This window comes from Acomys minous, assembly GCF_964271855.1.
Source record: "Acomys minous genome assembly, chromosome: 10".
Lineage (NCBI taxonomy): Eukaryota > Metazoa > Chordata > Mammalia > Rodentia > Muridae > Acomys > Acomys minous.
Genome location: NC_140491.1, coordinates 14486282 through 14558370, shown reverse-complemented (window position 1 = coordinate 14558370; position 72089 = coordinate 14486282). Strand labels below are relative to the sequence as shown.

The 72089-nt window shown below is 35.2% G+C and overlaps 1 pseudogene across 1 annotated transcript; it reads right to left on the bottom strand.

The window, feature by feature from the left end:
- Window positions 1-44798: 44798 nt before the first annotated feature.
- On the bottom strand, window positions 44799-65269 carry LOC311606435 (high mobility group protein B1-like; annotated as a pseudogene). The gene is made up of 5 exons: window positions 65221-65269; window positions 60331-60416; window positions 54190-54451; window positions 53355-53712; window positions 44799-45053 (listed from the first exon to the last, which is right to left on the bottom strand). The product of its transcript is annotated as a high mobility group protein B1-like (transcript).
- Window positions 65270-72089: the final 6820 nt, after the last annotated feature.

Here is a 72089-nt window from a genome sequence, read left to right as displayed (position 1 = left end):
AGTGAGAATCCATTGCAAAGACCTTTCTTCAGTCAATACGAATCTATGAGTAAAATCTCAAGTTTAAAACAGATAGCATTAAAGATTATATAGGAATCATACTTTTTAATAGATTATTAAATTATTCCAAGAGGTGGTGTCTGAAGCATGTAGTAAAATATAACTGCCATACACTTAAGATGAGGAAGAACATAAAACAAGCTGATTGAAAATATCAATGAAATCATATTTGAAAATATTTTAAATATTTATTTTTATTTTCTGCATACAAATACCTACTTGCATGTATATGTTTGCTTGACATGCTTGCTTCATGCCAGGGATGAACTAGAGTTGTGGATGGTTTAAGTTGCTATGTGAATGCTAGGAATTAAACCTGGGTCCTCTGCAAAGACAAGATTTGCATTTACGCAATGGTTAATATCTCTAGCCATCAGAAAATAAACTTTGTTTTTGAGTTTCCAGTTAGATAGTTAGGTAGAAATTTACAGAATTTCCAAATTCCATTTGGACAGAAAACCATCACCTTTAGAGTGATGCCAGATTGAAGCTGCATCAATAAAATCATCAGACACCTTTTTTTTTTTTTGCATGTAGAGCTCTACCTTTATTTTTTTAATTTTTAAACTTTATTTTATTAATTTATTCTTATTACATCTCAATGGTTATCCCATTTCTTGTATCCTCCCATTCCTTCCTCCCTCCCATTTTCCCCTTACTCTCCTCCCCTATGACTGTGACTGAGGGAAACTTCCTCCCCCTTTATATGCTCTTAGGGTATCAAGTTTCTTCTTGGTAGCTCATCAGACAACTTTTGATGGGACTATTCTACCTGGAAAATCCATTACCAAACTTATATGTTCACAAGTTTATGCATTTTAGAGCCACAGGTTCAAGTAATGGAAATATTAAAGTAATTTAGTTCTGTCTGATTGGCTATATCATTGTCTTTGTTTTCAGGACAGTACAAATTATAAAGATATGAAATAATTGCAATGAATCTACTCAATTTCAAATTGAGAACTGGATTAGACAGAAGATAAAAACTTACTTTATGTGTTGTTAGTTAGCTGACCACGAATCATTCTTCTACACCCTGGAATGCATAGATACTACATTTAATAAAAACTCAAACCCATCACATTTATACACGACCACACACAATTTAATGAGTACCAGTTCTAAAACATCATCATAACTAATTATCTTTGAAAGGTAATCTTGATTCTAGCACTGTGAGATGGCTATAATCATTATTCATTTTATGGTAAACCACAAAAAGTCACAAGAGTAATACTGATCAAGGGAAGAAGGCAAACAAAAGCTTGCATCTCACTGTGGTACATTACAGGAGAAAGTGTTTCTGTCACATATATAATATCAGGGCAAAATAGACTTCTTTGAAAATATTGTGATATCGTCCCCTGGATGGAGAGACCTGGTGTCACTCAGAGGAAGGAGAGCAGGTTACCAAGAAGAGACTTGATACTCTATGAGCATATACAGGGGGAAGAGGTCCCCTTCAGTCACAGTCATAGGGGAAGGGATTAAGGGGAAAATGGGAAGGAGAGAAGAATGGAAGGACACAAGGGATGGGATAACAATTGAGACGTAATATGAATAAATTAATAAAATATATTTAAAAACAAAAAAAGAGAAAATATTGTGATACATCAGTGTGTTCTCTGTGATGTCTCTTTGCCAAATAAGGGCAAAAAAATACTTCAACTACTCAATGGGATAGATGCTTGTTTTTTCTGGATTGCACTTGCCATAATGAACGCCAATACTGCTAATGCAGAGACTGTATTGATATTACTGCTATAGTACTTTCTATTGTTTTTGGTACTTTAAATATTGGTTTTGTTCTTAATCTGCCTCAGATTATAATGCTAATGAGGAGTTGGGTAAAAATAATTTGCAAGGTAACTTGGTAGCAAAATTAATGATAATATGAATATGACCAAGAAGATAACTAGTACATTAATAGTCAAAATATTATATTCTTTATTTTCCTATTGTCAACATATTATTAGATATTTTAAGCTTAAATTGGGAACCAAGAGGAAACCAATATATCTTTTTTATAGATATATGTGTTTGTTTTTGGTCTGATTTAGTTTTGTAACCAAAGTTATAGATTAATAAAACCTTGTTTTCTACAGAATACAAGTATTTTTAGAAGTGACTTGTGATATGTCTCTGATTGTAATATAAGTGCAGCCCTGTTAAATAAAAGCTAAACATTTCTTAAACAAATCCCAGCAGTTTCCAAGTGAAAATACTATATTTGTTAACAATAAATAAGCTACTTTCAAATGTTGCATGTTTGTATGTTTTAGAAAAAGATATATAGTGTTTAATAATAGTTATGTTTACTTCCACAAAGTAACAAAAATTGAAAAGAATGTAATAAAAGATAACATTCATGTTGCAGATACACTAAGAAGACCCAGGCCTTTCTCAAATACTCTGATATTTGAAAGACAAATAAATCATATCACTAAAAGAAAATGTGATTCCATTTGAAACCCCTTTGCAATGAAAATACAATAAAACAAAACAAAAAAACCATTTGTATCATAAATTTAAATTGTGTCAAAAAATGTTTTGTTCTTACAAGAAAGAATATTGTACAAAGGTGTCTTCCTAGGTACACACAGAGAATGGCTACTAAACTCCATAAGGATTATACTGAGACCAAAGAAAATAGAACAGATTCTCTACCATAAGAAGATAAATCAAACTGCAGAATAGTTAATTGGACTCATGAAAAGGGAACAGGGATAATTTTCAGGGGAGTTGGTAGAACAGACAGTGTATTCACATTAGAACAGGCCAAACAACATCTTAACAAAGCAGTAAACCTTTATAGTTAAATGAAAATTTTATTATTTGAAGAAAGAAATATAAATCAGTAATTGTATATTTGTGAATTTTTGTTTAAGTGTACACATAGTACATATAATTTATTTGGGGAATATAACTTGTGAGCTTTTATGTAAGTTCAAAAATATATTTTAAGCATTGTCCTATATGGATCCTACATAGATTCATTCTTAAATCGTTTCTCCCTGACTATCATGCAATTTATGAATATCTGACCTTGCACTATCCTGTATTGTATGAAATATTTTCTAAAGTAGTTTCTGAAAACTTTAAATTGTGCTTCAAAGTTATCTCTTTGAATTCATCCCGTAAAAACACTAAAATACAAAACAACAACAACAACAACAAAAACAAAAAAGAGTAACTGCATTCTCTAATTTAAACAGACTGTTACAAAGCATAGGATGAAGATGAAGAATATGGTGGTGGTGGTGGTGATTATGATTATTATTTTTGTTTCAGAAATATATGTGATGTTTGTGAATTTCTCTATCCATGGCTTGGGCTTATTATTTTTACCTTTGTTTTATTTCTTTTTCTTTTCTTTCTTCCATTCTTCCTCTCTCTCTCTCTCTCTCTCTCTGTCTCTCTCTCTCTCTCTCTCTCTCTCTCTCTCTCTCTCTCTCTCTCTCTCTCTCTGTCTCTGTCTCTCTTTGTCTCTGTCTTTCTTTCTAAATCAGAGAATAATTGCATAAACATGAATTGAAGAAACTATATCATCAAATAGTTTTCTTATGGCTTCCAATAAGCTTTTGACTTCAAAATACTCAAATAGTTTTCTTATGGCTTCCAATAAGCTTTTGACTTCAAAATAAAACCATTTCCCCACTGTTCTATCTTACTGATGGTCCATTATATAAGAAGCACAGCTTCTGAAACATCCTTTTGTAGTCCTATAATACAGAGCTAATTGGATGATGAATGTTTGGTTTAATGCTGATGGATACAACAAAAATATTTTAATAGGGGCAAATTATGAAAACATTTTGTGCCTGAAACTCGGACATTGAAGGTCACTGGGCTAGTAGATTCAGTCTCTGAAAATACAAACTCCTCCTAGGATAATGACAATGTACCCTCACATGCACACCTGTGCTCACAAACACATACACACACACACACACACACACACACAGAGAGAGAGAGAGAGAGAGAGAGAGAGAGAGAGAGAGAGAAAGAGAGAGAGAGACAGACAGACAGACAGACAGACAGACAGACACAGACAGAGAGGGAAAAAAGACTTGTATAAAAATTTCTTCATTTTCTCAATAATTTTTTCCATACAAAACTGACTTCAAGACTTCAACACATTAATAACTATTTACTTTTAATTTAAGAGGAAGTAAACAACTCTGTAAAACTGCAAGACATGAAATTTTCCCATGCACCCAAGCTCAAATAAAATATTATTATTGATTTCTCTTGTCAATTGATCTTATAGCAAAGTAATACCTGTGCAAATTAAAAGGAAAACTAGATTTTTATACTTATATCAAATTATTTTATTCTTAACTTCTGTACTAAGCAGAGAGAGCAGTAACAAACTATAAACTAGTGTGAGTTGGAGGTGCTGTTAGAGTGTTGGACCTCTCAGGAAGGATGCTTCTCCCTTTCTTATGACTGTGATACTGGGAACTCCTTATTCAGTAAAGTGGCTCAAGGAATAGAACTAATAATAGAAAGTATCTTGGTGTAACTCTAACCAAGAAAGTGAAAGAAATTAAACCCATCAAACTAAACAACCCAATTAAGAAACGGAGTACAGAATTAAAAAGAGAATTCTCAACAGAGGAATATTGAATGGCTGAGAAACACTTAGAGAAATGTTCAGCATCCCTAGTCATCAGAAAAATGCATATAAAAATGACTCTGAGACTCCACCTTACACCTATCCAAATGGCTAAGATAAAAAAACTCAAGTGACATCTGATGTGTGTTAACTGGGTGGCCAGGGGTCAGACCACCCATGCTCCACACAGTGTGGATCCCTCTCACATGGGAATCAGCAGCACTGGTGTTTTATAGCTCTTAGTTTAGTCTTTAGGTCCTGTGCAGTCCTTGTTGTCTGCTGATCAGAAGTGGTGTGTGATTGGCACCACCATATTGGATGTCCCCAACATCTGCCTTTTCATTGAACCCATAATGACAAAATAAGGTTCATATAGAACTGATAAATATTAGTACATTTAAGATGATAATTAACTAATCACATTGACTCAACATATTAATGAATCCTCATCTTTTATGAGAAAGCTAAATTCATAGAATCATGAATAGGAATTTATATATATATTTTTTAATCCAAAGTTTACATATCTCAACAGCATTGGCAATAAAACTAGACTTTGGGGTGGAGTTCAGGGAGTCTTATGGAAGAGTAGGGAGACAGAAGGACCTGGAGGGGACATGAGCTCCACAAGGAGACCAATGAGGCCAACAAATCTGGGCCAAGGGAGAGGGGCTGCAGAGACTGATGCACCCAACAAGGGCCATGCATGGTGTGGACTTAGACCCCCTGCTGAGATGTAGTAGATAGGCAGCACAGTCTCCTTGCGGGTCGGGTCCCATAATACGGGGAGGGGGGGGGAGGGGGAGGGAAGGATAGCGGCTGACTCTGACATTCACTCTAGTGTTCATTCATTGATCCCTTCTCCCTGGCAGAGGATGCAGGCAGTTCCAATGGGACTTGATAGGCTGGGGTCAGGTGATAGAAGAGGACGGCTAGCCTTTTTGAGGACTAGGGGATGGGGAAGGAGGATGAAAGAGGGTGAGTGGGACCAGGAGGAGACAAGAGAGGGGGCTACAATCTGGATGTAAAGTGAATAAATTACAATTTCATATGTCTTTAAATATTTGGAAAAGAAATGAGTTTTAAAAAGTAGAACAACAGAATTTAACGACGTGTGCATACAGTCCACCAATCTAGGCTACAGAATCAGAAGGACTGGGGTAGGTGAACTCTGGTGTGTTTCCTATAACAGGCACTCCACACTGAGCCCTGGCAAGCTAATTGGTCCTTGTTTTGAACACCCATGATGCTGTTCACATTGAGTATTAATCTTCTAGAACTACAGCAGCAGAGTTTGACAGACTGTGCTCCTCATCCAATTGAGCTTCCCCTTCTAGCCCCAGATAAGTATGGCAGTAAGGTGTTTTCTCCAGAGAGTTCCTCTTTTGACCTGACTTCAGATACTCTCACCATCTTCGTGTTCTTTGTGTGCACATACCAGTCTCTTAGAAGCTCACCAATCTCAATGGATTCCTACCCTAACGCAAGTACCTAATTTATTTAACCCTAATTTTGCCTTCCACGCACGGCCTCCAAATGTAGTTGGATTAGGAATTACTTGTCCTCTATATGCCTTTGGCAGGGACAAGACAGGTGGAGTGGCTCTTTGCTGTGAAAAGTTATTCTTTAAACATTTCATAGCATTCTACCTATATTGAGTTGTAATTAGGGTATTACTATTATCAATAAGGCTTACTCTTAAAGTACATATTGGTTGTTCACTAACTGTAAAATGTTATGTCATATGTTTGCAAGGTCCCTTTAGAGTCAAATAGTTAAAAATAATGCTTAAAAATAAAAGTTCAAGCCACGTGTGGCATATGCCTTTAATTCCAGGACTCAGGAGGCAGAGGCATGCAGGGAATCACTGTGAGTTCAAAGACAGCCTGGTCCACAAAAGGAGTTCAGAACAGTCAGGGCTACACAGAGAAACCCTGTCTCTAAAAACAAACAAACAAACAAAAAAACCGAACAAACAAGATATCAGTTTATTTTAAAAGTAAAATTACCTTCATGACCATGAAACTACATCAAAACTGCCATATATTAGAAGTGTACAGTCATCATAATAACAGAAAAGCTTTAAACTGGCAGAATTTAGAGGAGAAACTGATGCCCCAGGTCATTTAATTTCACAATTATTGACACTGACATTGTATCCTTGTCTTAGCTTCACTCACTAGAAAGCATCCAAACCCACAGGGGATTTAATCTTACTGAGTAATTTCTTTTTCATAAGCCGTAATGATGACTAATCAACAATCATATTTTAATAAGTATATTCATGGTGATTTTTGATGCAGCCTGAATAATTGCATACCATCTGTATTGCTTGACTCTTGCACCAAATCACAGCCACTGACTTGAAAACTAAACAATGCTAACCTATTCACTGATAGGACCGGGGCATGAAACGCACAAGAAGATCTGGAAGTCAGGGTTTCTTTCCATCACCCTCACTTTCTATATTGCACCCTCTTCTTTCTGTGTCCTAAAGATTCCTTATCAACTACCAAGATGTAAAATGGCAATCTGAATTACCTTTGGATCCAATCTATACACTTTAAATTTCAATTGTTTTTTGAATTACAAGTGGAAAGTAATAAAATATTTGCTGGGTTCTTTTCACTAGAAGGAATGAATGCATTTGCTTTGTAGAAGTCTGCACCACACAGAAGAATGTCCTAGTCCTTCACTTAAAATAATAATAATAATAATAATAATAATAATAATAATAATAATAATAATAATAATAATAAACAAAACCAGAAGGGAAGTAAATTTAAAGGTTATGAAGTTCAGAAGAAGTGTCCTAGAACAGTAATGATTATAAGAAAATTAACAGTGTATACAGTAGAGTCTTCCCAGGACCATGTCACTTCTTTCTTGTTATAAATAATAACTTGCATCAGAGTTCAATTAAATCCAATGCTTCAAAGTTTGCTCTCTTTTGCATTTTAAAACTGTACTGCAGAGACTGATGCACCAAGCAAGGACCACATATGCTGAGGACCTACACCCTCTGCTCAGATGTAGTAGATAGGCAGCACAGTCTCTTAATATAGGGAGTAAGAGTCCTCTCATGGGCTCTGGTGCCCACTCATTGATCCCTTGCCCCTGGCAAGGGGCCTTGCCAGGCCACAGAGGGATGGTATGTTGGCAGTCCAGATGAGACTGGATAGGCTGAGGTCACAATGATAGAGGAAAAGGAGGGCTCCCCCTTTCTGAGGACTAGGGGAAGGGGAAAGGGAATGGTACAGGGAGGGTGGTACATAGAGGCAATGAGGGAGGAAGATACAATCACATTGTAAAGTGAATAAATTAAAAGGAAAAAGGCAGTAGAAGATGCTCCAAAATAATAGAGTTCAGGGTGAGTATTTAGGTAGAAAACTGTCTCTGTCACCTTCTCATTTTGGGAAGCTACTAAATTGCACTCCTGGCATACTCAGGTAATCTAGTTTATTGCTGCTCAAGTCTCTGATGGAGTTGAAGACCAGGTAGCTTAGTTTGACAAGGAAACCTAGTTGTTTAGGGGTTAAGTTGCTTTTATTTCTAGATAGATGTTTTAAATTGATAATGACAAAATGTATTGGAGATGAATTTACATTCAGAAATTGAGATGTAACAAGATAGAAAAGACGTTTTCTTCAAGGCTGTCAAATACAAATAACCTAAACACTAAGAATGTAACATTTCCATAATTCCTGATTGTTTCATGGTTTTTCTTGCTATAGGTAGTTTATTTTTTTATGTGTAATAATATGAACGTATATGTAAAAATAAAAATGTTTTTAAAAAGAAATTAAAGAAAGAAAACTGTACAGACCATTGTTTTATTTGAGTGTGAATGGGCCTATACTAGAGGGAGGAATATTTCTCATAGTGAAGAATGATTACAGACATAAACATGACTTCTTATAACTACAAATGGAAAGCATAAAAGAATGGACTACAGAGGACGGGGCACAAATTTGTTGAGAAATAAGCTAAACAGCTAAATGAAAAAGCCCGAAAAGATTCTTTTGGGGTAGGTCCGTAATGAGAAGATAGTATTTATTGGCTTAGCTTGGTATTGAGAAGATAGTCCTTTTGGCAGAACTTCTGCTGACTCCTGTGCTCTTGTTTTCTGTTTTACCCTGTTTGTACTCTCTCTACCCAAGAAGTCCTTTCCCATAGTTAGATCTACAGCAGTGTCTTCAAGAACCTATGTATTTGGGGAAAATCTTTTTCCTCCCTCTCTCATTCAAAATTTTAAGTATCTAAGTTGGTCCTCTGGTCCAGGTTCACAATCTAAGCTACTTGGGAGACTGAGGCAAGTAATTCCTCTTGGGATACAGAGTGAGTTCAAGGTACGCTGAATACTTTCAAAATATCTTAGTATCTCAAACACTAAATACCAATTTTTAAAAGTTGAATAAAATCTCATAGTAATTTTAGGTGAATGTCTTCCATTGGCTTTAAACAACTTCTTTTAAAAAGCTAACGTAAGCTTGTTCTTATGGATTTAGTACTATAATTCTCCAGAGCACAGTATATTGGATTTTTGATTGAAAATATTAAGGATATTGTACAAGAGATACCAAAAAATGAATGTTAAGTATTATTCAATGAGTAATTTGCAGAAAGAAAATTATTTCATAAAAATTTTAAATTCAGACATAGTGCATCTCAATTTTAAATAGAGGGGGCAAAATTAGATATGTTAAGGCAAATAATGAGCTTATCTATACACATTTGTGAACTACTCCATATGTTCCTAGGTTGTTTTATGTAAGGCATTAATATAAAAGCTAACATATAAATGTGTACAATACACATGTTTGGCTTTAATCTAATTATGTTTTCACTTTTCTCCACCTAGTATTTAAATTTGTTGTCATTATATAAATACATGGTCACTATAACAAGTCAATTGTATGGGAAGAGAGTTTGAGCCTTGATTTTTGGACAAGAGAATCATGGTGTTGATCCAAATAGAATTCACAGAATTAAAACAAAAATTTTAAAAACTCTTCACAAAGTCACTTGAAGTAGATATATAATGTTACAGAAATTATGCTACCTTTTACTTTACATATTTCAGGGGCATAAGATGACCATAAGTACAGAATTATTTAGTGATGTCAGATTTTATAATTTTGAAAGTCAGTATTTTTCATCATTTAGTAGATTTTTCCTTAAATTTACTTAGTGACAGAAAAGACATGTAAGAAAAGAATGTTTGCTCTCTTAAGTTTTTCATGAACTTGCGGTAATGTCACAGAGACAAAATACAAACAACATATTACTATCTGTTGTTATTACAGATAATAAATAAAAAATACACACCAAGAAGGTTTCTATTGCATTTCAACTGGAAGGGATATTTTAGAAGAAAAAATGCGCGAACATTTCAGAATTCATTTATAGGAAATAAGCAAATATGATTGCCTTACTAATAAAACTCTTTGGATGAAAAGGGCAGTTAAGAAGCTGTTAATGCCAGTGGTTTTAAAGATAAATAGAAATATGTAACAAAGGAAAGAAAAATCATGAGTTTGAATCTGGGCAGGAAATCACCTTGGTGAGACTTTAAAGTTCAGCTTGCTTTTGGTTTTATGTAGGAATAAGCCAAGCATTGTTGAGCTTTAATTAAATGTGAGCCACAGGCAAATAAACAAAGGATAGCAAAACTCAAGGAATGTGAACAATAGTGTTGTTCCATAAATGACAATTACAATATAAAGAAAACTGCCAAAAGAGAGGCAGAAATATAAAGAAGCTTCCTCCCTGGTGTGCTTTGTTTCTTGAGGTGAACTGCAGATATTTTCTATGTACTTTAAGTAGAAGTAAAAGCTGTAAACTCTGAATAATTTTGAAGAATCCTTCAAAGCCCTTCATAATCCATTCTTTACAGACAGTTTCATTTTTTTTTAAGTCAGTTTAGATTAAAACACCTATGATAAAACTGGGGATTACTTTTAGTCAGTTCCAAGTCATGTTATTTTTTTTGAGAGCATAAAGGAAGTTTATTGTGTGATAAAATGGGAAATCACAAGATGTCTATTATGTCAGAAAGTGATGGCAGATAAAATCTGATAAGAATATCTATTCTAAGGAGAGACAGAACTGGAATAAAATAGGCAAGATTCATTTTAAGGAAATAAATTGCATCTTATTTCACATTCTCATGTGCTTCCTCTTTGCCTTCTATATTATAAGTTCTATTCCTGTTCATAAAATGTTATTCAATGCAGGACAGAGTCTCACTTTACTATTCTATATTCCTTTGCCTCACACCTCAACTGCGGGATGCTTACTGATACCATGCTCTTTGAATTTTTGAACTATTTCATTTTCTTTCTGAGATGTCTAAAAAGAAGACACAGATTTATAGTCTCACTTCTCATGAGCTCCTTTGCTGTTGGTAATGATAAGATACTACCTAATTGTTATTCCAGATTATAGTAAGTGATCTACGTTTTTCTCTAAGCTATCCTTCTCAGTCAATGTTCTGGTCTTACCAACCAGGTCAGGAAGGCTGCCTTCAATATAATATAGAAATGAAAATTCTAGAAGAAAAGAAGCAAGAAGTTCTGGGTAGGAAGAAATAGATTCAAATTATCTACCATTAATTTTGTCAGTCTTAGATGCCAAGTAGTGATTTTTTTTCAGTGTTACAATGAGATCATTTTGCATCTTTTGTTTTCTTTATTCATTTTCATATTTGAGAATTTTCTACTATGGGATTTGATCATAATCAAAATCTCCAGCGCGGCCCTTTCCATCCTCTCCCTCTTGGCATACACACTTAACATTATGTCTTCAATATTTTTTAAACCCATCAAATTGAATTTGTGCTGGCAACGTACTCTTGGGAGTTTTCGTGAAGTGTGCTCAGACTCCCAGTATCCACACCCATAAAACATAGTGACTTTCCTTTTCCCAGAAGCTATCAATTATAGTTCCTGAGATAGGGGTGAGGTTCTGTGATACCGTCTCCCTATCTATGCTGAGATTTTGTGTGGTTTGAGCCTACATAGATCTATGTCCTGACACAGCCGCCTTGAATTCATAGGTGCAGAGCTATCTAGCTGTTTCTAGGAAACAGTTTTCACTACCTCTTAGAATTTTGTTACCCTCACTCCTGAGAGGATCCCTGGGTTTTAAGAGAGGCGATCAATACACACACACACACACACACACACGCACACACACATTGAGATACACTAATCTACGGACATAAGCATAAGTCATAGTTGTCAGTTTAGTAATGTATTAATTTAGTAAGCTAATAGGAGCAGGTTCTTTGCCAAAGCCTATAAACTATATAGTCACAAGTTCTTGGCCTTGATAACAATGCCATTTAGGACTGAGAACTTCATACTATATTTCTTTGTACCTTAACCAGCTGTGGATCTCTATGTTAATCACTACCTACTGCAAGAAAAGAAGACAATGACAGGGATAGATTTCATTTTCTGAAGTAAGCTTTATATACAATCAGAAAATAATTCATTGCTCCTATGACATCCCTACCACTATTACACCATTGGGCATGTCTTTCCATGACAGACATTATTGTAAATCACAGGGTTCACAGCTAGTTAAGACTGGTTATTAATTTTTAATCTGGTAGCTCTATATATGATGCCTTCTCACACTATGAAAATATATTTTCTGTAGATTTTGGCCCAGATTCATCAAAAGTCATCAAAAGACTTCTTCTACACATTTTCATAGTATATGTGTTCCCTCCAAACTTAATAAATATCCCTTAGCTTTTCTTTTTCTTTTTCTCCGTCTATTTCTGAATTTGTGCCATCTGTCTTACAAGGACTTTGATAGTCCTAAGCCTTATGAGATGAAGGATAGGATAAAAGACATAGCTCGAGATATGTAAGGTAGACAAAAATGATGTAAACAATCATTATTCTGTTGCCAAGAGTACATTTCAACCATGAGAAACAAACAACCCTTCAGCCTTCACATTTCTGGGTAGCTGAAACAATGGACCTAAAACAATGTATTTAGAGCCATCATAGTGTTTCGTTTGAATAATGTAAAACCACTGCTGAGTACATGTAACTGAGATTGTAGGAAGCAAAACCAGTCGTAAGAGGACACGGATTACTGTAGCTATAATTAGCACCAGTTTTCAGAATGATGTTTTCTCAACACCCTCCTGGAAATCATTGGGTGATTGAATGATCTTATATTCATATACTTTAATCAAACAGAAAATACATTTACAAAGTCTCTATCACCATTCACCTTTACTTCATTTATTTATTTATATTCTTATTAATAAAATAGGGCATTCATTGCCAGTAGAGTAACCATGAGATTCAATTTACATATCCTAAAACTGAGATAAATTTGAGTTCTTAAATACTTTCTATAAACTGAGATGTATACTAATACAACAAGAAATATTAGGCATATAAATAACAGTATAAGATCATTAGGAAAGGGCACATAAAATTCCATACTAGAATGGAAGAGTTGATTTGGTGGAAATTATATAAAGGAATTAATATGATGAGAGTTGTGGTCAGCTTAGTTAGGGAAAACAAATGAAGCTTGTGCAGCTGTAAAATGCTGAGTTTCTCAAAGTCATAATTGATTCGAGCTTTCAAATACAGTTTATAGAGGGTAAGAAAATTAGATTTGGTCCTGCATAGCACAAGCCATGAGCCTGAAAGTAAAAGCTTTTGTCATTTTGTTAAGATGATAGTTGGGACCAGTGACTTACCATCAGGCTTACTAGTACTATTATTTTAATTTCTGTCACCTGCAGTAGGATGGACACCCCATAATGAAATGGGCTCCTTGACTGTTATTGAAATGAATTTGGAAGGCTGCCCCTTGTGATTTCTCCATGAGATTTTCCTCTTTCTTCTTCATAATCCCTAGAAAGCTGTGAGCATAATTATTCATGTGTAAAGGACAAAGGAAATGGGATTGTGTGAGAGAGGGCATTGTAATTGCTTTTAAATGCCTTATTTTGCATGCAGAAAATCAGTTTTGCCCTACATCTGTCAGAGTCATCAAGAGAGTAATTGAAATGTTTTGGAAACACCTACTCATTTGGAGTTACAAAGGCTTTATTACTTTGGCAAGAGTTCCTTGGTTGCAGCAAACGCAAAATGTGAGTCAGAGAAATGTGTTCATGTTTGCAGATTCGAGTCAGCTACATTATTATTTTTTTAATTGTGTGATCAAGTCAGCAGAAATCTGACTATATAACTGCTACCAAGGTAAGTTCCTGTTGTCAGATTTGAAGAATTGAGGAACTTTTGAAGGAGAATCTTTTTTTTTTTTTATTTTCTTTTTTGGCTTTGCTAACCTTTTTTTTTTTTTTAACATTCACAATCGCAAATTTAAAAATGGCTTTTAAATATTTAACTCGTTTGGAAATAATAGAATAGGATATTTGGGTGGGCAATATTTCTCTTTGTATTAAAATGTTCTTTTTTGCCTTTTAGTGAAATTGATATCAACTATATCAAGTGTTAAAAATGTGATTGGCACTACATCTTTGGTTTATTATAAATTCATTTACCCATGAAATGCTTTATATAGTATAATAAATTGATTACCAATAAATAATGGTTTGTGTCTGTAATAAATTAAATGGACATAATAATAAATCTTGCTCTTCAGCAATTATTTTTTATTAGTGTAAATAAATTATATTGGTTTCACAGTAAGCCAAAACACTTTGCATCTAAATTGTGTTTCCTTCGTCAGCTGATTTTTGGGTTTAATGTTTAATTTGAGTGTTGGACAAAATATACATAATTATTGTCTACATATATTCTCAACACCTTTGATGACAATTATACTATGTTTACACTTAAAAACTCTCTCCAAAGTATCATCAAATTAGTATTGTGATATAAATATGTTTTCTGATTCTATTTCATTTTGTACTTCCATTTTTAAGTAGAAATGGCACCAATTGTAAGTTTCTTGTACTGCTGAACATTGTACAAGATGTGTGATACAATAAAAATAATATTTTAAAGCAACATAAGAAATACCATTGTGCCCTTTTAAAAGTTGATGCCAATACCCTCAAATTTTTCATTAAAATGTCTATATTTAATGACACTATACTTTTATGTTATAGTTGGAATCCAGAGAAAGCAGAAAAGACATGCTGAGGGTTAAGATATATCTGTGTGATTCACATTATTTTGCATGTGAGGACACTATTAAGCTCCAATATCCAGAGGGCAGATAGAAATAGTAAATAAAAATTAGATAAAAAATGAAGTTGTGTTTAAAATTTTTAGCAAACTCTATATTTAAAAATGCTGTTTTAAAAATAATATTTTGTAGAGAAGAGTCCAGGATAAGAAAAGTATGGTTTTGTTTGTTTTTTTGTTTTGCAATTTTTTCCTCTCTTTTTTTTCCTTTTTTTTAAAATTATTAATTTATTCTTGTTACATCTCAATGGTTATCCCATCCCTTGTATCCTCCCATTCTTCCCTCCCTCCCATTTTCCCCTTATTCCCCTCCCCTATGACTGTTCCTGAGGGGGATTACCTCCCCCTGTATATGTTCATAGGGTATCAAGTCTCTTCTTGGTAACCTGCTGTCCTTCCTCTGAGTGCCCCCAGGTCTCCCCCTCCAGGGGACATGGTCAAAGGTGAGGCAACAGAGTATGTGAGAAAGTCACAGATCTAGCCAATGGTCAGAACAGTCTCCACACTTGAGTGGAGAGTGGGATGTGACTTTCTCATGTTTGGCATTTTAAAAACTCTTCTCTTACACATTATATCCCAGTAGTTTCTGCTCCTTTCACTCCTTGCTTTATGGTGAAGCGCAGTTTGGTTATATGCCCAGGAGTTACATGGCTGGTTCTTGAGGTAAAACAATTCCCAATTTTCTGAGAAAGTGCCAGATTTATTTCTAAAGTAGTTATAAAATTTTGCACTCACACGAGCAATAGAGGAGTGGTCTTCTTGCTCTATAACCTCAAGAGCATGTGCTAGTTTTTCTGGGGGTGTAAGATGGAATCTTAGCATTGTTTTGATTTTCATTTCCCCAGTGGCTAAAGATATGGAGTCTTTAGAAATTCCTCTGTTGAGAACTCTAGTTTAGCTCTACGCCCATTTTTTTAAATTGGATTATTTGATTGGTTGGTTGGTGTTTAGTATAAAGAGTTCTTTATATACTCTAGATATTAGCCCTCTGTCGGATACAGGGTTGATAAAGAACTGTTCCTGATATGTAGGCCGCTGTGTTTTCTATTCATAGTGTCCTTTGCCCCACATACCTCTTCAGTTTCCTGAGTTTTACTAGTTGTTGATCTTAGAGCCTCAGCTGTTGTTAGTTTTCTGCTCAGGAAATTGTCTTCTGTATCAATCAGTTCAAGGCTATTTCCCAGGGTTTTTTTCCCCATTAGGTTTAGTGTATCTGGTTCTATGTTGAGGTCCTTGATCCACTTGTACTTTTGTTTTTTAATTGGATTATCTGTTTTTATCATGTCTGGTCTCTTAGGTTATTTTTATATTTTGTATATTAGGCCTCTGTCAGATACAGAGTTTGGGAATATATTTTCCCATTCTGTAGGCTGAAATTTTTATCCTATTGATTATCTTTTCCTTACAGATATTTTTCAGTTTCCTAAGGTCACCATTTATTGATTGTTGTTCTTAGTGTCTGTGCTATTTGGAGTTCTGTTAAGAAAGATATCTTCTGTGCCAATGTTTTTAAGGAGAATCTCCACTTATTCTTTTAATAGGTTCAGTGTATCTGGTTTTATATTGAGGTCCATTAAAGGTGTGGATTTATTTACGTTAATCTACATGTTGCCATCCAGTTATACAAGTACACAATTTGTTGAATATCCTTTCTATTTCTCACTATATATTTCCAGATCCTTTATCAAAAAAATTTGTCAATAGGCATATGGATTTATATCTGTCTCTTACATTTGATTCCACGGATCACTCTGTTTTTATGCCAATACCATGTTTTATTGCTATAACTCTGTTGTACAACCTGAAATCAGGAATGGTGATACCTCTAGATTTTTTTTATTGTACAGGATTGTTTTAGCTAGCCATTGATTTTTTATTTTCACATGAAGTTGAGTATTGTCCATTCAAGACTTATAAAGAATTTTGTTCCAATTTTGAGGGAAATTGCATTGGATCTGGAGAAAGCTTTTGGTCAGATGTCTATTTTACTGTTAATCCCACTGATCCCTGAACATGGAGTATCTTTCCATCTGCTGATGTGTTTTTCAGTTTCTTTTTCAAACATTTGAAGTTCTTGTCATACAAGTCTTTCACTTGCTTAGTTAGAATTGGCAAAAGATGTTTTATATTATTTGTGGCTATTGTGAAGGGTGTTGTTTCCTGCTTTCTTTTCAGCCTACTTGTCATCTGTGGATAGAGAGCTATTGATTTTTTTAAAGTTAATCTTGTATCTATCCACTTCATTGAAGGTGTTTAGGAGATCTTGAATAGAATTGTAAAGGGTTGCTTATGTATATTATCATATCATCTGAAAAAAAAAGGATAATGTAATTTCTTCAAATGGAAGGATTGTTGTTGAAGTTAAATTGTTGTAAGAAACTCTAAAGTTCTATTATACAATAGAGTGACTATGGATAATGACAATATACTACACATTTGAAAAACTAAAAAAGAATAAACAAATGATACATGTTGGACATATGTTTAAGTGATATAAACATTACATAAGCTATGAATCAAAACCTGCTGTTTCATCAGTATGTATTAGTTGCATATGCTTTTGAATAATAATCAGAAAAAGCAAGAATGTAAAATATTTTGATAACTATTCTGCAGGATGCAGCTTATTATATCAGAAACTTAATAAATTCAAATAGACTTTTAGATAGCCAAGATAGAAATGCATCTTAATGTGATTATATTCAACCAATGGGAAATATATGTATATATTTATATGCACACACACACACACACACACACACGCACACACACACACATATATATTCTAGATCTCACCTAAGAGAGTGAATACGATAATTATAGATCAAATAGCAACATATTAAGGCCACAGAGTAGTCAGCTAAAATGATTATTTTCTTTTTTTTTTATTTAATTAAATTTTTTAATTTGTTCACTTTACATTCCCATTGTAGCCCCCTCCCTTGATGATCCCAAGTCCCATCCTCCCTCCCTCATACCCTGCCCTCTCCCCCCTAGGCCTTAGAAAAGGGACTGCCCTCCTCCCCTGACTTCTGACATCAGCCTATCAAGTCTCATTTGGACTGCTTGTATCATCTTCCTCTGTGGCCTGGTAAGGCCACCCAGAAAGGGGAAAATGATTAACATTTGGGGACCAGAGTCCGTATCAGAAGTGGTCCCTACTCCACATTTTATAGGACCCACAAGGAGACTGTGTTGTCTTTCTACTACATCTGAACAGAGGATCTAGGTCCTAACCTTGCATCAGTTCCTAGATGTTGGTCTACAGTTTTTGCTAAGTCTCTCTGTCTTAGCCTGGTTATCTCTTCTGGAAACAAATGCTCTCTTTTCCAAAATTCTATAACATTTTAGTCTAGGAATAGCTAGGGATATAACTTCTTGAAGACTTATGATTAATTAGGTGAGTTTGCCTCAAATGATCTCCCATCCTTAGTAATGTAACCCAGACTCAGGAAGACATGCATGTTATATATTCACTTATATGATATTAGGGAAATAACACAGGATAACCGCACTAAAATACACAGATCTAAAGAAACTAATAACAAGGAGTACCCTAAGGAGAATGCTAAATTCTTTTAGAAGGTGTTGAATAGTATAGACATGGGAATCAGTGGAAGAGAAGGACCAGGAAGAGATCCTACTGTAAAGGTCCTCTGAAAGGCTCCACCCAGCAGCTAATCCAAGTAAAGGCTAAGACACTCAGGTGAAAGGTTTAAAAGTGATGTACATTTCCTCAAAAAAAAAAAAATCATCATTTCCTAGAATTTTTATGTGTGTTCTGAAGCATCAGCTTTCCTTAACCATGTGATGTGAAAAAGCATCTATCATCTACCTATCTTTCTTTCTTTCTTTCTTTCTGTCTGTCTGTCTGTCTGTCTGTCTATCTATCTATTATCTAATCTTTTAAGGAAAATAGATCTTTCTCTTATACAATATGTTTAGACTACAGTTTCCCCTCTGGTAACTCCCACTATTTCACTCCAACTTTCCTCTTCCTCAGATCTACTCCCTTTACATTTCCTTTCTGAAAGGAGCAGGCCACAAAGAGACAAAGAACAAACATAACAAAACAATATACAAGAAGACAAGGCAAAGGTCCTCATATTTAGGCAGGACAAAGCAACTCAATAGAAGAAAAAGTATCCCACAGCAGGTAAAAGAGTCACAGATTTCAACTGTTAAGAGTCCCACAAAAATACCAAACTAACAGTCATAACATACACAAAAGATCTAGTGTGGTCTCAAAAAACTAATAAAAATTGAGTACATGATTGATATACCTTAGGCTATAATCCAAACAAAGCATATATTTAAATAAACAGAAATAAAGCCAAAAGTAAATTTATTAAAGTAATATAAAAGCATTGGCACTAGTCAAGCTTTTTTTTATTTACTTATATTTTTGAGGTTATAACATAAATGATACATTTCTCTCTTCCCTGTATTTCTGTGAACTTCCCATAATTCTCCTTGCTATCCTTTAAACACATGCCCTCTTTCTTCAGTATTATTGTTACATGCATGCATGTTTATATACATATATATTCTTAAACATACCCTCCTCAGTGTATAATGTTATGTGTAAGTATGTTTTTATGGTTGATCATTTGGTATTTCTCTGACTCTCAGCACTCCTTAGTCCCTGTAGTACTTTGCCTAGGGTTTAAGGCTCATGGGCTTTTCCCCATGCACTTCAGCATGTCAATTGGTGTGATCCTGGTTGTGCTTATATTTGACCTGGCATATGGGTATCATCACAAAAATAAATTCTTTATTAGTTGTTATTTTGATGTGATATATTTATTGGTAGCCTGGTTTAGATTTTTTAACTTACATTTTAATTTTATTTCCCTTTCTTTTTAATTATTTTATTTGCATTTACCTATACAAACCATATAAAAATATTTGCCCAGAATTATATATCTTTTTTTAAATTTTTTTAAAATTTATTAAGTTAAATAACCACAATTTTTACATATATTATATTTAAGTAGATTGTATTATATACTTGCTTGAAATGCTTGGTTTTTAAATTTTATTTTATTAATTTATTTTTATTACATCTCAATGGTTGTCCCATCCCTTGTATCCTCCTATTCTTCCCTCCCTCCCATTTTCCCCTTACTCCCCTCCCCTATGACTGTGACTGAGGGGGACTTCCTCCCCCTGTATATGCTTGTAGGGTATCAAGTCTCTTCTTGGTAGCCTGCTATCCTTCCTCTGAGTGCCACCAGGTCTCCCCATCCAGGGAACGTGGTCAAATATGAGGCACCAGAGTACATGTGAAACAGTCTAAGTGTCCCTCAGTAGAAGAATGGATAAAGAAACAGTGGTACATATACACTATGGTATACTACTCAGCTATTAAAAACAAGGAATTCCCGAAATTTGTGGACAAATGGATTGAACTAGAAATGATCATAATAAGTGAGTTAATCCAGAAGCAGAAAGTCAAATGGTATATACTCACTTATATCTGCATACTAGCCCAAGGGGCATGTCCCATGAAAATCTTCACTTATCAGGAAACTGGGACAGAGGGGAGGACATCCTATTGGGACTCTAGATGAGAGAAGCATGAGAGAATAGCAAAGCAGAAGGATCCAGAGGGTCCTAGAAATCTACAAGAAGAACATTATGATAGGTAGATTTGGGCCCAGGGGTCCCATTCAAACTATGGCTCCAGCCAAGGACAATACAGGCCGTAAACTTCAAACCCTTTCCCAGATCTAGCCAATGGACAGGACATTCTCCACAGCTGAGTACAGATGGGGTATGACTTTCACAGAATTATATTTCTAAGTAACTCTGATAATATTTATTCAAAATGAGAAATATTTATTTAATTGTTACAGAATAAATCTTACTGATACATTGTTTTACTACAGGGGATATTTATTTACATTGTTTTCTCATTAGAAATAAACAAAGGCTTACTAGAAGAATTTTCCTATAATTAGGTCTCCAGGACTAGGAATAGTAACATATTTTCTAAGAGTATTCCAGGCAAAATTGTAAACTGTAAGAGCCAGGGAGAAGACTCAACAAAGTAAGTGCTTGGTGTTCAAACATAAGGAACAAAGCTTGAATCTCCAAAATCCGTGCAAAGCTATGCTTAAAAGCATTCACCTCTGATATTTATGTTTCATGGCACAATAAGTGACAGAGTGAGAACAATTATGGAAGCTCATTGCTCAGATTATCTCAAACAACTTGGAAGGCTACTATCAACACTTCAGTTTGTCCCCTGTCCTCTAATGTGCCCTGCATGCCCTCTAATGTGTGTAATGATCCTGCAATCACACAAATGCATATTCATGGATGACTCTCTCTCTCTCTCACACACACACACACACACACACACACGCACACACACACACACATGCACACACACACACACACACACGCACACATGCACACACACACACATACACACACACACATGCACACACACACACACACACACACACACACACACACACACACGGACACACAATCCCAACTTCAAAAGCCATTCTCATTTTGTTTAAAATGAATTCTCATAAAACCTATATTTTTCAAGAAACTTTCTATACAAACACAAAAGAATATCTGGGAAATGAAGAAACTACATGAGATGTAAGATGTTAACTATGTATGCACATTGATTTATGATCATATCGGTATATGGAGTACATATCAACTAATAAAATAGATCAAACGTTATACTCTGAACAATGAAATAAATGTTTTTCTTAATTTTAGAATAATGACTACTAATTCCATCAATCAACCCAATAAAAATTTAATAATATTTCTGAAAATATAGACCAGATATTGGCCTCAGAATATCTAGTAAATTTAATTTATTTTATTCATTAAAAAACCACTCAAATCATTTTAGGTCATCTTTTATGCTTTGTGAATAAAAATGTATATTTATGAGAATACTTTTTTATTTTTTATCGTCTAAAGTGATATTATCTATCTTTCTTAAAGTGTCCAATATACCTTTATATGTAGTTCACTAATTTCTCAATTGTCATTTTTTGTTTTAGAAGATTTTCTGGTTTTTTTTCCCCATTGAATGAAGTTGAGAGTCACAAAGTTTTAATATGGTTTTTCACCTATCACATAACCATGTTTCAATGTTAGGAACCAAACAGTAACCTGAGGAAAATGTATTGATATGCTGTAGAAACTTTTATAAATGAAGACAAAAAGAACAGGAAAATTGTGCTCCTTTGTTTCTGTTTCTTGATGACTGATCAGGCATGTGCTGATGTGATTAAAAGAGACATGTCCTAATGACCACACTGGAGGACCAAAATGCAACAAGTCCTGTCCAGGGTCCTTCCTATCCCTCCACATAGCATTTCCTCCTTTGTGAGTACATCAAGAGCCTTCTGGGTCTTTAACAGAGAAAGCAGAATGACCTTTCTAGGTTTCCTAGCTGCTTGCCTTGTATAATTTTAAATAATTTTTGTCTGAAGCATTCAACTCTATCAAGTCATTTTGGAAGAAGCATAAGTACAGACTATTTTAGAAAAATTAACTGTATCTTTCTATTACTCATGGTTGTCAATGTTTATTGGGACATTTTATTCTAAGCTTTTTTCCATCTCTATACATCTAGGACATCCCAATAGATCTACAGAAGAAACAGTACAGGAAGAAGAAACCCAGAAGGGTCCTCATGAAGACTGCTATTAGATCAGACATCTCCTAAATCTGGGGATTCAAACTCAAAGTTATCAATAGGAACTGGGGTCAATTCTCAAAACTCAAATGGCTTTTTTTTTTTTTCATCTTTGGCTCTCAATGTGTTCCAAAGCCTTTCCCTCGTCAGTTAACTCTGAAAGCTTTAATAGATTACAGTTGTCTGTTGATTCTAAGAGAGACAGATGCATTATAGTTGACTACTTTGTTCTGAGAGTCCCCAGTAGATTTGAGTTGACTGATAACTGTATGGGCCCCAATGAATTACAATTCATTTATTTTACAGATCCTATATTTTACCTTCTCCTACTCTGTCTTCCTGAAAACAAATCAGATTGCAATCCCCTGATGGTGATACTTAAAATTTTGTGTTCATGTCAACCTGTACTTAGGAAGATATTATTTTAAATCATTTATGGTGTTATCTCTTACATCACTTTTCATTCTATTTAATTTTCTCTCTTTGCAATATATTATGAAAGAGTTCGATCCTGGCACTTAGTACAAGATTCTATATTAAATGTCAGTATTCTAGGTAATTTCTAAAACAAACTTGTAATCCAGTACATTATACATAAAAGATTGGGTGAAATAGTTAAGTGTTTCTTTAAAAGCTTCCTAACATGAACCAGCACTTACACAAAGTGAACAATTGCTACGGAGTGAATTAAAGGCCTGTTTGAATTTAATATGCTCTATTCTCAAAAAAACAAAGAAGAAGAAGAAAATACAAACAATTAGAGTAGGGTGTAGTTCAGAGATAGAGTGTTTACATAACATATGTGAGACCCTATATTTAGTTCCTATAGAAAAATTAATAATAATAATAATAATAATAATAATAATAATAATAATAATAATAATAATATTATTATTATTATTATTGCAAATGTTTTTTTTCTGGTGAGGAGATGAGATGAGAGCCATTCTGAAGCCCTTCTAGCTCTTTCTGAACTCATGCTGGCTCATTCAATTCAGCTGTTATGGCCTACTCTTATTTAATCTGACTGATTCAAACTGGTTTCTCTTGTCTTGTGACCAAATTGCTCTGCATGGCTTTAAACTAATTCTGGGTATGTGTTCTAATCTACTGGTTTCTTCTCATTCTCTGGATTGTTCTGTTTTCACCCGGATCTATTTTATTCTCTCTATAACTGTCCTGGAAGTGGATTCCCCTCTTCTGCTCTGGTTTTAAGTAACCTCTCCTTCCTGTGTTGTTCTTGTGAGAGTTGGGTATATCCTATTTCTGCCTCATTCTATCAAATCTTTCTCTGATTCATCACGTTGTCTGCCCCTCAGTGGGTCACTTTCACACATAGCTGTTCCCTTCTATAAACTAACTTTACCTTCATTGCTTAGGATTAAATTTATGTACTACAGGCATGTCAGTATTTCAGACCATACTGTAATCCAGAGCATGTTTTCATTGCCAACTAGACCACATAGACCTATAACGTCTTGGATGTGATCCCTTGCCAGAGCAGCTGTGTTGCTGGATTAAAAATCCTATGCAAATAATGGCAAAAGAAATAAGAGACATGTTTGAGCTGAGGCTTGAAAAAACAGGACTCTAGATAGAATTTTAGTTTCATAAGATTAAAGTGTAAAGGAATTCAAAGCAGAGAAACAATTTAAGTAAAAATGGAAGAAAGTACCTACAGCAGATACTAAAGTAGAAAGGAATGTCTTATGTTTTATGACAGCAGCATATAGGTGCAGCTCTAATAGACTCATGAGCGTGCTCTGGGACCTTGAGGGTCAAAATGTTATGAGTTTTTTTTACCAAAGTTACAGTTTCTTCTTCGAGCACTAGATTTATATGTTTGATTCAGAAAAGAAATTACAATTTCCTAGTTACATAAAGAAGCTCATTAATGAATGAAACTCATTAATGTGCACCATTTGGGAAGTGAAGATAAAAATTATATATACATATGTAAGACTTGCTTCATAAAACACACAAAAAATGTGAAAATGTTGCAAAAATAAAAAGGGTAGTGGTAAACAACTTTTTTAAACGGGTGAAGATCATTCTTTAAACAGAAGAGTGGAAGATGTGATGCTTTTCTCACTCTGTCATGAAGGAGTCCATGAAGGTCAGACTGGGGATTGGTGTATTACTACTATAGTTGCTGTAATAAATACTGAAACCTCTTTTTTTTTTAAATTTTAATTTATGCACATTGGTGTGAGGGTGTCAGATTTTTGGAGCTACAGACAGTTGTGAGCTGCCATGTGGTTGCTGGGAATTGAACCCGGGTCCTTTGGAAGAGCAGGCAGTGCTCTTAACCACTGAGCCATCTCTCCAGTGGCTTGAAGTCAAGAACATTCATTGTCTTATAGATGAACATATCTGATCATAATTATATTCCAAGGGAGCATCTTTTCCAGCCATGAGAAAGGCATGACATACTTTAGAGTTCATTTCTCACTAACTGCTTCTTCCAAAATATACTGATGGCTGCCTGGCTCTTTTTTTCTCACCACCTTTGTTTCAACCCACCACTGCTATCTCTCTGCAATGACTGAGTGAGATTATAATTCCTTCTAGTTACCTATATATCTATATATCTATAATCATCTCCCAATAATAAACACTGGCTAATTTGCAGCCTTAATTCCATATGTACTAGCAAGTTCTTTTATTATTGAAGCTGACGAAGCCACAGGCTCCCATGCTCATCTGAGGGGGATATTAACTTGTGTGATATCCAGGGCTTACAAAGCACAGATGCCTGCTCTTTGCTCATAATTACAGTGTCTACACTTGGATGTAGTTCAGGCAATTCTTTATTTTAATTTAACAAAAGGGTCTGTGTACATTCTGACTACATCCTATGCATTACTTTTCATTAGACATAAAACTCAGTTCATAATATAAATTTTGCTATCTATGATATATGTTTGTGTTTTTGTTATTATTGTTGTTTTGTTTGTGTTTTTTGCTTCTGTTATTAGTGTTCATTCCCATTGAAGAATGTTTTGCAATGCAATAACTTGACTTGGATAAGGTGGATTCTACATTTCCAGAATTTTCTGTACTGTATATTGCTAGGATTGATTTGGCTAGGAAAGTAATAAAATCTTTTGAGAAGGGAAGCAGAGTAAGGTCTTCTGATTTATTTCTATCGACTATCATAAACATATGGCAGAAATTCTCTTTGGTAGCATCCCCTATGGAGAAGAAGAAGTTGCCACATTCTCAGGTGCTTCTGGTTCTCTTCAACTCAAAGACCTACTTTGATTATATTTTGTGAACATGCTGCTTTAGGTAAAAAGTAGCATACCTGACCACTTTGTCCTGGTGAGCCAATTATGTGGCTCAATCATTGGAGAGTACAATTCTCCTTCTCTCAATAATCATTAAGTTCGGCAGTTCTTTGTCTAGAGGTGAGACCAATGAGATTTCCCCACTTCTATGTTAGAATGTCTGTTCCTATTGCCATTGTCCATGTCTTCTTTAGACAGCCATGTTGTTGAAGTCTCATGTGTGAAGCTGCCCTGTCATTTCTAGGAGACACATTCTCATAATAAATTTCCTGTTCCTACAGTTCTTTCAACTTTTTCTTCCAAGACGTCCCCTGAGGCTTTGGTGTAGGAGTTATACTGTATGATGTATGCACTGGGAGTAGTCTCCTCAGCGTCCACTTATCTCTGCAAGAAGACTGTTGAGGACTGGTTATAATCTTCTGTATTAGTCTAAGCTTACTATGAAGAGGAGGTTCTGTGATGTGGCAAGAGTTAATTTCTCTGTGGGTATAAGAACACAGGATGCTGATAATTAAGGAATTATGCTTGTGTTACGAGGTATGAAACCTTAAAATCAAATATTTTCATGGACTTAGTAGTTTGAGTGTATGTGTATGAGAATTTGTGAATTTATCAAAACAATAAAACAGGGCCATGTTTTGAGACAGAGTGAGGGGAAGGATATGAGAAAGGTTGGATGGAGGAAAGAAAAGGGCCATCTAATTATATCTGTACATGGCTCAATTTCAGTGATTATCAGTAAATTATAGTATTAGCTTTAGAAGTAATGTTAAGGTAAACTAGCTTGATTTAGTGTATGAAGATATAACTGAGATAACACTTCTAAAATAATATGAGGAACAAAGCTTTCAATATCCTTCTTTAAGATGACAAAAAGTCTTTAAAATGTTCACATAAGGCACAATTTGAAAATATTACTTTAATTTACATACATTTAAAATTTGTTCGTAGTCTCTGAAAGTAAAATATAATAAGATCATTTCCTATTTGTCTTTTTCTGCCATTGCCTACCTTTATCTCTCTTATAATTTCATAGCCTCAGGAATCTTTTTCTTTAATTGTATATATATGCATGTGTGTCTATGTGTGTTGATATATACCTATATATCAATATATGTCTATATATAATAAATATGTTATGGCACACTTGTTCTTTATTAACTAAAAGAACTAAAAGAAAATAAAACAGATATAATTGTATATCAAAGATTCTATATCAAAATTCAGCTATGTAAAATATACTACAAGTACTGAAAACTGTATTTCAATCTCCATCATATCTAAAGATAATGGAAGTTCACTTTCTGTGTCTCCTGGATGAATTATCTGTGTAATTAATTAAGTATGAAACCTTCCTTAGTTACTGTGTGCATGTAGCATCATATATTATAAATGCATATAAATTTATTGTTTGGTAGGATTAAAATGATTAACTTAATTATAGTAGATATTTTATAACTCTAGATTAGGTCTAGGAATATAGTTCAGTGGAAGAGCCTTGTTTAGGTCAATGAAGGCTCTAGGTTTGGTTAAAACAGAAATCATGAAATAGAGATGCCTAAATTATAACTGCTGATTAACAAAATTCACATGTTGCAATATTTACTTCTTTTATTCATTCATTTTTTCTCATCATGTCTATCTTGCTGTTAGGTTATTTGTCTCCAATACAAATGAATTGCACAAAAATAAATATTCCTTAGTACTTAATAAAACATGCATGCTGGTGAGCATGCTAGTTTTTTTTTTCTCTTTTCTTCTTTCTGTTCTCCCTTCCCCTCTCCTTTTCTTTTTCCTTCCTGTTCTTCTCCCCCTCCTCCTTTTCTTTTCCTTTCATTATTTTCCTTGTGTTGATGATAGAATTCAGGATCTAGATCATTTTAGAAATTGAGACTACAGATCTTTCTCATTTTACTTAAACCCCCCCCAATCACTGCCTTCTTTTGGTGGGGTGTGTGTGTTTAAGTAATATAAAGGTTTGATAAATCATCTTTCTGAAATCTATTCTTGCTAAAGTAGTCACACCTTTATCCAAATGTCATCTTATTATTAGGGAATGTACATAGCAATGTTGACTGTCTTAAGTTTACAAGTTTTTTCTATGGACCAACAGATCTATGTTTGTTAATACATCATGACAGAGTATGCATCCAAATGATATCAACAGCAAGGAAAATAAATTGATAAGTGTAAATAACCCCTGAAAGTTTGAGACGTCAACCCTCTTCTATTTGTGTCAACAATATCCAAAGACATTCATAGCATAAGTGAGTCACTTATTAAGCTCCTCTTTCTTAAATATTAAAAGTAACATTCAGGCTGCTCTCCAATCTCTCCATCATGACAGATAGCGTGCTTTACACTTCCAAATGCACATTTAATGAGGAGTGCTCACTAAAACCTGAAGTTAATTAGTCATTAACTTAAACAATAAGGAAGTCATTTAGAAAAGACAACATAAAGGTTTCTGTTTCTGCTTGTTCATTTTTGCTCCAAATAGAATGACATTCCTTGGGTATTTTTGGTCCCAGAAAAATAAAATAAGCAAGAAGTGGAAATTTCAGATCAGGTAGGCCAGCAACTATGAAAGGTTCATATTATCTTCCAGCCATATTGCCAATCTTTTTAAAGAGTACTTAAGGAATAAAATATTTCCCACTGCCTCCATTTTTCTAACTAGCTGACCTTGATAATAAATTGAACTTTAGAAGCTATAGAAACTCCCAAATCAAAAAGGAAGACCCACAAATAAAGTAGTAAGTTCTGTTAGGAAAAAGCTAATCAGTAAATCCTGGCTAGAAAATATGATTCCTTCCAATAGACCTCACTGGTATCAAAATTTAAGACTAGTTATTTATTTATTTATTTATTTATTTATTTATTTATTTATTTAAAATAAAATCCATGCATTGTATAATGAATATAATGTCAATAAAATCCTACTTTTACATGAAAATTTCCTCATATGTATCTCATTTCTGAAACATCTGCTTTAAAGTTTTGACATCATCTCGACAGAAATTTGAAATGGAAAAAGATATTTCACGTTTTTTTCAGCATGATTATAGCAGAAACTATAATCTTGCAGAAACAGAGATCAGTGTACAATATGTATGCTTATGCCTATGTATACATCTTTTCATTTATTTTGTTTTACTTGTACTGGCCCGTATTGTTTTTGAGAGAATAAGAAATAATTGAATCATCTGGGCTCCTGATGTCTTTCATACCAGGTTCAAAATTCTAGTTCTGAAATTATGTGCTTGTAAGTTATCTGTGGCTCAGTGTATCCATCTACTACATGTATATTCATATACAGTACTTTGTAAGTTTAAATAACAGATAATCTTGGAAAATTATATGAATATCAATCTGTATCTATATTTGTGTCCACTTGTGTGTATATTCATCAAGACTACCTCTTTCCAAAACTACTTATATTACCTTCACTTATGTCTACTTACTTAATACATCCACAATAAAGTCTGTTTTGTGATAATCTGATAGTAGACTAGTAACTAAAAATGACTACCATCAAAGACTTATTTTGGATTTTCCTAACATGTCTTTTTTGTTGTTGTAGTTGTTTACTGTTCCTGTGTTGATTTTTCTAGAATATGTTATTGTGGTGTTTTCTAATTACACTGATATTTATTTTAAAACATTGGAGTCTCTAGTATTTGCTTAAGTATAAGGTTATTACATTGTAGAATTCTAACCAAAAGTTGAATCAATTTGTAACCTTGACCAATTAGTACTTTGAAAAAAGTATAGATGAATCAATCTGTACATTAAAAACATTTTCTCTACCAAGTTATAATTAGCATGAAATAATAGGATTTCTCTAGCTTTCTAACTTTTCAAGGGAAATTAATTTGGAGACTGCCCACCCTATAGCTTCTGACTTGCAGGGCTGAATTTACCAATTAAGTTCACAGCAGATTAATTAGCTGCTAATTTATGAAGCTAATCATCATTCAGTGGTTCTTATTAAATGCCTTCATGCCCATGAAACTTATGTTGGAAGATTGGATTGGGAGCACTTAAATCTCATTTGAAGAAATATTTAAGTGATCTGGACACCCCATTTTCAACCTAAATTCATCACTGGAACCAGTCAACTCATTTTTATCATTGTTCAAGGGAAGACATTAAAACCAGAACAAAGAAATTGTAAGAAGCATATTTCAGAAAAAAAGTAAATGTGATATGGTTTTCATTGCCACTAGATTAAATTATAATCCATATCAAAATTTCTGCATTATGTGAACAACCTGAAATCTTTCCCTCCTTTTACTCTTTGAAGGATTTCATGTCCTGTCTCACTTCACAGATGAAAATCAATTTTTTAAAAAAATTTCATCCAGGTGGCTAATGGAAATTTGTTCAAAACACCAGCTAGAGAGGAATTTGCCTTATTCAACAGAAATTATGGCTGCCTTTCACAAACTTCAAGAGAAGCTTGATTTGAAATATCAAAGGTGTTCCAGGTGAATAAGAAGGAAAAGGAAGAAAAATTATATTTACTTAAATTCTGGGTTTGAATAGTTCTTGATCATTAATATTTAATACTCAAGACTTCTTAAAGATTCTTAATTTTATTTCTGTTACTAAAATGGAACACTCTGAGAACAAGCAACTTAGATCATAAAAATATTTATTTGGATTACAGTTCTGTTTATAATTCATCATTGAGAGAAGTCAAGGGAGGAAGTTGAATATATCATATCGTATCCACAGTCAAGACTGAATAGGAAAAAAAAAAGCATAGAAAAAAAAGCTCTCATCTGCTAAGAGGCTTTCTCTGCTTTTACACTTTTAAGACTTTCTTGCCTAAGAATTGATTGTGTTTGACTCGTCTTCATACATCAATTAATGAGACAAACATGCCTCCAGAACAACCTGATTTAGCTAGTCATCATGAATATTTTCTTTCCAGGTTATTCTATGTTGTAACACATCACAGTTAAAAGCTAGTCCAGTGTAAACATATTCACTGAAAATATTAAAATAAAGCAAACTTAAGTATTTTATAAAGATATACACGCTCAGAAATCTGCCCTTAGCATATATTCTGGATTGAGTTTTGATAATAACACATTTACATATTTTCCTTTAGTCAAACACAGAGGTAGTAGATTCTTAGCTAAATTGTAGTGGCCTAATGGATTTTCTTATCTCTCTTTATAAGAGCTAATAGGAGGAAACACCTCTACAGTTGAGTATTAGAGACATTCTTGATTAGATCAGCTGTTCTTAATTGTATATGTGGATAATTACAGCAAATAATTCTCCAGAATTCCTTTTATTGGTACATTAGCCACTTTTCACAGCATCTTTCTATTATCTAATATCCTTGCAGGTGAGAGAGTGACGGCAACTGGCCATTTTACAATAGTGGATAAACCCTGTGAACGCTCCAAAGTGGGAGGAAAAGTAAGTTTATGATATTAGGATGTTACTTGTTTCAGGTGTTTCCTAGTTTCTTGCTAGACCAAAATACATAGCCAAAATCCAGGTTGCTGGCATTTCAACATTCGAATTATATGGAATATTTATCTTATTTAAATTCATCTGTTGTAAAATGACTGATGTGATAAAACTATAACCCCCCTAGTAGGATGGACTCAGGAAGCAAGGTTTTCAGATGGTGAGGGTATTTATGTTAAGAGTGGAGCCACATGTAGGCATTATGGTCCTGATATGGAGACCAAGACCTGAGCTCACTCTCTTTTCCATGTGAAAACTCCAGTGACAGGCAATCTGCTTGTGTGAAAACATAGATGAGGTCTTGATCATAAATATGGCATAGCTAGCTCCTAAATTTATGACCCTATTCTTGAGAATTGTCTCACTAAAATTAAATGTTACTTAAGCAATCTGGAGTAAAATACTTCAGTATAGCAAGCCAAACAATGGTGTTATCTTTCTAGCGGTGGGAAGTATTTTCATCAACCAATACTTTTTGTTTTAATTAGTTATTCCTAGTAATTCGTGGTAAAGAACTGTGTCTTGAAGGTAGAGTGTGACATTGGAAAAAGATGTGTCTCTGCCTTGTGATTCTAAGAAACTCAGTGTTGCACATGTGTTGTGTGCAACCAGCTAGCAACTATGGTTGTTCATCATTACATATTTCTACCTCAGATTGACCTAACTTGAAAGACTTAGCTTTTTGTAGTTGACCTGGTTGTTCATTCCAACATGAGTTTGTCAGTATATAAGCAACTAGTAAAAGAAAGGCAAAGGGAAGGTTAAATCCATGTTGTGATTTACCTCCAGCCTAGACTACAGGGATGCCCTTGGGCCATGCACTCCCCATGTGCACACATTTATTGGAGAAACAGGCTAGAACATAGAATTTCTTCAGTTTGATCTTCCAGGGCTCATCTCTGACCCTACTTCCTACGGAGGATACAACACGAAGCTTTAACATTTACACTATTTCTGACAGCCTGCTGTGAACTGAATTTCTCTCTTTAAATCTTTGTTTAAATCAACTCAGGCAGAACTAAAATACAACAGGATCTATTGTTCTTTATATAAAGAAAAATAATGCACATTCTTGACCCATATAAAAATCTTCTTATTTTTCCCCACAAATGAATTTATACGCATCGAAGACAAATGTGTATTAGATCTAATTATATAGTTTGAATAAAGTTACACAATGTCTACATGTATAAACTGTTTCATGTAATGGAAAATGTTAAGGATTGTCGCCTCTCTTTTGAAGTGCTTGTTAGCTTTATATGAATTATCTAGATTTGTTTGGTTGTCTGTGCTTTTTGGAAGCACATTCTAAAGAAATCATTATCTGTCCAAATGTCGTGAAGTATCTTCCCTCTATTTACTTGTGGTTTCTCACCTTTCAGTTCTGGTTTCCACAAATGCTTGAAAATATACAATATGTTTGGCACCTATTCTTTTATGCTAGTACTTTCATTATTTTTATTGCCTTCTAGCATATTTTGAAGTAAGATTCTATAATATATCTAGCTTTATTTTTAAAAGAGAAGAGTACTTTTATTGATCTTTAGTAAAGTTTGGAAGCTACGTTTACACCAATAAATTGCACATAATAAAAAAAGATAGAGTAAAAGATTTTGAAGTTTTCCAATACACATAAATGACACCAATGATGGAAATGAGAATGCTAATTATCTTGATTTATACATGTGCATCAAAAACACTCTTTTAATGTGTAAGTATTTAGAAGCATTATGTGTAGATGTATAAAAATAAAATATCCTTAATTTATATTCCTTCCTTTTGCTTTTCCTTCTTAACAAATAAACTGAATTTCCATAATGGTTTAAAAAGTGGTTGTATGTAAGCATTAGCAATCTTGAAGGTTAGACTGGAAAACTTCTGGAAAGAGATAATACAAATATATCTGGAATGAACTGGACTTAAAAACCACAGAATGATGTTTTACTCCTGCCAAGGTTGTGGTTTGAAATGTAATATATCCCTGACTAAAAAAAAATCAACAGAAAAATACTTACTTAGTCATTATACAGAGTAGATGGACTAAAGCAAGATGTCTTTATTCAGTTACTATTTCCCAATATTTTTCTTATTATGTATATTCTTATATATTCTTATCTTGTATATTCAGAAGTCAAATGTTGTATGGTATACCCTTTCTGACTTATTTATCCTTATTCTTTCAAAAAAGTCCCAGCATGTAAAATAAAGAGATAAAATTTGGTAAGGTGATTTGTTAAGAGAAAGGAATCTGCTAGAGTCGGAAGACCATAAAAAAAGAGAATAGGGAGTAAATATCAAATTACACTGAGTGAGGGTGAAAGCGTGTACACATGTGTGTGCAAGACATTGTCAAAGAATGTGCAATAAATAGTTTTAACTATCCTAAGATGTCACCCAGAAGAAAATAACACATCTTTGTGTACCTCTTGGCAACCTGTCCTGCTTCCAACATGAACCTTCTCCAAATTACATATTGTCATTATCATTGCCTTCTTCATGTATCCCTTATTTGCTCCTCCTTTTGGAGTAATATGAACAAATTTCCAATTTGTGTCTATGTTCCATAGTATAATAAAATTTTGACTGTGGCATTATCTTGTTCTTTTGATGAAACTGAACTTTCTTTTTAAATCATTAGAATGCTACTGGGGTTTGGCTTAGTTCCCTCTCAAGATTCCATATTACGACCTTTCTTCTACATTCATCCCCAATTAAGCAGCGATAACAAAACTCAAATCTCAGAAGGTGGGATGTTTCCTTGACGGGGTTTCTTTTGTTTTGTGTTTTGGTTCCCACTGAGCAGCGGTGTGCTGACACTGGTCAGAGGCTACCACTTGCTCCTTTGGTTGGGGAACAAAAACGCCATAAGAAAGAACACCACTTATGGGTTTTGAGTAGATGTAGGTTGGTTGCTCTACATAGCTTAATTAAAGTAGAGCTTCTCATAGTAGTTTTGAAAACATTTTGAAATATATAATAGAGGTGAAATTGTTGAAAAACTAACTCAAAATTGAGTTTTAAAAGGTAGAGATGATTTTCCTAAAAGGTAAGCACATTAATGAGGGCAGACGGATGAAAGGGTAAAGACGAGAAAGGAATATGTGTGGGATAACTAACGCTGAAGATGATTAAAAAACCATTAGTTAATCTATTTATATTTACTATTTAAATATAGACATATTACTTAGAAAGCAGATGCTGTTCCTCCTAGAAACCACAGGTTGCCAAATGAAAATATTAGTAGTGTCAGCTGTAGGATACCTTTTTACATTGTTGGTCAAGGATTTATTTTAAACTCTTCAAAACTATAAGGCTATTGCCACTGTTCTTTGTTGTCCAGAAAAATTCTATTGGTGAAGGCCTCACGCACTATCTTCACAGAACATAGGGAAATCAAGTTGGTTTTACCCAAGAAGTTTCTTGTCTGTTGTGTAAACTGTTGAGGAATAATAATCATGAACGGTCTTATACATACATATATATATATATATATATATATATATATATATATATATATATATATATATATATGAAACCCGTGACCTACAAAATGACCAGTGTGACAAAATATGCTCATTGGTGCAATGGCGTTACAAATTTATGGGGTAATCAACTGCTCTCTGATTGATTTAAGGCCAACTCCACTGGAGAAAAATAACATACCTGAAATTATAAACTTCACAAAGACACCATGATTTGGAGCTCAGATGTGTGACTGTAGTATTAGACTACTTTCTATGTTCAAGTCACTATACGCAAAGGTTAGTGTAGCTCTTAGCCCTCATCAGAGAACTGTTTTCCCCTTTGTTTTATTTTTGGGTTTTGTTTTTGTTTGGTTGGTTTAGTTTTTATGTATTCACAATGAATAATTTTCATGCATAAAACACTAACTAAAATACAGAACAAATATCACTGTAATATCAATGCATAAATTGGACATTAAAATCACCAAACCTTATTAAGTATCACAGAACTCTGCAAAGTATCAGAAACAATAGAGATTTTGGAAAAGAAAAAACAAAACAAAGGAAAACAAAAACAGAGACATGGTTGATGTGTGTAACTGGAGTCAGCATGCTCCAGCTGCAGGCCTCCTCTCTCTGTTCTCCCAACCACAGAGCCGTTTCACAATTTCACTTATTTAAAAGTATCATATTATTAGTTTTAACAAGATTTCATGTAGCTGTAATGAGTTAAAATGAAATTAATTATACCTCCATTAAACTGTACACTTGATAAATCACTCCTTAGAAGAAATAGTTTATGTGAAAAAGCAAACAGATACTATAAAGCACTAGATTCACGCAAAGTGGGTCAAATATCTTTGAGAAAACAATTTTAAGTTTGTGCTATAGTTTCACATAGCATTTTAAATAAAATTATCATATTTGTAAGTTCGCTAATTAGATGTAATTATTTTACTGGAACATTGGCAGACAAAGTGTGCCTATAGATTGGGAAATTGCTAAGGACTCTTTTTTTTTTCTCTTGCCATAGATTAGATTGTGGCTATTCCAGAGAGTTCACTGTGTAGCTGTTTCTGTTGTCTGTTTGTTTTGCTTTTTTTATCATTAAAAAACAATCTGGGAGGAAATATGTGTAACTGGGGCAGAATGTAAAATGACAGTAAACCTTTCTGTTTTTTCATGTGATCTTTAATTCGATCTTCCTAAGAGGCTGTGGCAACATGTAAGACTATTTGGGAAGTTATAGTATCTATATAATGCTAGTAGTATACCCTAACATCATAATGTCATACTCAGAAAATATAATAAATGATTTTAAGAGAAACTTAACAAAACACTAAATATATAAAATTAACTTCTCTTTATATTCTTATGAATATAAGACATGTCTTCAAAAACCCAGATGTTTTTGTACTGTGCCATTATGACACTGTAAGTAAAAGTGTTTTGGAAAAGAGACTGCTAGTCAAGAGGGCAATTTTAACATACCCCCAGTACTCTGGCAATTAGTCTGAAAAAAAAAAACAGTTAATACTACCACATTTATTTTACTGCCTGGTTGTAATATCTAGAGTTGAAAACCATATAGAAAAAGGCAGACTAATAATGGACAAACACATTTACTTAATTAGAATGATATGTAACATGTAAAAAAGATGAGCAAAGAAAGGTCAACAGCTGTGAAGAGATAATTAAAGAAAAGATATGACTTCAATGTAATAAACCAGGGCTGACTACTCAGTACTGTTTAGATTTTAGAAGAAATATGTGCTAGTTAGAGTTTTACTGCTTTGAAGAGACAATGACCATTCTTACACAAGAAAATACTTAATTTGAGGCTAACGTAAAGTTTCAGAAGTTTAGTCCGTTATTATCTTGGTGGGAAGCATGGCAATGTGCAGGCAGACATGGTGGTGGAGGAGCCAAGGGGTCTGTCTAAATTTTGACCTGCAGACAGCAGAAGGTGACTGTGTTCTGCAGTGGGTATAGCTTGAACATAAATGGATAGAACATTCTCCACAGTTGAGTGGAGAGGGGGATATGACTTTCACATGTACTCTGGTGCCTCATATTTGACCATGTCCCCTGGATGGAGAGACCTGGCAGCACTCAGAGGAAGGATAGCAGGCTACCAAGAAGAGACTTGATACCCTATGAGCATATACAGGGGGAGGAATTCCCCCTCAGGCATAGTCATAGAGGAGGGGAATAAAGGGAAAATGGGAGGGAGGGAAGAATGGGAGGATACAAGGGATGGAATATCCATTGAGATGTAACAAGAATAAATTTTAAAAAATGAAAGAAAGAGAAAAAAAATGACTTCAAAGCCCACTCTCATGGTGACATACTTCCTCCAACAAGGCCACTCCTCTATATCCTGACACTCTCTATGGTCAAACATTCAAACACATGACTCAATGGGAGTCATATGAATTCAAACCACCACAAAATATTTGCTTCTTTTAAGCTTATTATTGTCTCTAAAATATTTCATAGAGACAGAAAGCCAAATTTAAAAAAAATAAAAGAAAAAAAAAAGAAAGAAAAGAAAGTGAGAAAACCACCTATATGAACACAAATGTATGTAATGGAGACTGAAAGTCTACAAGTCACCTGACCCAAATTCTATTGTATTCTCATTTCTTTAAAGCTGTCATAGCCACACGGCCTTTATAATGCTGTAAAGCATATGAAGTGCTCCTCTTTCTTACTGTTTTGAGCTTACTAACCTTTCTGCCTAGAGAACTAACTCTACCTGGTTTTCCATGGTTCTTACGCTCACAGTTCATTTTTCACTTCACAAATATTGAGAAACTTTAAGTACTTTTCTAAACACTTTACATCATAACAACTCATGTCATTGTGTTTTCACTTAGAGTAGTGATATAAGGTATTCCCATGCAAAATGAATACCTTAGCTTTTATTCACACAATATCAAAGCAGCTAAACAATTAGAATGGAAATATATGTTAACCATCATGCCTTTTCTTTACACAGTACATTCTTATCTGTTGTTTAAAATGATGTTTAATAACACAATAGAATGAAAGACCCGAGGAGGTCAGGCTTTTGATGGAAAAGCAGTTCTGGATAATGAGAGTCAGATCTGTAAACTTTCAGCTGAATACTATTTTGTAGTAAGTGTCAGTTCAGTCTCATACTTCTGAGAAAAGGATATTCTGACATAAAATAGTATATCTGTTGGCCACAGTCTCATAAGCTGTGATAAAACAAATGTCTACCTATAGATCCTTAATGTGCAACATAATGAGGCATAAAACAGTGAAATCGGGCATTTTATTTTGAGTAACCAGAGTCAACATCAATCTGGGAGGGCATATGTGTATCCAGATAGAATGTAAAATGACGGTAAACCTTTCTATTTTTCAATGTCATCTTTGATTCAGTGTTCCCAGATGCTGTGGTCACATGCAGGACTATTTTGGAAGTTATAGTAACTTACTGTAATTCACCAAAATCAATGTTCACATTAAAGTCATTTTGGGGAGAACTTAGTTTTCTGTTTTACACTCAGGAGGATAAATCTTTGACAGATCTTAAATGTATATTCAGGGACTGGTATTAATTAACTCTCATCTATACAGAGAAATTGTGGGTTCATATCTCCGCTGTGCGGTATAATGAGAAAGATGTATCATTTCTTTGTGTGGTTTGTTATAACTCCTCTCTAAAATGAAAATTATAGCTATTTCATAGAGATAATATCACAACTAAATGAGACAATTATTAGAAAAATTGATCATACGTCTTGACAGTACACACTCAAATCTTTCTTGTTTTCATTATAGAATCTAAAGTAAACATTTGCTACTTCTACATATTTTATATATTCTTCTAAGATAATGAGTATGTCAAATTCTTATATGAGTTCTTAAACGTATTTTACTAATCTCATATAAGCAAAAGTATGATAAAATAACAGTATATTCTACTGAAGAAAAGTCCTCATTTACAAAACTGTAGCCATGTTCTGAGAAGTCTATATTACCCAGGGCCAATTCAGACAAGTCCTCAATAGTCACATTTTATACAGAATCTTCTCAAATGATGCCGACATAATCTTCCATCTTCGATGCTGCCTTATCCCTGTTATGTGATAAAACTTTAACTCTCACCTTCCACAGGTGATTTCCACTCCAACTAGTATGGCTTTCCTAGGCTGGCTGAGCCAAGATGGTCTTTAAACTTGGGATTTCCTCTTCATAAAATTCTGTCCAGCATCCAACATTCTCCTCCTTGGCTACAAATTCGCATTTGAATTTTGGGGCTCAGCCCTACACTCTCTATTACTGCTAAAAAAAAATCACAGTTTTCTCTGTACTTACTGATATATTATTTAGTGAAATGTTTCAAAGTCCTTGACCTTTAAATACTATATTGAGGTTTCCTATTTTCACGTTCCCACCCCTTATAGAATCTTTTGGCTTCGAAGTTGTCTTCCATTTGGTATCTCAAAAACTTAAACAGTATCTCAGTGAAAACTTGACCCTAATGAATTATTTATTGGTGCCACATGCTTGCCCTTCTACAACTCTATGCACTTCTTTTTCAGTAAATGGATTTACAGAGAGGAACTGCAGTGTAGATCTTCTTTGTTTCACAGCTTTTTAAGGTTAAGTTCAGAAAGGCACACCTGGGATTTCACATACATAAACAAACAACTAAACAAACAACCCCCCTAAAAAAAATGTACCTTCTCAAGCAGCACTGTAAGCACCTTCATCAAGAATCTCTTGGACTCCCATGTGTTTTAGGAGAGCGTTTCTCCCTATTATTCCCTAACTGATGTAGAGGTTTCTTTGTTGCGTTAGGTTTTAAGCTCACATCTGCATCAAACTATTTCTTGCTACAGAAGACGTCAGTGGGTGAAATGATTCCCACCGCCTTTACCTAACCTTTGAGTGTTTTTACTTGTAAAGTTGTCTCTTAACAAAACTTCTTGTGAAAGTTTATTAGTGTTTCAATTGAAATCACAAGAAGCAGAATGCAAGGGTCTAGATCCATTTTAAAGATGCCTCTGTGAACCTCTGCTTTTTTTCCCGACCTTATTTCTTCCTTTTTCACACAGATTCTCACAATGCCCTTCCATTCTAACAAGAGAAGACAATGTTTCAACATCAATTATAATCTTCAACAAATTTTGTAACCAAAGCAGTAGTCCATTTGTTGTTATTCTATTTATTTTCTGCATTGCCCTTCTCTTTATTTTAGCACATACTTGTGTGATATCTTCTATACTTCATGTGTAAAAATAGGATATTCTCAGAGATGTTAAATGAAAATATTTTACTGCCTACCTGTCCTTTTGCTTCTTCTGCAGAGTAAGGAATTTACAATCATAAAGTCAAGCAACTGAGATAAAATAAGAGAAAATCATAAAATGAAAGCTATGTTTCTTTTTAAGAACAAATATTTTCAAAGTTTTTGAATGGGTGTTATCCTGTAAGGAGCGGAAAAAATAATATATAAAGTAGCTTACACATGTCCCTAATTCAAAGGCAGATCTTAGTTCAGGAAGTTGACTAACCTCTTAAAATCTTTAATGTTCTAGGTGAAAAGTCACTTTAGGGGGCAATTAGAGGATAGACTCATTAAGCCAATTGTACAAGGCCATACGGCAAGGGGGTAAGAGGTTAGGCAGTACCATTAGGAAGTAACCTGGAAAACCAGTCATTTGAATGACTTTGCCTTTCAGGTTACCTCACAGCAAGCAGACACAAGGCGGCTACACTGGCTTTCAAATCTAAAGTGACAGCACAATGAGGGAAGAGGGCCTGCTGACCTGGCTTATTTTAGGAGTTTTAATTTGAACTTCAATATAGTTGTTGAGTCCCAAAGAAATACGTCTAAAGGTTATAAGCGATGCAAAGGTTATTCAGCTTTCCTGATGTATTGAAGACAAGTTTACACCTAGATAACAAGGCCACAGTGTCTTCTCCCTCCTCTCTTGATCAGTACTGCACAGGGGAACTAAAACATATGTAAGGCTAAAGTTGATCTCTAAGTTATAAAATCGATGTCACCTTTTATACAATTGTCTATTGTATATCTCGGAAAAAAAATCCTTAAGAAATTTTGAGGGACCTGAACCTGACAACGTTCTACAATGAAGACAAAAAATTGATTTATCTTTTTTATCTTGTGAGCAAAATCTATAGCAGTGACCTAAAACCTTATATAAAGCAATCATGGAGATAGATCCAGCAAAGTCAGAGGAAACATTTTCATTTGTCCATGTCTTTCTAATCTCTGCCACCAGTTTCAAAATGAAATTACTATCCTCTTTCAGTTAGTAATTTATCTCTTTGATTTCTCAGATATTGGGAGAGGAAAAAAATGAACTATAATACCTACAAAAGCTGAGAAAAACATTGGCTTCAACCTCCTTGCACTAGGTACTGGAGGCACAGCTGAGAAATCACATACTCAGTAATTCTCTGGTACTAGTTGACCTAATCAATAGTTTTGATGTTTTTCTATATGTAAATTTCATTTTTCCACATAGCACTGAGAGAGTTAATAAATGTACCCTACAAAGTTGGCTTTGAAGGAGCCTTCAATCATCCACATAAGAATGAATTGGTATAAATCATATTCTATCTTTTTAAAATTATTTGTGATCAAATTGAATATAATATTTACCTATATGACCATGTAGTATTCATGCCCTTTGAAAAGATGACATTTTATTTTAATATAATCATTATCATAGCCTTTATCAGGAATCTGTCTTGGCAAATTAAGAAAAGCTATTTCAATTCAGATATACTAGGTTTGGATAAAAAAAAATTAACATTCCTTTTATGGATAATCCATCTGGGCCTCTCAATCACCTAGTAGATATGACACCCCTAGAAGTCTTATTCATCTTAATTCATGCCAATAAGAGAGAAAAAATAATAGTTTGTTTAATAAAAATCACATAATGTCCTTGTCCAGAAAGGCTGCCCCTGGTCTACACAAGGTATAGTAGTGCTAGACAACAAAAGTTGTCAAAGCCTATCATAGAATGTCAAGGGTATGTTACTTGTGTCTTGTTGCAAATAGTTTTGAATACATGTATTTGGAACACTGAAAGTGTTATTTCAAATATTATTATAAAAGATTTTCATAAAACAGGATTTTTGTTACATGGCTATGCCCAGCCAGGTGGTCTGAGCATATTTAAGTTAGTTTAAGTGTGTGTTAAATGCAGTTTTCATTTGATATTTTAAATTTTCTTTGAATTTATAAAGACAATGACATATTCATCTGGGTTGTTTTTAATGTAATTTTCATAGACATTTTATTTATTTAAAACTATGTATCAGTGTATGATATGACTTTAAATTTAAGTAAAAATAGGTGATTGCAATCTGCATAAAATTTTCTGCACATTTTACAAAGGATTAACATTAAAGTTCAATGTCTAAATTCATAAGAAATTGGTAATAAAACAAAAATGTTTAAATTTGATTGCCATTTAATGGATGAGAAACCTTTTTTTTTTTTTTTTTTAGTTTTTTTTTTTTTTTTTTTTTAGTTTTTCGAGACAGGGTCTCTCTGTGTAGCCCTGGCTGTCCTGGACTTACTTTGTAGACCAGGTTGGCCTCAAACTCACAATGATCCACTGCCTGCCTCTGCCTCCCGAGTGCTGGGATTAAAGGTGTGCGCCACTACCGCCCGCCATGAAACCTTTTTAATGTACATTGATTTTTAAATTTATTCACTGTAAATCCGGATGCTAGCCCCCTCCCCTTCTCTCTTTCAGGTCCCACCCTTTTTCCCTCTTTCACGCAACACCCCTCCCCTAGTCCTCACAGAGGGAGGAGCAGTCCTCGCTAACCCCAGCCAATCAAGTCTCATCAAGTCAGCCTGCATCCTCTTTCTCTGTAGCATGGTAAGGGCTCCCACCAGGGGTGGGGGTGATAGTAAAAGAGCAGGCAACTGACTCCAAGGCAGAGGCAGCCCCTGCTTCACTTACTAGAGGACCAATATGGAGATTGTGCTGCCTATCTGCGAGATCTGAGCCGAGGGCCTAGGTCCTCTCAGTGCATGGTTCTTGTTTGGTGCATCAGTCTCCACAGGGCCCCCTGGACCCAGATTTTTGGTTCTGTTGGTCTTCTTGTTGAGCTCCTGTCCCTTTCAGGTCCTTCTGTCCTGCCATTCTTCCATAAGATTTCCTAGATTCTCTTCAAATTGAGGCTGTGAAACTCAGCATCTGCTTCAATTCCTTTCAGGATGGAGTCTTTCAGAGGATTTCTGTGATAGCCTCCCTTCCTGTTCCTTCTCTTCAAGAGCTTCTGGTGTCTTTTCTATTTGCTCTTCTGACTGAGAATTAAGCATCTTCCCCAGGGTCCTCCTTGTTATTTACTTCTTTAGCTCTGTGGATAGTAGTGTGGTTGTCTTGTATTATGTGGTAAATATTTATTTATGAGTATTTACTGTGTATGGCCTTCTGTTACCTCACTCAGGATGATCTTATCCAGCTCCATCCATTTGCCTGAAAATTTCATGATGTTCTTGTTTTTTTGTTTTTGTTTTTTTAATAAGTGACTAGTATTCCATTGTGTAGACATACCATAGTTTCTTTATCCATTCCTTGGTTGAGGGCCATATGGTGTTTTTTCCAGTTGCTGGCTATTACTAATAGGGCCACTGTGAACATAGTTGAGTAAATCTTCTCATTGTATGGTGGAGTATCTTTTGGGTATATGCCCAGGAGTGTGATATAGCTGGGTCTTCAGGTAGAGCTGCTCCGAATTTTCTGAGAAAGTGCCAGATTGTTATCCAAAGTGGTTGTACACGTTTGCACTCCCACCAGCCATGGAGTGTTGCTCTTTTTCCACTTCCTCGCCAGCATTTGCTGTCACTTGAGTTTTTGATCTTGGCCATTCTCATGGGTGTTAAGATGGAACCTCAGATTCATTTTGATATTCATTTCTCTGATGACTAAGTACATTGAGCATTTCTTTAAGTGCTTCAAGGCCATTCAAGATACCTTTGTTAAGGATTCTCTGTTTAGCTCTGTACCAATTTTCTAATTGGATTATATGGTTTGTTGATGTTTAATTTTTTTGAGTTCTTTAATATTTGCATATTAGGCTTGAGTTTGATGTAGGACTGGTGAATTTCTTTTCCCAATATCTAGACTGCTTTGCTCTAGTTGCAATGTCCTTTGCCTTATGGAAAAATTTCAGGTTTATAGGTCCCATTTATTAATTGTTGGTCTTAAGAGTCTGAGCTCTTGTTTTCTGTTCAGGAAGTTGTCTCCTTTGCCATGAAGTTCAAGGCTCTTCCTCACTTTCTCTTCTAATAGATTTTGTATTTCTGCTTTTATGTTACTTTTCTTGAGTTTTTTTGTGAGGTAATAAATATGGAACTATTTGAATTTTTCTATATGTAGACATCCAATTAGGCCATTGGACATCTGTGTTCTGGAGATGCCATTCTGTTCTGGATTTTGTTGATCCTGTTTTTATGCTGGCCTTTATCCATCTGGTTGGCTCTGGCGTTGGCTGGTTGTTCCTGGCGTCCATTGGAGTTCTCAGGGGTGCAGGATGAGCCCTGGTCTGGAGGCTGGGTGTGCCTGGGGGGGCCCCCCTCAGATTGGTGTCTGACTGGTGGGTAGTTCTCAGGGAATTGTCCATTGCTCTCCACAGATGTAAGGATCCTCAGGAGCCGGGGAGCCCTCCTCTCACCAGGGGAGTTCCCAGAGTTAGCCTCGCCTCCACTGGCTTTCTTGCTCCAAGGTTAGTGAGCTCCAGCTACCTAGACTCTGTGCGAAGGCACTATGCTCACTGGGTGCAGCCATTTTGGAGAACTTGTGAGCTCAGAGTTCTGGCTGGTCTCCCTAGGGAGCTAGATCGCACTTTGGAACAGCAGCTGGGGCTGTTTCTGTGGATTACAGGCGTCAAGAAGCCTGAGAAAGAGCCACGTACGTGCATCCCATTACCAAGAGGGTATTAACTCATTGAAAGGGGAGAGTATGTGTGTGGCTAGGGGCTGAGTTTGCGCTCTTGTGAAAACTCAGGAACCATGCCTGGGATGATCCAGGTGCTGTGAGGTAGGAACTGCCTGTTCCCCACACTGTGAGCTCTCCTCTCAGTTGGGAAACATAGAACCTGGCGTTTCGGGGGGTCCATAGCACTACCTGCTGGTTGCTTTGCAGTTGCTGCTGTTCTGCTGGTCAGATAACTTGTATGATCAGTGCCACCATCTGGATCAAGCACTAGGGTTACAAACATTTTTTGCTAATGAATAAATGAAATCAGGTTCAACCACAGTATTAATCAGGGGAAGGAGGATCAAAGCTAAAAGGCATATTATCCAATACATTGAAAATAATTTCTAATATATAATAAGATTAGACACTAAAGATATGAGATAATCAGAACAGAGAAACAATTACTGGCATTCAAATGTTAGTAAAACAACAATGCATAAGTTATCTAATATCTAGTGTGTATTATTTTGGCTCATACACGTAAAATATCAAAAACACTGAAGAATATGAACTTTATTCAGACAAGGGGAAATGCACATAAGTAGACCATCATAGAAATAATTGTGCCTTCCTACCTAAACAATAATCATAGTACTAATGAAGAAATACATTACACTATTTCAAAATCTTTCAAATATCTTTTAGCCTTCAAAATTATTCTGAATTAAGAGTGAAAGAACTACAAATCTACATATCAATGCATGTAACAATTAGGATAATTAGTTTTAAATGGTGTAAGAAAACACAAAGATGATTCAAAGTGTTATTTTCATATACATATATTTAGTAGCAGCATAAGGAAACGAATTTCATTTTAATTAGCCATTGAATATTCATTGTTTTCTTTGGAACAAATTCAAAGATAACTTCACATTTTTTCTTTAATTCTATAACATTAATTTGTGGTTTTATAGGTGTGCCTGTTATGCATTATGTTTATTTTGATGGGTTTTTTGTATTAAATAATTTCCCTTAACCTAGATGACTTTTTTTCATGTACTTTTTACTCTAGCGATAAAGAAGTTATTACAATGGTCTCACTTGCCATGCATTATAAACATATTCGTGCTTATTCATATGATTACTTTATTTCATAGCTGCATGGAGCTGCCAACAAACCTCTTACTCACCACAGTGTTATGAAGCTAATTTCTGACCTCTTCTTTCGGTCAATACTATAAATTGTTTCCTTCTAGTCCATATATTTAGCTAACTATTCCTAACTACTCTGGGGTACACAGGGATTTTTAGATAATACATCAACTTCTAGGAATATATTTAATTATTTAGGGGTCTACATCAGATGGCAGAAAAGGAGCTCCTTGTATTTCTTAAAGTTCCCAATTTCGGAAGGAAATTTGAAGGCTGTAGACACGGTCATTCCCTGGAGACGATAGGATAAAAAAATAATATCCTCTCCCCAAATATGTCTATTTAATTTTATCTAAGTTTATATATATATATATATATATATATATATATATATATATACATATATATATATAAATGTATCTATACATGACCCAACTTCACTCCACCGAATGTATACTCACTTGTCTTTTCAGATTTTTGGCTACATTATTGGATCAGCTATGTCAGGTAAATCCTGTAGGGATTCAGACTCTACAGTGTAATACTTCAATTCGTGTGTATGCATTACTAAAGGCATTAGCATAATCAGTTTTCACTCGACACTTATCACAGTTATCATTTTGAGGTGAGGATAAAAAAGGAACCCTGATATTCTACACTCAGCAAATTGTAATTAAAATGGTAATAGATTGTTAATTATAAACACAGTTTGTACATTGGATTTCTAGAACTTAGGTGTTTTATCACTGAAAGTGCGTATACCCCGGGCCCAAAATGGCAATCTTCCCCATTGGTCTATATTGCCAATCTACCTCCAAGTCTCAAGAGAAAATAATCTGACATGTTAGTGCTTGAGGTGAGTTCAAAATGAAGGTAAAAGATAATATAAGTATTTTTCAATAAAAAAGTACTAGTATTTTTTTTGAGAGAAGTTCCAAAAGGCTTTCATAAAATGGATGTTCCTTGTCTCTCTAAAATCATTTAAAATATTGTTTCAACTGACAAATCCATTTTTTAAGCTACAAAATTTTCCCTTTGAATTGCTTTTTCATGGCAGCCAATAAATAAAGCAGGTTTTCTTTAATTACTGAGCCCTTGTAATAAAAGGAGTGTGATCAGAGAAAAAAAGGTTGTAGTTGTTTTATATTGTACTTTTCTCATGCTCTCTGTTTCCTGCTGTGATACAAAGGATTTTCTTTTGCTTGCCGAGAGTGGTATTTTGCTTTGGGCAAAAGGAAAAAAAGATCTCAGAACACCAGTGAGAAAAATGTTATTTCAACAAATTGCAACATCTCAGAAATTCACCATTTGTCACTATCATGCACTTGCAGCAGTGTGCACAGTCACAGTCATTCGGTTATAAAATATCTGTAATGTCTAGGTCCTAAAATATAGCCAAAGATGCATTATCAAGAACACCATGATTGTAAAAGAGAAAAACAATCTTTTAATGGAAAAAATCATAAGGATGTAAAACAATAATGATTAACACTTCTGATTTGAATCCCTTAGAAAATACTTGTCCTTTTTTAATCTTTGAAAGTTTAACTTTTCTTTGGTGTCACTCTTTTAAACCTTGCCCTTATTTAATTCTTTCCCTTATTCTTTAAAAATAATACCTCTATTCATGTGTGTGTGTGTGGTGGGCATGTGTGTGTATGTATGTGTGTGGTGTGTGTGTGGTATGTGTGTGTATGTATGTTTATGTAGTATGTCTGTGGTGTGTGTTTGTGTGTGTGGTGTGTGTGTGTGTATGTGTGTGTGTGGTATGTGCATGGTAGGCATGTATGTGTATGTGTGTGTGTGGTGGCCATGTGTGTGTTATGTGTATGTATGCTATGGCTCACATGTGGAGATCAAAGAACAACTTGTGGAAGTTGGTTCTCTTCATTCTTGATGTCGGTTCATGAAAACTGGATTCAGGTCAGTAGGCTTGGCAGAAAACTATCTTACCAATCAACTATGTTTCTCGCCTCTGTCTACTCAATATCTATATTTTTGATCTTTCCAAAATAATTTTGTCTCAAGTTCTCTTACTGTCATCCACCTCACCTAAGAAACTCCATGCTCTTGGTATTTATCTTGCCATTGCAAATAGTTTTACCATCCAGAAATTCAATTTGAAATATTCCATTTTCTTCCATCATTCTCACTCTCAAATTTAATTTTCTTTGAAACATAATTTTATGTTCTCTGTCATTAATTATATGGATATCTATTGTCTTCTCATGTCTGGTGCCAACTTTCACAGTCTAGATTTCAAAACTAATGTTATAAATATTCCTAGGTGTACACCCTCACTTTGTGCCACTGTCTTAACAAAGTCTTTTATATTTTGATTAAGAATGACTCTTAAATGTGCTTGGATTGTAAGTTTAGATGCTGTTGGCTTGTTGAGAATTCTTGACATCTGTGACCTCTGAGCAGATAAATAGGTCAATTCCGTAATGGAATCATAACAGGCATTATTAGAAGGTAATACATACTTAGAGATAACGATCAAATTGGCATTCTCTTTTTATTATGTTTACATCTCTCTCTTCCTCTGTCTCTGTCTCCCTCTCTCTCTCTCTCTTCCTCTGTCTCTGTCTCTGTCTCCCTCTCTCTCTCTCTCTTCCTCTGTCTCCGTCTCTCTCTCTCTCTCTCTTTCTCTCTCTCTCTCTCTCTCGTATGTGTGTATGTATGTGTTTGTATGAAACAATATATTAATAGATAATGCTATTAAATTTAATTTGTCATTTGTGTAAACATGATTTTGGGGTGACAGTTTTGTTTAACATAACCAATTAGGAGGCTTCTCCTCATAAGATCTTATTTCTCCCTCCACCTCTTAATTCCCTGGTTTGTTTGTTTTCTTTCTATTTTGCGTGTCTCTTGATATCAACATTGTTCAGTGTAGGCTTAGATTTTTCAAAAATCTACTTAACTTATGGGTTCTTAAACACTTTTACCTCCCTGACAACCCACCGACCTGACGTAGGAAAGGTCTGTAGGAAAGGAGGTTGTGAACCCCTTTAGAAATAGTTCCTTGGGGCCGGTCAGTCTTCATCATCACTATTCCATCAGACCATCAAATAGCAAACAACAGCAGTGGCTGCGGGACTTAACAGCAATGTCAAGACTCTGCCAAATCAGCATGAGTCAGCAGGAGCTGCAAGACTGAGCCTGAGGGCCGTGGGAAGGACTAAATAGAAACCCACAGACAGTGAGACAGCACTTTTGCATCTCTACGCTTTGCAATGGTTCACATTGCTTTGTCTTTTCCTTGGCTATGCTATGTGTATATGTACATTTTCATTGTTCTTTTATTACCATAAAGCTGAATAAATTAAAGCATCAACTATATACATCTATTCTATGTCACCACAGCCACTCATTTTCACCAGTTTGCTAAGAGTGACATTTTTCTTTCCATTTTCTCCTGTGTACAGACTCTATAACTGGAAGCCAAACACACAGATATAGCAAGCGTCTGTTTCTGTAGCAGTGCTCATTTCTTGTGGAGTTATCCTTGATGGTTGTTCCTGTTTCCCTGTCTCCTTTCCTATTCACAGTGTGACGTCTTCTGTGCATGAATTTAGCAAGAATTGTGTGCCCTGTCCTTTAGGTATAGCATTCTTATTACTTCAGAGAAACCACACATAAATTATTAATATTTTTCTTGTTTGCCACTCTTTTAAAAACAGAACACAACATTGTTCACGTAAAGAAACTATTCTTGTTTCTGTGGTAATACCAGTTACTGTATTTGAGCATCTGATTCATATTGTAGAAATGTGTCCTATGATAATGATTTAAGTGTTTTCAGTCCTTTAATTTCCTGACTGTATCTTTGCTTCCTTCCTATCTTTCTTACTCTATTGTGTTTCTCTTTCTAAAATTCCATTGAAGTTAAAATTACCAAGGTTACAAATGACATCCGTCTTGCTAAACCTAGGCTGGTTTTAGTGCGCATTGTATGCAATTGTGCCAATCATTTAAGTGAACACTGTAAATTGTGCACATATACTATCACTGAAGCCTTGATTTCCTTGGTTAATAGGTAGGCTTTTTCATCCTCATTATTATTTTCCACTTCCCAATATACTGGAATTTTTTAAAGTGCTGTTTATTCTCTCATAGTCACTCTGAAAAAGATCTAGTTTCTTGGCTTTAAATATAATTAATATTAGATAAAACACTACTTACTTATCAACATGTTTAATAGGAATGTGATAGACAGCAAGTTTGAAACCAACCTCTCACCTTTCACCTTGTGATCTATTTTATACATATATAAATTTATATTTATGTATAATATTATATGTTAATATTTTAAAAAATAAAATATAATTTCAACATTTCCTCCTTTTAATATTATTTCTTCTAATTCCTTATGCCTACTAGACATCTTCTGAAACCCGTGGCTTCTTCTTCTTCTTTGTAATTGCTTATTTATGTATGCAAAATATACTAATTCAACATAAGTCCATTTATTATTGCTGTGTTTATGATTGAAGCGATAAAAACTTCAATTAGATAGTAAACTGCAGGTTTCATTCCTGGGAGAGGCTAGTTCTCACTCTATCAATAGTCCTCATGTGCCTAGGGTGCTTCTTATAGTCACAGCCTGTAAGAATTCCCTCTTCCACATTGACTTGTCTTTTGGTACTGTCCTTGTTATGATTCTGATTAGACAGGCACATTGCTAACACCTCATGTTTGTAGCTTTCCTGGTATCTCAGGAAACACAATGTGCAGGCGGTTCCTGCTAGCTCTTACCAGCATCCTGCTCCTTATCCTCTAGTGTCATCTGAGCCTCAAGAACAGGAGTCAAGCTATAGATGGTTCAATTAGGTCCGCACACTGGTCGCTTGTATTTTTCTGTAATGCCCCGGGACATTCTTTACATATCACAGGTCTCTCTATTGGTGCAAAAACAAGTCTTCAGTACACTAAACCCAAAATTATGCTTCATAGTCATCTTACCAGCACATACTACTATCTTTTTTTTCAATAAATTTAAATTCCGTTTTTTAACTTTTCTAGCTATGTAACTTTAATAATTTTGAAATAGGCCTTTATGTAAATCAGGCAGGTGACAAATCACATATTTAGTTGGTTTATCTACCTTCCAACTATCCTGCCTCCACCTCATATGCACTGGAATATCACACACACACACACACACACACACACACACACACACACACACACACACACACCTATACTTTGTTTTATTCTATTCGTTGTCCAGAAATAACTTTTTTTTCACGTTAAGAATATTTTAAAAGATTTTAGTGGCCTCTTTCCCCGTCATTAGCTATGACTCTTTTAATTGGTCCCAACAATGCCGTAAGATCCTGACAACTTGTATGTCAAGGGTGGTTGCATTACTCACAAAATGTTATTTATTCCTGTTTTTCTTCAATATGAGTACTAATACCTACATCATAGAGTTTTAAAGATTATCTGAGTTAGTGATATTAAGGAAACAATATTTTTTACATACTCTGAGTAGTCAATAAGCATCTACCTCTGCTTCTTGCCTTTGGTCACAGACTTTTCATTTTCCATGTACCATTCACAAAGTCCCTTCATTTTTTTTTGTCTTTGTAATTGTTTATATATATGTATATAAGCTGTACCCTGCATTGCACTCTCTATAAGGTAATTTAATGATTAAAACCTTAATTTTCTGGCCATTCATAGGCCCCATAGTAGTCATTTAATGCCCGTCTTGTTATGTGACCTATCATTTTTAATGACTATATTAGGTAAGTCTTTCAGAATATATTAAAAGGCCTCTCCTTTCTATCAGCCCCTAAGTTATTGATGTTATTAGGTAACATAAGACTATTTCTCTATTTTTTAAACAGTTATTTCTTTACATTGCTATAATCCTTCCTGATACTTCTACCATTGTGCCTGATTCATGAGTTTCTCTGTTCTGTTACTATAGAAACTTCATGAAGCTGCTTTGTGCTTGGAACAGTTAATGTAGACTACCCTAAATATGTATTGCTGGGTGATTATCTCATATATTTTGCTTAAAAATAAAAAAAAATACTGCTCTACCTTTAGGCACTAGCTGTAGGTTTGTCTTACCAGAGTGCATAGATTCAAACTTTACCTTTGTTAAAAAGCTTCTATGACCATCTTGTTTAATGTTGACTTTAAAATCTCTGTGGTGTGAACAAAAATGGCTCTCATATCTTCATATGTTTGAATAATTGTTTCCCAATTGGTAGAATTGTTTGGGAAGAATTAGGAGGTACGGTTTTGCTTGAGGAGATGTGCCACTGAGAGATGGCTTTGGGCATTCAAAAGATGTTCTACATTCCTAGTATTCTGTTTCTTACTATTAACTGTGGATCAAAATATTAACTTTGAGCTATTCCTGAAAGACATGAACTCTCAGTGGTTCTTACCACCATGCCTTGGTTTCCTCATCATAGATTTCTATCACTTGAAATAAAAAATCCCAATTAAATAAAATGGTTTGGTTTTGTTTATAAATTCCTGTTGGCTGTAGTGTTTTGTCACAAAAACAGAAAAGTAACTAACAAACAACCCTATTGTAATTGTCTTCATTACTAATATTCTTAACCTCTTAACTTCAACAAAAATGTGTATAAGCCAGGAATACTGGCACATCCCTACAATCTCAGCAGTTGGGAGGCATAGGCAGGGTGGACCGCTGTAAGTTAAAAGCCAGCCTGATCTACAAAGTGAGCCCAGGCCACCCAAGGCTGGTCACAGAGAAACCCTGTCTCAAAAACAACAACAACAACAACAAAGAGTAATTTTAAATAAAATTTCTAACCCTAATACATTATTTAACATTAGGTCAAAATATAAATTATTCATTACAAGATAGAACTATAATAAACAAAGTATCTATTTAATAATAATCCAAATAATGTTTTTTTCAAAATTCGAGGCATTTGAATAATGAGGGCTACAATAAATATTCCTAAATGGAAGTTATTATTTTAAGTTATAAAATGTATTTATTTAGAAGCACTCAGAATGTCAACAAAACAGCCATAATATTTTTTCAATTACACAGTGGTATTCAGTTAATAGAACTACAATTATCTTCATATAAGCTGCATCACAGACAACTGAATATGGAAAACTAAAACAAAAAAAAAAGAAAAAGAAAAAAGAAAAAAACTCTACCATCCCCATCTATAACTAAATCCTGCTGTGCACTAACAAGAACCTGCTTTAAATTTCCATGCCGATTTACAACCCCCAGACTGTACCAGGCAAGGTCAGTGGCCATTGAAAATACCACCAGGACAGAGTTAGCTAAAGACACATTCCGTACTGTGTTACCTATTTAAAAAAAAAAAACCTACACTGTACAGTTTTAAAACAAATCTTACATAGCCTTACATTTATTTTTCTTTAAAAGGAGTGAGTTATTCACGGGGGTTAAATTCTTTATAAACAAAAAACAAAACAAAACTGTGTTAGAAGCAATATATTCATTATCATCTTCTTCCTTGTCTTCCTCTTCCTCCTCTTTATCTTCTGCTTCATCCTCCTCCTCCTCTTCCTTTTCCTTCTTTTTTTTGCTCTTCTGAGCCTTGATCACTCCCTTTATCACTGCATCAGGCTTTTAGTTAGCTTGATAGACAGGAAAATCCTTTCTGTACTTCTTCACCTTGGCGGCTTTCTTGTGGTAGGGCTTTTTGTCATCTGCAGCGGTGTTGTTCCACATCTCTCCTAGTTTCTTTGCAACATAGCCAAAGGAAAAGCCTGGGTGTTCTCCCTTAATTTAGGGGTGGTACTCAGAACAGAACAAGAAGAAAGCCAAAGGAGGCCTGAAGGAGAGATAAACCTCGTTTTTAGGATCCCAAGTATGGGATCAGAATGGTCTTGTGAGAGAACAGGTGATGTTAATCCACTCGAAGATCAACCACCTTGTACAGGAGCTTGATTGTTGCCGGCTCAAAAGATCCCATGAACAGACTCTGGGAGGAGATATATAAATGAGCCTAGAACTGGAGCTGGGCCTTTGGAGACATGGGATAGTTTTTGCTGTTCATCGCTACATCTCAAGACACTCCTAGAGAGAACTGCTCCAGGGAAGGCTTTGGGTGGGTGGGTGGGGTCTGCCTCATGCTGAGGTTCTGGGTTCTGGTTACTCCAGGTTCCAGCAGAAGAAATCCTGCTGAGTATGCCAGGAGAATCATTCTTTAATCCTCTTTTCCTATTGTTTTGGTTAGTTGCATTATAAGTAACTTATGCTTGGTTAATAGGTTGTAATAAATAATATTGGTTAAGAAAGTTGAGCCTACAGAGGCCTCTTGGGTGGGATGAGATCCTTGAACTTCTTTTTGGTCTCCCCTTTGGGGGGATGTAGGTTTTCATTTCTCTTTCATAGAGAGCCTTGTCAGCCTTTGCTGTGTCTTCAAATTTCCCTTTCTATAGCAGACATGGTCTTCCACCTCTCTGAGCACTTCTTGGAGGACTCTGAGAAATTGACAGAAGCATCCAATGTTTCTTCTTGTGCTCCTCTGGGCAGGTTTGCACAAAGAATGCATATGAAGACAATTTTGCCTCTCAGCTTCTTAGGATCTCCTTTGTTTACTTGATTTTCGTCCCTGAGGCTCAGAGTTGCCTGGCGCCCGTCCAGCTAGCCCTAGACCTGGGTCTGTCTCTATGGAGCTCACTGGACTGCAATCTAGATGGAAATTATTATAAAAATATAAGTTACTCAGTTTAAAAGTGATCTGAGATGATCACTTTTTTAAGATGATAAGACTATGTGGTCATATACATATGTGTGTGTATATATGTATATGTATTATGTATATTATATATGGCATTTGCTGTAAACAAATTAAATAAATTGGTTTTTAGGAATAAGGCAGACTTGAGGATTTAATCTACTCATTAAGCATTAAATTACCATAACGCAACTCTAACTATGGAAAGAAGAGTTGGAACCTAAAGAGATTCCATTTTCCTAGTTAGAAGTCAAATTCTGTCAGAGAATGTTCCAGAACAAAGGGGGGTGGGGGGAAGCACTCATCATGCTCACAAATCTTCACTATTGTTAATGACAATTAAAAAGAGTTCACATTTGAAAAGATACATGCTGAGTCTTCCAGTGGAAACGGACCTGGAAAGAAGTGATGCTTTCATATGTTAAGAAAATCTCAGTATAGGTTGATTGGGTAGATAAGCTGAAAGTAAGAGAACTGTTAACAAACTGTTCCATCCAAAAATACATCTATTATACACGTTGGTGGATTCTATTTATTTATTATTACTTTTTTACTATTTAATCTCCTGTTGTATTTTCTATCCACTTATTCTAAAAAACTATGGTTCCTCAGCACTATTTAAGTTTTTGTTTTCTTTCCTTGGTTCATCTTAAATTTAATAAAACTTTAAAAGGCAAGATGTATAAGGCTGAGTTATAACTTTAGAGATTCCTTCTTTAGAATAATAAAGCTTGATTCATTTGCATATTGGTTTGCATAGTATCTGATTCAGCATTCTGTATTCTCCAGGGAAAGTTATCCACCACAATGTGAATACATTTTCGATGGAATATTCTAATACTACAATGTTATTCATTCCATGTTACTGACCAGCAAGACTTTTTTACTTGGCCCAAATCCCTTCAAGCTTCCTTCTCTGTACTGAACAATGATGCTGAGTTCTGCTTCTCCCTCTTATTTTAAACTTAGCAAGAATCATACTGAGTCACTGGATAGAAAGTATCTGGGCCCAGGGGTCCTGCTCAAACTATGGCACCAGCCAAGGACAATACATGCAGTAAACTTCGAACCCCTACCCAGATTTTGCCAATGGACAGGACATTCTTCACAGTTGAGTGGAGAGTGGGGTTGACTTTCACACAAACTCTGGTGCCCCATATTTGACCACGTTCCTTGGATGGGGAGGCCTGGTGGCACTCAGAGGAAGGATAGCAGGCTACCAAGAAGAGACTTGATACCTATGAGCGTATACAGGGGGAGGAGGTCCCTCTCAGTTACAGTCATAGGGGAGGGGAGTTAGGGGAAAATGGGAGGGAGGGAGGAATGGGAGGATACAAGGGATGGGATAACCATTGAGATGTAATATGAATAAATTAATAAAATATATAAAATATATATTTTTTAAATTTTTTATTAATTTATTCTTGTTATATCTCAATGGTTATCCCATCCCTTGTATCCTCCCATTCTTCCCTCCCTCCCATTTTCCCCTTATTCTCCTCCCCTATGACTGTTCCTGAGGGGGATTTCCTCCCTAAAATATATTTTAAAAATAAACAAACAAATAAAGAAAGTATCTTACCACTGGCTTTAGAAGCTTAGCCTTCTGCAACAAGTCGTATCTCCACAATTTAGCCAAAAATTAATTGTCTCAATGAGTTTCCACTCACCAGATCTCTAAATTTATGCTTTACCTATAAATCCTTCCTCTTCTTTATAGCTGTGGTAGGCTGGATGGTTCTGAGTTTACTTCATAATCTACTTGTGAAATCTCCCTTTGAATAAATTCCATGTTACTGACTTAACAGATATAATAAATACCTTGTTATTTGTTATTCCTTTGGACTCTTAAGCCTGAGAATGAATTAGGGCAATTTTTATTAAGAAGCCTCACATTTACCTGATGACCTAGAAACTGGAGTCCCAAGAGCAGAGTCTGTTTACTTTGTCACTACTTTAAGAAGTATTCTTCTTTATTGGACATGTAATAAAAGCAGAAATTCAAAGACATTAAAAAAAAGCTCATCTTCTGTGTATAACCTCTGTGTATAAGAAGATATGTTAATAAATTCAGTTTATTTCTCTTAATAAATGTCTTATTTGTTTCCCATAATTTTTCCTGCAATAACTCTCCTCTTTAAATTTCTCTTTCATTTCTCATTATTCTGCACTGATCAGATGCACATTTCCAAAATAATGAGGACTAATCTTCAGAAGGATAGAGCCTACAGAGCTACCTTAACCTACTTTTCCTGAAATCTGATTGACTGTTTCCCTACTATGAAGGGAATTTATTAAATTCCTACCTACTTTTTCCACAGTAGAATTTTCTTTCAGGCACAACTTTTGTCTGACACTTAATGTCAAGGCCCATGCTAGTGCTGCTCTGGCTTACATCCTTTCAGAGTACCTTTTCCTAGAGTGCTGATTGATAAGACACAGTTTTCTAGTCTGTAGTACATTCCCTCAAGTCTGCATCACCTCAGATGCTGACTTCTTTGGACATATCTTGGAGTGTGGCCATAGCTAAGGAAGTTCTGATGAAGGAGCAGGAAAAATGATTGGCAACAGTTCTGTGGTATGTCGTAACCATGGGCATTCAAATAACTCACCTGTCAGATCACTACGGAAAATGACAAGTTTATTGAATTTGCTTCAAGGGACAGTAGTCAAGGGCAGTAGCACAAGAATCACTCACCTAAGCTGGATCCTGACAGGTTTTATTTGGAGTTCTCATCGTTTTGGTTTGTGCTTTCTCTGTGAGTTTTCAGCAGTGGAAGGAGGACAGTCTTCATTGGGTGATGGTTGACTCTGGGTATTCACTGCGCTTACAAGGCAAGAGCTCTTTGATGTTAGAAAATCAAGGGGTCAGCCCATTCAGCCATCAGGCTTCCATTCCTCTTTTCCCCAGGAAAGAGCTGCTGGGATTTAGTGGTGGTTGTTTGTTTCTTTCTTTCCTTTATTTTTCCAATATATATTATTTCTTACCTTAAAAAATATCATAGCTATATGTGTATCTGTGATTACACATCCTGTGTCTACAGTGTAGCTGGACGTGAGACCAGAGTGTTTTGTCTTCTAGACCTGGAATTATTGCCAGATGTGAACTGCCTGATATAGGTGAAAGGATACAACTCTTGAACAGCCATACTGCTTTGAACTGCTAAGCTACCTCTCCAGGCCCAGCAGTTTTCTTTCATAATAGTATTAAGAATAGCTCCTGTGGGGACTGCAGAGATAGCTCAGTGGTTAAGAGCACTGACTATTCTTCCAGAGGGACTTCCTGAGTTCAAGTCCCAGCAACCACATGGTGGCTAACAAGTATCTGTAATGTGATCTGACGCCCTTTTCTGGCCTGAGGGTTCATTTGCAGACAGAGCACTGTATACATAATAATAATTAAATAGACATTTAAAAAAAAAAAAAAAGAACGGCTCCTGGATGAGGCTGTTATTGTGGGACTTATCTGGTAAGGGCCTGATTCCTTTTGTTTTCTCAATTATGTCCTATTCACCACTGTTGTTCTAAATGCGCTCAACCATTAGCCCTCTCTCCAGCACTTAGTCCCATTTTATACCTCTGTCCAGAAGAAGGCAGGATAGCTGCTCACTGCAGATATTGTCTGCATCCTTGTGCTACAAGAATGTTCTGTGAGGACAAAGAGCAATCCATCTAGTCTGAGAGGCAGAGAGTGTGTGCTTAGATCCTGGTACATAGATTTTATAATGATTTCATCAGGACGGCTGATTTCGCATTTATAAGATGTTTCCTAATTCTTTGTCTCTAAGGCCCCTTTAGTGTCCTCTAAGCAAGATGTCCAATGAGTGACTGATTTAAAAATCCATGCTTGTCATGGACTCAGAGATTCACCATTCTTTAAAATGCTAAATACATTTTCAATCTGTTCCTATGATCAACAGAAATTTTAACATTGCATCTGTCTTTGGGAGCAATTGCATTATTGTTAGCTTACTTAATAAAAATGCAAAACTATAAACTTTTAAATGTTTTCAAGATGCTTTAAAATTATCATTCGCTTCATGTCTTTGCATTTAACAGGATCACAGAAGACACTTTAGCAGACCATGTTTAGGAATTATAATCAGGTGTTTTGAATGATATCCAAGTACAAAATAAAGTCACATGCGCTGAGGCAATGGGTTTTTTTCTTTGTTAAAAAAAAACTTGAGAATTTTAGTAAGAATTTGTGACAGACTAAACAATAAATTTCTAAAAATTACATTATTGAAAATGGAATTAATTATCTCTGAATATCATTTAACTAAATATCTGAAGTTCAAATCTACTACAGTGTTGCAACTTTTATTATATGCCATTTGTGAGTACAAACTAAAAACATTTGAAAAGCTGAAAGGCAGTAATTTTGGACTGGGATTTGAGTATTTGTTTCATTGAATTTGTATATTCTTTGTGAAGTGGTAGCAGCAATGTGTTTTAGCACTGCCACCAATAATGCCAGGAAGATTTTCCTTTAGAGATCCTCCTTCAGGAACAGCAGCTTTTTTTTTTTTTTTTTTTAAGATTCCACTGGAATGCCAGTGATGTGGTGTGTGTGTGTGTGTGTGTGTGTGTGTGTGTGTGTGTGTGTGTGTGTGTTCCATAAAAACAGAAAGTTTATAATGAAAATAAATATGGTAACTTCTTAAGTAGTTTGTTGGAAACATTCTATATAAGGATGTGAGTTTCTCAAGAGAGAATAATGTTTGATGCCTTACAGTGACTGTATATAAATTTAATAAAGTTTAAAAACTAAGTATGTTATGGGCTCATTTATTTATTTTTCTTATCAGAGGAATTTATTTCTGTAAAGGAAATTTTCAGGCAGTTTTATGAGGTGTAGTGTTTATATTCAGGTGTCATAAAAGAGAAGAGCTAGCCACACTTAACTTTCCACAAAGCCTTCTGGATTAAACATAGTCTGTTGTTTGCAATCTTTTGTTTGAGATGTCTTTAGGAAGACAAGCACTATCTGTGTGAGGACCATAGGTTTTTATTAGTTCTGTTGACGCTTCTGACTCCTGCCAGGAGCAGGACTGAAGGACTTCTCTGCTTCTCTCCTTCACTCTCCCTGTCCATCTAATGTAGTCAGAGTTTTGGTTTCTTTAAAAACTCAATTATGTTGGGTAAACATGTGTTGGTTTAATCCCAGGTGTGAGATATGGTACTGCCTCAGAATGTCCACAGCAGCAGACTGTTTGCCTCGTGCTGGCTACGACAGGGGGCATGATTTGTTCCAGCTGAAGAGAGTTTAATTCTGAGAACTCGTGAGAGGTTATAAATGACAGAACCCTAGAGCACCTGTGATGGCTGCTGCTGTTCCTGCTGCTGCCAACGTCCTCTCTGCTGCTGCTGCTCCATCATGCTGCCACCACCCTCCCCACCCCACCCCACCCACCCCCGCTCCTGGTGGTGGTTCATCCTGCTGCTACCTTTGCTGGTGCTGTTTTTCTGGACTGCTGGATATCCTGACTACAAAGGTTGGACTTCCTCCAAGGAACTACACCTCCAAATAGCAAGAAGTAGTCTAAAGAGACATTGCTGACCCCTTCCCCTCTAACCTTTCTCTCCTACCTAGTGCTAGGGACTAGAAGAGATTAGGGTAGATAAGGGTTAGAAGGGAGGTAGAGGTATAAGAATCCCTATAAATTAGATTTTAAAAAAATATGACAACAGTCTAATGTGTCTCACTTTGATCGGAATGCTCATGTGAAAAGCAGAAAAGCATGCTTGATCAACATTTGGAATAGCAAAATCTTTATTGCATACAGCATGTTCTATTAAAAGCACACATTAAAAGGTAATGTTTCGGAACAGGAGTCTTGGTTCACTGCATGCATTGTCCTTGGTTGGTGCAACAGTTTGTGCAGGCCCCCTGTGTCCAGATCCATTGGCCTTGATGGGCACCTACTGGACAGCCCGTTGTTCACGGATGTTAGGAGAGCAGGGCCTGACTCTGAAGTGAGCTCTGGCGGCCATCATTTGATCAGTTCCCCTTGGTAGGGTGGTCTGGATGCATACAGAGGAAGGGGAAGGAGGCTAGCCAGCTAAGAACTGATAGGTTATGGTCATATGGTGGGGAGGAGGTCCCCTTCTTTCTGAGGTCTAGGGGACATGAATAAGGCTGAAGAGGATGGAAAAGAGATGAAACCAGCCAGGGGATTTAAGCTGAAAAAGTTATCATAATTTTTAATAAAAAATAAATTTAAAAAGAAAAGAAAAAGAAAAAAGATAACATTTCTGAAACAGCATATTCCTTCTTTTGGGGGTGCTTGTGTCCTGACTGTTGATGTCATTTTAAAATGCCAGTATTGGTATGTTTTTTTTGTTTTGTTTTGTTTTTGTTTTTTAACATTTGCAACTTAAGGTCAGTGTGCATAAATAATTGGGTATTAACCAATTGAAAATCATTTTAGCTACTAACATTGAAAGAGATAAATCAGTAGCACATGAAGAGTGTAGCCAAGTTTAATGTTTTTCAGAAAATGAGTCATCTCTCAGATTTGTCTCTATTGTAATGTCAGACAGCTAAAACTTCAAAATGCCTTCTATACAACTGAACTCTAAGCAATTAAGCAATTAAGTCTTGAATGGCCTCAGAAAAGAATTTCATGTAGGAGTTATCGGTCCCTAAGGCCAAAGTGTTAAATAATATCACTAATTTTGTTTACATTTATTACAAATTACATGGAAGAACTACTGGGAGATGGGAGTTTGATGAGGTTCATTATTTCAAAGGTTCTGTATAAATGTACTTGCACTCAAAGTGAGTGTGTTCATGCTGAGAAACATAAGTGCATGCCACAGCAAAAACAAAATTATTAGGGTACATTGTCAGATTTTTTTGATAAGCAAATAATTTGAAGTTGTCATATTTGACAAATAATGACATATGCAATATTTTTTTAAACTACAAAACAAAGTAGGCATAGATGAAAAGCAATGATAAGGCAGTAAATATCCTACCAAAGTTTTAAAAATTGGCTTTGTTTTTATCATGCTGCTTCTACTCAGTGCTGCAGAGTCCACCATCCATCTCTGTGTTTATGAAAAGTCAAGAAGGTCAATGAACTCCTAGTGCTCATCACTGTTTGCTATAAATATGTTAGTTATCCTCAAACCAAATATCAGTGGGTAGTTTGCACCATTTAGAAATGGAGGGTTTATGAGCTGTAACCTTTCTCTCTGCTGACTACTTTTCTAAGTGCTAGAAGTCGTGACTAAGGTTACTTAGGGTGAAAGGCATCAATAGTTTAGCCAAATGTGAATCTTCAGAATTACAAATTCAACTGGACAGGTTGAGATTTGCCTACATTTACGATAATGTTACATATTAGGAGGTCACTAGTCACTGTCTTTAGAGACTTAAGACCTGCTTCATTGGAGAGAATCCATGCCTGGTACAACAATCCAAATTAACAATGCCTGTCCTGCAGGAAATAAAAGACCCAAAGTGCGTGCGTGTGTGTGTGTGTGTGTGTGTGTGTGTGTGTGTGTGTGTGTGTGTGTATGTGTGTGTGTGTGTGTGTGTGTGTGTGTGTGTGTGTGTGTGTGTGTGTATTCCTCCAAACAAAAGTTACTCTTAGATCTACAGTAAGGCCTATTAGGTGCATGACAGTGAAGACGAAGACTCACTGGCAGGAAGGGGGAAATTAAGAGACTGTAGAGGGTAAATGTAATGGATATACCTTAGAAAGCTGGGAAGAAACAAATTTGATCAACAATCATTACTGGTCCATTTATGTATTCCCACAAATGTAAACTGTGAGGAAAATTCAGGAGTGATAACTGTCTATCTCTGATTAAATTTTGTTGCTTTATTTACAATGATAATTTTGTTCTTATAATTCTGAATGTGAATGTCCTTTGAGTGTTGATGTTATAGAAACAATATGCCTTCTACACATTTATAGGTTAGTAAGGTATGAAGTGCTTTAAAAATAGCATACATCCAAAATAAGGGTGCTGTTATCCTTATATCTCTTCCAGGATCTGGCCCCTAGTTGCACTTTAGGCAATTTCAACAGAGCTAAGAGACTGCAAGTCTAGGCACTTGGGCAGAAGAGAAGTTTACACAGCAAAGATGTTGCTGGAATCTTTCTTCTTCCTCCTCCTACTTCTCCTCCTCTTTATTCTTTTGTATTTTTGTATACTTAAGTTTTTTCTCTTATTAAAAATGGATTTTTTCTCACATAATATATCCTGATTATGAATTACCTTCCATCTGTTCCTCTCAATTTCTTCCCATCTCCCACACAATCCATATTCTCTCTCTTTTTGCCTCTCATTAGAAAACAACCAGGCATCTAAAGAATATTGATTTATTTTAAAATAAAATATAAGATAAAAGAAATACATTGGAATAGAATAAAAGACAAAAAGAAGGAAAAGGCTGTAAGAAAAGCACAATTAATAGACCCACTCATTCATCTTATAAAAACATAAAACTGGAAATGATAATATATACTCAAAGGATAAAAGAGAGAGAAATTAAAAAATAAAATATTTCTTAAGTACACCATTGTTGTTTGGTGGTGTCTTCGTCAACTAGTTTTTACCTGGGCTTGTCCTGCCACCAAGCATTTTGAGGATTTCTTTCTTTCTTCCTTCCTTTCTTTCTTTGTTGTTTTTTGTTTGTTTGTTTGTTTGTTTGTTTGTTTTGTTTTTTGTTTTTTGGATTTTTCTTTGTTTTCTTTTATTTTTATTCTTTTTTTTTTTTTTTTTTTTTTTGAGTGTTCAAGACAGGGTTTCTTAGAGTAGCCCTGGATATCTTGGACTCACTTTGTAGATCAGTCTGGCCTCTGACTCACAGATCTCTGCCTGCCTTTGCCTCCTTGAATGCTGGGATTACTCTGCTTGGTTTTGTGCTTTTCTTGATAAGAGCACAGAGAGAGTTAATGGAAGGCTAGAATTCATTTAGGGTTGTGATCTTCTAAGGTCTTCTTGATCAGTGGTTCTCAACATGTGAGTCATGACCCCAAAAGACACAGGAAAACACAGGTTTTGCATTAAAATTCATAACAGTAGCAAAATAACAACATGAGGAATTGTATTAAAGGAAGCAGCATTAGAAACATTGAGAACCACTGTCTTAAGCTGTCCATTAAAGATAGGTTATTTTATAAGGAGGTGTCCCAGGAATACCTGATTTTAAGACAGAGTTATCTTCTATTTTTTTAAATTTTATTTTTTTTATTAATTTATTCTTGTTACATCTCAATGGTTATCCCATCCTTTGTATCCTCCCCTTCTTCCCTCCCTCCCATTTTCCCCTTATTCCACTCCCCTATGACTGTTCCTGAGGGGGATTACCTCCCCTTGTATATGCTCATAGGGTATCAAGTCTCTTCTTGGTAACCTGCTGTCCTTCCTCTGAGTGCCACCAGGTCTCCCCGTCCAGGGCACATGGTCAAAGGTGAGGCACCAGAGTACGTGAGAAAGTCATATCCCACTCTCCACTCAACTGTGGAGAATGTTCTGACCATTGGCTAGATCTGGGTAGGGGTTTAAAGTTTACCGCCTGTATTGTCCTTGGCTGGTGCCTTAGTTTGAGCAGGACCCCTGGGCCCAAATCTGCCTATCTTCTTTTTTTAAAAGAATGACGCATAATTGGAAGTCAATCCTGGTGAAAAAAAAATCAGTAACATATGCTCAACAATGCTTATCTTCAATAATGATACAGAATTTTCTTTTTCACAGCTTCTTTCATGCCTGATTAGAACAGTATTTATCTAGAATATACTGTCATTGTTTTTATTATGAAATATGTAGAAAGTATTATAATACCAGTTCTTATATCAAGTTGGTTCATTAATTTAACTTAATATTTCCTAAGCATTATTAATAAATCCTCTGAAGCACTGATTGTTTACTTTGTTTCCTGCGTCACCGTGAGAAAGCTATAAAGAACAATAATGAACGTGCAAAGCCAATCATGAAGAAGAACAACAAAATCATCTTCTTTTTAAGGGACAATATTCTAATTTGGAGAAAGTAACTGCCCAGCACTGTTCTGCTTGTTGCCCTTGTGTGTCCACCCCACTTCCATCGTCTCCACTTGGCCCTGCTATTGCCCAGCTCAGTGAAGTGTCACTGCACACCCTGTGACAACTTCGCAAAGACTCCCTGCCTCCACTTTTCATCTCCCTTCCAACCATTTACCACATAGGTGCTCAATACCCAGTGTCCAGTAGACAAGTGATCACACACTTGCGTTTCTATAAAAGCAAGACTTCCCAAACCCTCCTATTTCATGTTTCCTACATTTACTTCCTATAACATTTCATAAGATCCTATAATCACAATTCTCAGAGATCATCATAATCCCTGGTTGTGGCATAAAGCTCTGTATTTCTTCTGGAAAAATTCACTTCTGGAAAAATCTGGAAATTTTCATTTTCTCTTACACTCAGATCCAACTTTTGGCCTATAGGAATGCTCTCTGGTCATTTTAAAAACACAGTTAAAGTTATGAGTCTCTATGAGCTTCAGTTTACATCATCTATGTCTGCTTCTGTCATTTCCGTGGAACTTTAGTGGTCTGATTTTAAGATGAGCTGGTATAGAGCAGGAAATACTTACCTTTATATTGAACGACACTTGAAATTTCTCTTTCAGAACATACTGCCATTACTTTTTGTTGAAATATGTAGAAGGTGCTATGTTACCAGCTCTTATATAAAGTCAATTGATTTTTTTTCTCAATGGAATTTTGAACCCTTGTTGTCCATAAAGAGAGACAATGTTATGAATGAATGCTGTACGAAGATAAATGCTTTTTTGCCATGATATTGGCTTGTTGACAGTTAAGGTTTGTCTAACAGTAATTCTAACACGTCGGTATCTTCATGATCATCGGAATTTCAGATGTCACACAGAGGACAAAATATGCAAGGCATGTAAACTGGAAAATACTTTTCAAAATTGCAATCTTCTGCCTACTGTCGTGTAACCATTTCCCTTGTCAAGGGTTCCTTGCAAATTTACCTAACGTTAATTAGATTATGAACTATAAAAAGACACCGTAGTCTAGGCAAGGAGTCTATCACTCAGTCCCACCCTCAGTTCTGTCTTTGAAAGTTTAAGCTGTTATATGTAACAGTTTTTTTTTCTAATGTGTCCTTTAGATAGGTCTTGTCGTTCTCAAGTTTGATGCAATAAATTAGGCCACAATCAATTTTTGCAGTTGTATCTCACCTTAGTTGTTGTTATTTAACTTTTAAATTTTAAAGAATTTTTTTTCTATTTTCACTTTAATTAGCTTTTGGGTTGACATAGATCTAACACCATCTTCTGATAAAATTAAATTAGACATCATCTTCTGATAAAATAAAAATTTTGCTCTAGAATGTCACATTATCATTTTTTTGTCTAAAGGTCCGATTGTACGTATTTCAGGGAATTGCTTTATTTTTTCTTCCTGATATCAGTACATTAGCATCAAATGTCTAAGGAAGTAGATGGATTATCATGTGATCTTTTTCCTTATAAGGCATCGAATAATTCATATGCTGCACTTGATGGCAGGTTATACATTTTTTTCTTTGTGAAATTCAGACTTCTGGATAATTTCAACTTGGTCTTTTGATTATTTGTTGTTTTTATTGTATGTTTTATGAGCTACGTACTAACATGTCAAATTGCCTCCAGCCAGTACAAAATAAAAATCAATGAAACCCTCTTTCTTAAGATGTAAAAATTTTCTGATTTCTCAGAAATCTTGAGTTCCCCTTGTATATATTGAGTTATAACTGAAAATGTATTTCTGATTGCATTCTAAAGTTTATACTTTGAAATCATGATTATTGATTTATAAATTCAGTTTAATAATACTATTGATGATATTTTATAAAATGTGAAATTAGAGGGGTTTTTTTTTCAGTTAAGTAAGAAAATGTTATGGTCTACAATGTGATTTTATCATTAAGCTTTCTGAGGAACTCATCCTTCACTTTGGCTTGTAAGTGTCCAATACCTGACATGAAGGCCACAGGTACACTACCACCTAGCCTGGCTTCTTATATGCCTGATGCTGTTAATGCTACAGTATGTGATTGGTAATATTGGGGGTCCCATCAGTGATCATGCTATTCCTATGATTACATAATTCTTTTCATCTTTTTTATTTAATCATGTTAGTGCTTGGTTCTATCTCTTTCCCTTCACTCCCCCCAGCCCCCCCCTCAGTCTTCCTTCCTCCTATTCCCTCCTGTCCTTCTTCTCAGAGAAAGGGAAACCCCCAAAGAATACCAGTCCACCCTGGCATCTCAAATTACAGCAAGACTAAGCTCATCCTCTCTCACACAGGCCTGACAAGGAAGTTCAGCTGTGGGGAAGGCATCCAGTGTCAGGCAACAGAGTTGGAGACAGCCCCTACTCCCATTGTTAGGGGACCCAAATGTTGACTATGCGGCACATCTGCTGCATATGTGTAGGAGTCTCTAGGCCCAGTCCGTGCATGCTTCTGACTTGTTTCAGGAACATAATGTGAAATAATTCTAAAGGTTGAGGTAATACTTCTAAACTCAGTTGATAATTCTAAACATAGATAAAGGCCTTTTCTTACATGATCAATGTTGTACTGGGTGTGATAAGTAAACAAATAGAGCTAACAGAGTCAATAGTAGTTCTTTAAGTCATTGTGCGAATGTTTTCATAAAAAAAAATGGAGCCATACTTATTTCTTCTCTGTTTATTTGACTTCCCACCGTGAGTTGAATATTCTCATCCACCATATGCTCCTGTGTCAACACAGGACTAATAGCTATGAGGCCAATTCATTTTGGGACAAACCCTCTAAAACCCTGATGTATAATACGTCATATTTATTAGTGGGATTATCCTAGTTATTATTTTTGATAAAAAAATTAAATGTGTGTAAATAAATTTACTCACTATAAAACAATCACAATAGGAGTCTTATCATATTTAAAATGAGAAATATGAAGAAATGAGAGCTAAAATTAACTGAACAATGTTGCATCATTAATAAGCAATCAAAGATGGATATACCTGAAATACTTATTATAGGGCTAAATTTTAAAATAATTGTAATTTTATTTTATGTCTATTGATATGAGGGTATCAGATCATCAGGAACTGGAATTACAGACAGTTGTGAGCTGCCATGTGCGTGCTGGGAATTGAACCTGGATCCTCTCAAAGAGCTGCCATTCTCTTAACATCTGAACCATCTCTTCAGCCCCCTAGGATTTAATTCTTAACAATAATTTTGCATCTGAAAAAAAGCAAACAGATTTCAGAATAAAGGAGGACAAATTTCTATAAGCCAGCCTGACTCCATGACCAACTTCAGTTCTCCAAGTTGCCTGACTAGGCCTGAGTCTGTTTTTCAGAATTCAGGAAAGCAATTCCCAGAAAAGTCACAGCTCTTAGGCACTCAGTTGGCTTACAGGTCATGGTGACCATAAACTATTCCACTATTAATTTATGTCCTTGCTATTCCCAGGAAAGAACACACCTGGCCCTAACCAATCAAATTAAAGGTCAACTCCTGAGTAGAAGCCAACATCAATGACACAACCAAATCCCCTGTAACTAGGAAGAGTACCCAAACAAGTATCTAATCCTGAATCCCCTCATATACCCTGAGGCAACTCTAACAAAACAGTTTAAAAGTCATTAGATGACCTTCTCACTGCCTATAATTTGAGCTGGTAGACTCACTTCGGGATTGCCATTTTGTGAAGGTGCTAATCCCTGCATGCTGGAACTCTGTGCAGAATACACGCCCCTTGCTTTTTCATAGTGCCTGAGTCTGTGGTCTTTCTTCAGCCGCTCACCAGAACCCTAGCAAGAATTCAGTACATTGAAGTTACCTCCACAAATTAAGTGCCTCATTTTATGAACGGATTCTTTTGAATTGGAGAATAGTTATACAATAGATGGCCTAAGTCCTCCACTTCTCTTTTTGTCTCTCTTACCCATATTAATGATAGTTGAAATATAAACACTAGGTCAAGAGTTATTTTCTTTTTGTTTTGAGTGAATCCATAAGATGCCTATCCAAAATATTATGTAAAACTTATTTTTTAATTTCAAAGAAGTCACATGACATGACTCGGGGGGGGGGGGGGGATTTTTAAAGAAGCCATTACCTATTCATTAGGGACTTCAGTAAATGTCGGTTTGGGTAGATGGAGATATTTTCTTTCTCAGTAGACTTGAGCCTAATTCTTTTTAACTGAATATCCATTTTTAACATTTAGTCACTTAACTTACAGAACTCATTTTCATATTATTTGATGCTCTTATGGAATGTTTCTGGAAGAAATGAAATGCTATAGGTAGATTTTCTCTGCTCCTGCCAAGGCCACAATGATGCCTTTTAAACTATTTCAACTGAGAAACAACTATACATAAAGAAAGAAAATTTCTCTCATCCACTTAATCTGTTGTTTGGAGAGGATGGAGAACAGAGGAATACATCTTTTAATCCCTATTATTGAGACTCCTTATTGCCAATGTATCAAGGGAGAGAATGGAATATTTATTGGAAATATCTCCTCAGTGATCTGAGGGTTTATCAAATGCTCTTGAGTGTATCTGGGAACTATGAGGTACATTTTATTGGTAATTTACATATGTAAAGAGGTAAAGGGGCTAACTATATTTTACAACTATAACACAAGAAACATTTTCTGAAATATGGAAAATAAGTATCCCTAACTTAAACTATGAGTCTGAATTGTAGCTAGAATCAGTGGATGAAACAAGAAAATAGTGTCTTCGGAACCCAGCATGGCTGCTGCAGATAGGAACTCACAACAAATGGGACACTATTCACAAGACCTGTGCAGACCCTGCCTAGACAAAATACTAGTATGGAGAAAGATGTTTCATGACATTTCAGCTTTAGCAGAAGAACTATTGTTGACAATTTCCAGCTAGTGAGAAAATGAGATCATTTTTTTTCATGAAGTATAGTCCATATATCAACCATGCTCCAAGAGAAAGCCATATATCTAGAAATATTTGAGCAGCACCAGTTACCTTGTTGGATTAAAAAAAAATGGACATTAGTTGGATAGTAAGTAGAAATATCATTGATCTTGGGAGAATTGGGGAGAGAAGTTAAAACCTATTGTATGAAGATTTCAATGGTGAATTTTGGTATGGGATTGTGTCTCCCAGTAATTTCAGACACTACACTCTAACCGACATAAATGTCCAAACATGAAGTAAACAAGGATGCCAATAATAGCTGTGGTAATGCAGATGACGAAAAGTCTATTAATCCTCAACTCTACACAAAGAACTACACAAGCAACTAAGGAATGCTGATAACTCTGAGAAAAAGTCTTCTCCATGGAAGATCACATCATTTGATTAGCCAATACCAAATAGTCAGCCTTGAAAATATATAATAAGTGACATTATACAGGCAATGTATACATAAATTCATGTAATAAGAATTAATGAAAAATAGACCTTAAATTGAAAAAAAGAAAGGATAGTTAGAGGGAGGAAAGGGAAGGAAGAAATAGTGTCATTCTACTATTACATAGAATTTTGGGATTATAATCTCATAATATTGAAAGGTGTCATGTTAAATGAGTCTTTGAAGATTATCCTGGGAAGGGTGACCGTCAGGAGACAGGATTGTCTGGTGCTAACATTTGTAAGCTGCTGTTTGGTACAATGTCATCCAACTATCAGGAGATGAATTGACGCACACAGGATGCCCTTCCACTGTGCCTTCCCTGGCATCTGCCTCACTGTGAACTATCCAAACAAAACTGGAATCAGACAGGAAGGGGAAAAGGCAGATCCTGGTTTTCTTCTGCAATTACCATGTGAGGACAAATTTTTGCACATTTCATTCAAATAGAATAACTGCAGCAATAACCTCTGAAGAAAGGTTCTTCAGTTAAGAGGAGCAGTCTGGATTACCTTCATGCAGTGGATCTTTTCCCATTGAGGTGACCTGGGTGTGACAGAGAATACAGTGCAAACTGAAGTGACTGTTGCCTTTCAGTTCCTGCAAATGGTGCTACACTTTCCTTTGGGAGTATTCACCTGGCACTATCTGTTGTCTATTGTAATGTCTAAATTAGGAAGATAAGCGAGGTGTGGTCAAATTTATACCAACTGCACATATGTGCTAAGTTAAAGATCAATTCATGTCTAAGAGCAGCAACAATAACAAAAATACAAGATAATACAAGTGTTTACTATCTGAAAGGCATATGATATTTTCTACTTGAAGCTATCAAAGGTGAAATAAAAAGTATTATTTTATATGCAGCAATATTTTAATGTATAAAGAGAATAGAGTGTTCATATGGGTTGTTACAGATATGGAATTCTCCTCTTACCTTTAATTTTACTCCCCGAAGATAGGGTGTAGCAATATACAGTACATGGATTTAAAGGGGGAAATGGGGACTAGTTCAAGCCAGCAGTAGAAATTGGTAAAATAATTTCACATCAGAGTATTTGTTTTACTGAAAACAATTTTAAAAATCGAATACTATTACCTTGTTATCAATGACATCAAATGTTTAGCTAAACTGCTTAACATGTCAGTGATGGAGTTGAGATTGAAGCCCAAGTTTTAGGTGTTCACTATTCCACGGATCCAATGTTTCTCACTTATAAAAGCATATAATTATATGAGGTTTTTATTAAAAATATTTAGTTTATGTTATATTCATATTATATGTAACCATCAAAGCCAAAATGAACTTTTATAAAACATGGGTTGTCTGTAATACAGTTGTTAAACTTAAAAATAAAACTACTTTTTGAAGGAAGCCTCAGAAAAAGTATGAGAAACTTTGCAGATTCATCTTTAATATGTCCTCGACAAATTCATTTTTGATTATTCATGGCATTAAAGAATATTTTGGCCCAGTCTTACTAACCAGAAATCAAAACAACGTAAGTTTTCAAATACGATAGAAATCAATGACATTTAAGAAAGTCACACTCTTTAAGTTTGTTCATCAATCTAACAAATTAAAATTAAAAGCAAACTTCATGGTTGACTACAATTTTACATAAGATAATTAAAAATGCTGACTTAATATTATTGATCTTCTATTGCTTCCACTTTTCTTTCGGGATTAAATTAAAACATTCAGTCTAACAGAACCATGGAGACATCAATCAATCATTTTATGAATTCCAATGTAATGTCTCACTTCTCTTTAACTTGAAATAGGATTTCATGTAGAAAGATTACCTCTAAAGAAAAGTTGTCAAGCCTCCATTACCTTTATTTATGTTGGTTACTTCCATTAAGAGTAAGCAGTTTTCATCATGGTGTCTTTGTGTCTATAGTACCTAACCCAGTGTCTTAAGAAAAGTGAGTTAAAAATATTATGATTTCAAATGACATATAAATATTAATGTCCAGGAATATAATATCTAAGACAATCTGATGAAATACTTAGCTGTATAATTTATTTTTGCCAGATAATCTATGA